Below are 71,202 nucleotides of genomic sequence, written 5' to 3' on the forward strand. Positions count from 1 at the left end.
TAAGTGTGGTATGTCTCACTGCCTGTAACAGGAAGTCAGCCTTGATGGCAGCTTTGGGGATTATGGGAGAAATAAAAAGTTTCCCTGTACAAATTAAAATTTCTTAAATATTTGAGTCTAAGTTTCCTGTTCTGTAATAAATAAATAAATAAATAGAGGAAGTTGAGCTACATGGCTTGGTGAGTTCTCCTTCTAATCTTATTATCTTCTGATCTGGTCACTGATGCCCAAAGAGAGATATGTCTTTATCCTTAAGGTCTATATATGTATTAAAGGTGGGAGCAGGGTGGGGTGGCTAGGTTATTTGGTCCCAGGTATGACATTCTCTAGGATGAATGCTTATGCCAGCTACTCACCAGGGTCATTTCTCCCCTAGACTTTGTTAGATTGTGAATGAAGGGCTTGAGTCTCAACAAGCTTCTCTCCAATGAAAAGCAACCAGTCACACAGAACCATAAAAAGCCCAAGCCCCTCACTTTCCTGGCTGGGGAGATCAAGGTAGCTACCAGGACTTCCCTTTGGTAGGGAGCTGTAAACCATGAGCCATGGGAGATGTAAAAGCAACCTAAAATGGAAGAAAAGCTCACAGGGTCTAAGGAGAAAACCTCATGCACTTTCCAAGTTACAAGTAACCAGCCTTTGTGGCCACCGACATCATAAACTCTCACCAAAACAAAAGATTTTTTTTTGAGTACTCAACTGACTAAGGATTCATGATAGGTGCGTGGGTGGGCTGACAAATAGATGTAAACCAGCAGGTCTTTAACTTACCTACTCAAGCCAGTAAACATCTAATTCAGTAAACTTCCCCCAGCCTTAGGACATGGACTCTGCCCCAGGAGCTGGTCTTGAGGGACTGGGTACCCCTGCACCTTTTATCCTTGCAGCCAGCTTGGAATCCAGGGAGGGCATCAAGGATGCTTACTGTAACAAGTCTCTACCTGATGAGACAAAGGACTCTTGGACCACATGACACCACCTCTGACCCTGTCTGTGGCTTGGGACTGTCTTAATCATACATACTTACACTCCCTGTCCCCAATTCTCCCCATTTAACCAAAGTCTGTACCCAGGAAGAGAGATGAAGATGCTCTGAAGTGCTGCTTTCCTATAGCCGATGCCACATATGCTCCTTTCTCTGCCATATTTGTTTGCTAATAAATTTCCTTACCACTGTTGCTATGCTTTTATCTTGCCTGAATTCTTCTCTTTCTGGATGCAAGGACCAAGGATGATTAGCTTCACTGACTTTGTGTTAACATCACAGCCCCTGCAGACAGCATTAGTGGATTGCAGCTCACATCTAAGCTTAGTCAGAGCTTCATAATCTCACTTAGCTCTGTATTTTCAGAAGCAATTAAAACTTGATTAAAGTCAAGACAGGGATAAACTGTTTTCCTGGGATGTGACTATTTTTTCTATAGTGCCCTTTACTCTCTTCTTTTTTTCTCTCTCTCCCTTCTTTCTCTTTCTTCTTCTTTTTCTTTTCTTTTCCTTTATCTTTCTCCTCCTCCTCCTTCCTCTTCTCTCTCCCCCATTTCCAGTCTCTTCCTTTGCAGGATATTGGGGACTGAACTCAGACATGCTTGTTAGGTAAGCCCTCTACCACTTGATCCATGCTCTTTCTTATTATGAATACAATATATGTTCATTTAGTTAGTTTAAGAAAATAGTTGATTGGGCTGGGAAGGTGGCTCAGTGGTAGAGTGCTTGCCTTGTATGCATGAGGCCCTGGGTTTGACTTCTCAGCACCACATAAGCATAAAAAAAAAAAAAAAAGCTGGAAGTGGTACTGTGGCTCAAGTAGTAGGGCGCTAGCCTTGAACTGAAAAGTTGAGGGACAGCGCCCAGGCCCAGAGTTCAGGCCCCACGACTGGACCCCCTCCCCCCCAAAGAAAAAGAAAATAGTTGAACAAAAAAAATTAAATTTACATATTACCATTGTAAACGACTAAGGTTTTGGTGTCTATTTTGTGTTTAGGCAAAACGTGAGCTTAGACTTTTGCATTTTATTCATTCAGGGTATATAGTGACTTTGTTTTTCCATATCATTAAGTAGTATATAACAGCTCCATTTAAAAAATCTCATGGCCTATTGATCCACTCTAGCTGGCCACATAGGTTGTTCTGAATTATATATTCTTTTTATAGTCTACTATTATTAAAAAATGTTCCAGGAAACATCTTTATACCTACTTATGATTCCTTCTGTGAATAAATGCATAAAGGCTAGACTTGGTTTGCTATATAAATATATGGCAATCGCTGCTACAGTTTCTCTACCTGTCCTGTGTGGGGGTGTTTCTTCATTCCTTCATCCTTAATGGAGAAGAGTTTTTGTTTTGTTTTTAATTTATAGTGTTTTGTGAACCTGAGATAAGAATTCTATTGCTTTAATTTGTACTTTTGATCACTAGTAATGTTATGTTTTCCAATGGCTATTATCTGATGCTTTTCATTTTGAATTGCTTATGCATTTTCTTAGTCTGTTCATCTTTATTTCCTTATAGGTCCATAAATATTCCCTATGTATTTGTGTGACTGTCACGTTTATCAAACCTTCATGACTTTTTGCATTCTATAGTATCATATTCACAATAGCTGTCACTTTTATGTGGCACAAGGACTTGAACTCAGGTTACTTGCTGGGCAAGCATTCTACCATTTGATTCTTGCCTTAGACTATTTTTCTTTAGTTATTTTTCAAGTAGGGTCTCACTTTTTGGCCAGGGCCAGCATGGACCATGATTCCATTTACACCTTCTGTGTAGCCCTATTACATCTAGCCTATTGAGTGAAATGAGGTTTTTCCAGGGTGGCCTTAAACTACGACTCTCCCAATCACTGCCTCCCAAGGTGAGCTATTGAACTTGGCCTAATGATCTTTAAGAAAGGAGATGGGAATATTTTATCGAAGACCAATAATTCCAGGCTTAGAGATGTGAGTATAGGACTGGAGGTGAAGATGTGGGAAGCCATCTAAAACCAGCATAGGGCAGGTTGAAGTGGAATAGGGATCTTGAAGGGATAAAAAACACTAGAACCAACCATCACTGATCAAATGCACCTGTTACACAACCCTAGTAAGCCAGCACCAAATCACCACCCTCATCAAGATAAAAAATAAGGGCTGTCATCACTCTCTGAGCACATGCTGGTATTCCTCTAGGTGGTCTCACCTGATCCTTACACCGCCTCTCTGTGAGCAGTACTGTCAGCGTTCCAAGATCATGGGTGAGAAAAGTGGGGCTTACAGAGGTTACCTTGGCCAAAGCTGTCAGGAGCCAAACTGGTCTCAGAGTAATGGGTTCCTGAAAACAGCACAACTGAAAGTGAAGGCTGAGGACACTGTACACCCTCCACTAAGGGGAGGAGAAGAAGCCCACACACAACTGGTAAGGAAGCAGTGGTCGCTGACGTGAGAACCCAAGATCCTGCCATCTCTGAGGATTAGTTTGGTGCTCAGCATCTATCATCATTCAAGAGAAGGTTTGATGTTTAGCCAGTAATAACACTATCATTTAATTATAGGTCGCTATATGGACAAAATTTTCTTCTAAACTGCTATTTTCTTTAGTTAACTTACTACCTACCTTTGGTGGGAGCAGGTAATTTTGTCGCTATATGGGCAAAATTTTCTTCTAAACTGCTATTTTCTTTAGTTAACTTACTACCTACCTTTGGTGAGAGCAGGGTAACTACTGTGGGCAACCTTCAATATTTACAAACTCAGTAATAAAAGTTGAGCAGTCTGTCCACAACCCAGTGGACTCTGAACACATTCTCTGGGGAGAAACATCCAATACAAAACAGCAGTTACCTTTGATGGGACAAAGGCAAGAGGCAAGAGACTTACACTTGCTCTGTCAGGTCTAACTAGTTTTTAAAGCAATACCTCACAAATTTCTGATAAAATGATTAATTTTAAAATGATGAATATTAAGCTGGGCGTCAGAGGTTCATGACTGTAATCCTAGCTAACTTAAGAGGCTGAAATCTGAGGATCACAGATTGAAGCCAGACCAGTCTGAGCAGGAGCTTGGGGCTCTTTACCTCTAATAAACCACCAGAAAATTGGAAGTGGTTCTGTGGCTCAAAGTGGTAGCACACTAGCCTTGAGCCAAAAAAACTCAAGGAACTCAAGGACAGCATCCAGGCAGAGGTCAAGCCCCAAAAGAAAGAAAGAAAGAAAAAAAAGAAAGAAAGAAAGAAAAAGAAAGGAAGGAAGGAAGGAAGGAAGGAAGGAAGGAAGGAAGGAAAGGAAAGGAAGGGACATTGTGAAAGATGCATCCAAGTATTGTTTCTTAGCAGTAGATTAAGGACTTAATGCATTTTCTTCCTTTAACTTCCCTACATATCCAAAACTTTCTCTATTAAGGATCTGGCATAATTATGAGAAAGAACCCTAAAATGCATTTTAAAGGTAAACAGAACCTAACAGGCTCCTAAGACATGGCTAAACAGGTTATTACTTGCACCTCCTTAGTAACAGGAGCAAAAAGCTGTATCATCAGAACAATGTGGTTCATAATACTTATGTAAAGAATAAACCAAATGGAGAATGTATCCATAAATGAAGAATGTTTGTATGACTTTTTTAAAAAATCAGCTGTGGGGCTGGGAAGGTGGCTCAGTGGTAGAGCGCTTGCCTTGCGTGCATGAGGCCCTGGGTTCGATTCCCCAGCACCACATAAGCAAAAAGAAAAAAGCCGGAAGTGGTGCTGTGGCTCAAGTGATAGAGCGCTAGCCTTGAGCTGAAGAGCTGAGGGACAGTGCCCAGGCCCAGAGTTCAGGCCCCACGACCAGACCCCCCCCCCAAAAAATAAAATAAAATAAAAATAAATAAAAAATCAGCTGTATACTCACACACATACACACATTGTGGTATAAATTTTAAAAACCACTAGTTGAGTGCTGGTGGCTCATGCCTATAATCCTATCTGCTTAGGAAGCTGAGATCTGAAGATCCAGGTTCAGGAAAGTCCCTGAGATTCTTATCTCCAATCCACCACTCAAAAACCCAAAGTGGAGCTGTGGCCCAAAGTGGTAGTGTCAGCCTTGAACAAAAGAGCTCAGGGATAGCACCCAGGCCTGGAATTCAAGCCCCATGTGTGTCAAGAAAAACAAACCAAACAAAGCAGAGTATGGTGGAAACTTTCATTTTAACTTTATACTTAAAAAACAAAAGAGATATTTAAGTTTCTTCAGTAGGTGCATTTACACTTTTAAATTTTATTTAAGGCTTTTCATTAGCCTCCTAAAATGATAATTAACCTTCTAACTCATATGGGCGTGTACCGGTATTTAGAAAATCTCAGCTCTTAGACACACTGTATCAGCTGCCCTGTGGACAGCCATGTGGACAAGTCCTTTCATGCCTACTGCATTGACAGGATTCTTAAAATTTTCAAATAAACAAACATCATTTCTTAAAATATTAGTTCCACTGGTGGGCCCAAACATCCTAGACTACTGAAAAGATCCTGAAGTCAGGCTCAGTTGAAAGGAAGCCTTAAACCTTGACTCCCTGAGAGGCACCACATGGAAGCCAAGGCTCTGGTTAGATTCACCCGGTCACCATAGAGATTGCATTATCAGTGCACCAAGTAGGGACCAGCTCCAGAGCAGAAAGTCAGACCCTGGCTTTTCACCTTAATATTATCTAGGAGTGTTCCCTCGTGCACAAAGAGGGAGATAATTCCCGAGACCCCTTTGCTTCTAGCCTTTAAACCTAACATTGGAATGAAAAGCAAATGGAAAGGTTTCTCCCAAAGCTGCTGCTCCTTTTCTGGATCATTACACAAGCGGACTTGCAACAGCTGAGAATGAGGACTACAGCTAATCTGAGAGCAAGCTTGTGTGCAGTGATCCACACAAATGTCTGGTGGCTTAAAACAGACCACCTTTTAAAATGTTTGGCACTTCAGATCCTCAGTATTATTCTTGTTACAGGAGACTAGTCTTTTATAGCAAGTTCTTCGCTTTACATCATTTCAAACCAACTATTTATGGAGCAGACTACATCTAGCAGTTATTCATCAAGGAATGAGTTGTTATAGGGGTTTCATCAAGGAATGAGTTGTTACGGGGGTTTTCTAGGGCTCTTTGAATAAAATATCAGGCAAAGCATTCGAAGTCCAAAGCCAAGGCGGCAGCAGGGCTGGCCCCTCCTAGACCCCTGAGACTCATGGTGATATATTCTGTCTTTTAAGGACAGCAGTCAAACAGGCTTAGGGATAGTCTACCCTAATGATGTTTTCATTTAACCTCTTTAAAAATATTCTCTTCAAATAGTCATATTTTGAAGTTACTGGGACTTGGACATATGGAGTGTGAAGGACATGGTTCAGTTTTTAATGGCTATAGTTACCTTTCTTTCACTCATCTAAGTATCTTTCTTACAGATGGTTGCCAATGGTTCATGTCTGTAATCTTAGCTATTTTGGAGGCTGAGATCCAGAGGGTGACAGTTCAAGGCCAGCTTGGGCAGAAATGTCTAAGAGACTCCATCTTTAAAAACAAAAAAACCTTGTAAAAGCAGTGCTAGAGGTGTGGCTCAAGTAGAAGAGCACCAGCTGAACAAGCATGAGGTCCTATAGTACCAGCAAAACCAAAATTAAAAAAAAAATTAAATGTAAAGCTTAGGAGCTAATGCTGAGTTTATGAGAATGTAAAAACCAAAACATAGGCCTGCATCAGGTACATGTAAAAATAAATCTATGCTGGCGCCAGTGGCTCATGAATGTAAGCCTAGCTACTCAGGAGGCTGAGATCTGAGGATCACAGTTCAAAGCCAGCCCAGGCAGGAAAGTCCGTGAAACTCTTATCTCTAATAAACTACCAGAAAACCAGAAGTGGCGCTGTAGCTCATGTGGTAGAGTGGTAGCCTTGAGCTGAAGAGCTGAGGGACAGCGCCCAGGCCCAGAGTTCAAGCCCCACGACCGACAAAAAAAATAATTAAATTTAAATAAATAAATAGATCTACTTCCCACCTAGGTGGCAATTTAGGATTTATTAAAAGACATTCAGAAAACTTGGCTTTAGTGACAGTCAAGTCACTAGGCAAGAAAAATGTAAAAGCCAAGATTCACTACACCACTCAACGGTCATTTTCTTGAACAGCTGACATACCAAGTGATTATTCTGCCATGAAATGATGTTTCTAGGCCTCTCTATTAGGACTCTGCACCCTTCTCCAAGCTTGTTGAGGCCAGCTCTGGTCAGAGAATCTGCATTTTCACAAGCACCAACCTACCCTACACAGTCTGCAGATCTCAGTCTCTGCTCTGACGACAGGCTTGCTCTTCACCCAGGGGAAGAGCCATGTTCATCTATGCAAAACTGAACACAGCTTTATTTTATATGCAGTGCAGTATTATATGCAGAAAAACCATTCTTTGTCACACTGATGATCAATACCCTTTTTTGTTTGATCTATAACTAAAAATCTGACAAATCATTTATCTATTTAAAATAAACCCAAAAGACTCCTATAGGAATCAAATTAACAGTTATCTCCAAGCAACACATTTTCCCCTCTTCACTAGTTAAATCAGTATCTACTGATGGAGAGATGAAATGTGACAATGATATTCATTAACAAGACTAACCTTTTCCTTTTAAGTACAAAGACTGACTTTGAATGGCAGATAGCTAATCTTGACTACCTGCCATCAAGCACTAAAGGTAAGCAACCAAGAGCACTATGGAAATTACATTCTTCTGTAAAGATCAGCCACACAACTTGTGTGACTTTAGTCCAAGACAATGGAGAAGCAGCCTGTGAGGGCCTTGCTCCTTGGCCATACACCAGCATGCTTCTCTCTGTTAATTCTGTGGTCTTTTCTCTACTGGCTCCATTTAACCTGGTCTTCCTGGCTCAGGGTAGCTATTTGGCTGGACTGTAATGATTACAGTTCCAAAGGTGCTAATTGTGTCCAAGGGAAACACGCAGCTAACAGACATGTTCTCCTGGTACGCAGGTCTTTCAGTAGGCTGCATATAGATATATATGCTTTAATAGCAGACAGTGCTTTGGTCTTCTTTAGCCAGAGACTCCTGGCTGTGGCTATCTCTTTTTCAGGTGGGTCCTCATGTGTGCAGCAATTGCACCTGCTATTTCTGCATTTTTCTTGTTCTGGCCAAAATAATCTAGAAATTCGCCATCTGGTCCAATCAAGTACATTATTATTGTATGATCCACCTGCAAAGAGAAGGGAGGAGTATGTGACATAAGGGTTATTGAAGTGAGCCAATGAATACATAAACAGGGTAAGTTTTACATTCATGCGTAGCCATAGTAATATCTATTATTTATGCAATAGGCTTCTAAGTCTATTACAGGAAATGAACACCTATGGACATCCAAACTCTATGTTGCACTGATGACTATTGCTTAAAATGTCAGTTACAACTTGGTTTGTTTGGTTCAATCCTTAAATATACTCACCCACAGAGCTGCTGAGAGAACAGCCCCCTTAATGGTTGCTACAGGCTTTCATAATGTGTTCAATGCTTGAGTAAGGCTGGTTTGGAAATGCTTTAGATTTTTGAGGGAAAGTGTCACATCTGAGCCCTTTTCTACATTATACAGAGATGCCAATTTGAAAGTGTTGAAAAAAATTAATTTCCATAGTAAGTTCTCAGGTAAGCTTCTATGTTTTAGAAAGAACTGGTTCTCATTCATTACTACCTAAATTGAGCATATGTTTTATGAGAAGCCATGAAATTAATAGTTTTAATTATATAATCTACAAATCTTAATACAATATTTAATGCCCGCATTAGTAGTTCAAACGAAAACTAGAAGATGTGTTTTTGTCCTTTAATTAATTTTTACAGGTTGCACTGACAACCAATCCTACTAGAAGCACATTGGAAACTCCTCAGTGGCCAGGAATGCTATACTTTGAGCTCTTTTCAACGTATCAAGATCTTAAAGTGTTCCCAGCTCCAACTTAAGTTTAGTCATTAATCTTTTTAGTTAGCTACTTCCAAAAAAAATCTAGTTTTAAGAGACAAGATTTAGCATTTTAAGCCCTTGGCATCTCTTGCAGGCTCAACTGCTATTTGGGAAGACAGGAAGAAAGGCAGGAATGTGATCACACATACCAAACTGGAGACACTCCCCCAAATATGCTCAACACACATTACATGTCTGTGAGGTTATATCATACACACACACACACACACACACACACACACACACACACACACACGTGTGTGTGTGTGTGTGTGTGTAGATAGCAGATGGAAAGAACTACTTGTCTGTCCCATAAGGAAAGAATGCTGCTGAGAGCTCAGACAGCTGGTGACTTCATGTGTTGTGGAGAATTTACTGCAGGGAGCAGAAAAGGGATGGATGTTTCTCCACAATTTGACAGAGGAATCAGAATTAATTCTCCGGTTCTCCTCCAAGCCCATATTCTGCTGCTCACATCTCTTGCCTCCACTTCTCCCTTTCTTTTTTTCTCTATTTTCTTTCTCTCTTAAGAAACAGAATTGTAGTGTGTTGGGCTCTTTTTCAGAGTAGTCTCAATATAATTTTTTTCTAGTATCCAATAAAAAGTTCTATCTCTATCAAACTTTTCAGTGGTCACATATTTGGGCTATGGCTATAGCCAGTGGACGTACAGAATTCTTATCATATCATATAGAATTCTTTAATGAATGAAACTTGCAATGACTGAAAAGTCCTGTCACATGTCATCTCAGCCCTATCCAAACACAACTTTCTGAAGAAGGTTACATAACGACACAGCAAACCTAGCATGTATCTAACTTATCTAATTCAAAGACTTTTCGCACCACGCTGTTTCCATCCTTCCCTACTCCCACTGGAGAAAAGCAAATCAAGTGTTTTATCATACGTTTCTTGTCTAAAAAGGTTAACATGCATACTACACTTAAGGGTATCTGGGCTGCCAGTTTCTTGTGAACTCCTATACTCTGTATTTACTACTCTTCTAAGTAAGCTATCTACAGATCTCCACTAAGTAACAGAGTATCTTACTTGCATTTTGTTAAAAAATATATTGATCATTGGTGTGTATCAGCATAGACACAGGTAGCTTTTACAAAATGGCTGCTTGGCTTTCAGTCCCTTCTCTTTACTAATAATGCTTCAGGGTCCATCTGTAGGAGGGATTTCCAAAATTGGAATCTTTAGACCAAAGCAGCTGACAGACTGCCCTCTGTTAACAACGCATGGGAAGTGCGGGTGGTTTCTGACCTGCTTCCATAGTACATTTCCTGCTGATCCAATTTTGACAATATATTTTACAATAGATTTTTCAACTAACTGATAAAAATTAGCATCTCACTCATTCACATTTATTATGAAACTGAGCATCTTCTCCTAACTTTGAAAGCCATTTATTTGTGTTCTTCTTTTGAAAAGCATCTTAATACTTATATTGGATCTGTTATGTATAAGAGTGCACAGGTTTTTTTTTTTAAGGAATCTCAAATATATGGCATGCCCAGCTCATGTTATCACACTAAAGATTCCATACAAAAGCTAGTTTACGTTTTGTTGCTGTTGTCTGATACTATGAAAATGTCATTCCATTATGACTCAAGATTTGTCTTTAAGGGAGCACACCATTCCTTGAAGGCCCTTAAATCTTAGATGTTTTCCATACCATTCTGCACATGAAAATTTGTGGTCTCCCACAATTAATGAAAACCTAAGACACCAAGAGTGTCTCCCCCTATTGGTTCACTTAGCAAATGTACAGCAATGAACTCATTGATTATTATATATCAACACAGATAGGGTTTAAGATGTACTCAAGAGAGTCAAAGTATCCATAAGATTTATTTTTTGCATGTAGAATTTTAAGATTAAAAAATTAAAAATTGTGGCCTGAATTGCCTAAGTTATATGTGAAATGTCAGGTACTAAAGCTGTTTGGTTTGTCTATAACCTTGCTGGCACCTAACTGTCCATGCTGACAACAGACAGACAACATGAAAAGTGCGAGTTCTTGCTACATTGAGACTACCCAGCAGTGACTACAGAATTGTCAAGGGACAGTTGACAGAACAATCAGACATATGACAGCAGCTGGATCCAAATCTCATTCACTGGTGAGCAGTGCTTTAGTTTCAGTAAAACTCTCCTAACACATAGAATGTCTTTAATTTGCTCAGTTTTATCTGTAAAATTTTTTTACTGAAAAATATCTTACTGACAGAGTTAGAAGCTATAAAAACAACAGACTAAGGGGTATTAATTTGTGAACACCATTTAGGAAAATTCATTTAAGGCTTGAAGTCAGACCATCCTGACTCCAGTTGGTCAGTTAAGATCAAAACTAGTTACAGGGGCTGGGAAGGTGGCTCAGTGGTAGAGTGCTCGCCGTGCATGCATGAGGCCCTGGGTTTGATTTCTCAGCACCACATAAACAGAAAAAGCCAGAAGTGACGCTGTGGCTCAAGTGGTAGAGTGCTAGCCTTGAGCTGAAGGACAGCGCCCAGGGGCAGAGTTCAGGCCCCACGACCAGAAAAATAACAACCCCCACCCCCCCAAAAAAAACCTATTTACATTAACTCTGCCTAGAAATACAGAAGAACTAAGTGCCAATACCTATAACCCTAGCTATTCAGATATCTGAGACCTGGTGGACCGCAGTCCAAGCCCAGTCTGGGGAGAAAAGTCTGAAAGACTCCATCTCCAATTAGCCAGCAAAGAGCCAGAGTAGAGCTGTAGATCAAGCGGTAGAACTCTAGCATGTGTGAACAGGTAAAGAAGCTTGAGAAAGCCTTTTTCCATGGTTTCCTCTCTTGGCTGGTGCAGCAAAGAAGCTGCACAAGGGTCTGTCCACTTTCCTAAAGGATTTCCTTAAGAATTCTTCCTGAAGGAAGATTTTTCTCTTATCCTTTTTTCTCATAATTCAAGTTTCTCAATGCTACGAGGCACCAGACCTGGGAGGCATGATTACTGTGTGGGCTTAATTAGGGCAGAAGGATCAAGATTACTTTTAATTTAGGCATAGCCCATGGGGGAACATAATGTGCTCTTCAAGAATTTGCAGTAATCTCAGGTTTCCTTTCATCTTGGAAGCTGTGTGAGTATTTCAGATCTAGGAGCCAGCCACAAATTACAAATGGAGTGTGTACTTACTATGTAGTCCTCGTCTTCATCCTTGGGTCCAGGGCTATAATACACTCTATATGCTTTGGCCACTTGATCAATCTCCTTTTTGGTGCCAGTCAAGCCAACAAGCTTGGGAGAAAACTCTAAATTCAAAAAAGAAAACAGTACTTACTAGACACTACGTTGAAAATGAACTATACAACTTATAGATAGGGATGAGAGGGAAAAACTAGGGAGAGTAAGGGAAGAGGTGACACTGTCCAAAAACAAATGTAATCTTTCCCTGACTTATGCAATTATAATCCCTTGAACATCACTTTTATAATAGCAATAAAAATATAAAAAAAGCAAAAAATGAGAAATAAACAAGTAAAATAACACCTCTACTTAAAAAGTAATAAAGCAGCCATACTTTTACTTCTTTCCTGAATCCCCAAACACTTGATTCAAAAAAAAATTCATATAGAAAAAATAACAATTCCCCTCAATAATGTATGTTTCATCTTTTTATGGCATCTACCAAGTATCTGTACTGAATTCATTATTGTTACTTAACTAACCTTTATAGTTAGTTTTAAAATACATATAGTAGGCCATCCACTGGTGGCTCACACCTGTAATCCTAGCTACTCGAAAGCCTGAGATCTAAAGATCACAGGGCCATCTGGGGTAAGAAAAGTCTGTGAGATTCTTATCTCCTGATAACTAGCAAAAAAAGCCAGAAGTGGTAGAGCACCAGGCTTGAGTGAAAAACACTAAGGAACAGCACCTAGGTCCCAAGCAAGCCTTAGTTAAGATACAATGAACTTATATGAGAAGAAAATTCTGATTCACAATTAATATAGCACAGCAAAGTATCTGCATCTTTTTCTTAGTACACAATCTCCACAATCTTAATACAGGTATCATGTTCTACTTGTGTGACAAAAGCTGAATAATAAATATTCATCCTTTCAAATCAGCAATTGTTAATAAACTAAGGGCTAGGGTAAGCAACTAGGACTAAAGGTAAATCATTGATAAATCATGTATGTACTGATTCTGGAATTTACATAGGTGGAAGTCACTTAAAACAACTGGATTTATCTGGTAACTAAAATGACAACCCAACATTCAATAGTAGCATCTTTTTCCAAATGTACACAACCCAATTTTTGTTCTTTAACTCATTCTAAACTAGAAAATGACTGAAGCAAAGAAAAAGCAGGGGTTTGTCTTTGCTTTTCAGTCTTTGAGGAAGTAATCAGAGGTGAAGAAAGACTGGGTTAGTGCACATCCAATATTGTTTTATTTACCAAATTGCAAAATGGCAATATTTTCTTACATACTAACTTAAAAATTTCAAGCACTCAAGATGCAACTAGTAGTGTTTATTTGCTGTTGAAGAATATAAACATAAAGGTTGGCATTTAAGTATAGCTACTCAGAGGTCTCTTCATTTAGAGCTATTATGATTTAATGTGACAGAAAACAATTGGTTAAATATCATGCAAATTATAGATTGTGTATTAGGTCACTTATAAATAGCTGGTTTGTAATGCTTTAGAAAAAACTATTATTTCCAATATTTCTGACAAACTTGCAAATTATAGACATAAATTATGCAGCTGGGTCCATTTGTTCTGTTGATTTCACAAGGTTCTGCAAGGTTGAAATGAATTGATACCTTTAAAGCTGCAAGGAGTGGTACAGAAGGATCATGAGTTCAAGGCCAGCCTAAGCTATTCAGCAGGTTCTAGGTCAGCCAGACTGGGATACAGGGTAAGGCCCTGTTATAAAACAACAACAACAACAACAAAAACACTGCCCCATAAAAAGCTGCAAAAACTAAATAGGATATAAAGTATCATTAATAAAACCTACCTTTCACATAATCTGCGATAGCTTCTTTTGTATCCCTTTCTGGGTCAATGGTGATGAAAAGCGGAGTTAAATTTGGCAGAGTTGGAATACTATCTGAAAGAAAGTCCCCATCAGTACATGGTAATACTGGAAGGGAAAAGACAAAGCAAACCAGCAATGACAGGGGAGTGCAGCAAGTGCTACAGCAAAGCGTCAGGGTGACACAGGGCCCCTGAGATCTGAGCTGAGAGAATGGAGAAGGGGATAGAGGAGCAGCGCCACATGCTGTCTATGCTAGAACCAATCCAATCCAATCTAATACCAGGCTGGCATATAAGTACTGGTATCTATAGTATACGCTATGTTTGTACTTTCTTCTTTATCCCATTTCAAGGGCAAGATAATACTCTTCATAAGGAGAGAATACCCTCAAACAATTCTGAAAACAATGATTCTAAATGGCATTAATTAAAGACGACGGATCATTCCCAATATCTAAATGTAACCATCAGGCACTAGGGAAAAGGCAATAGGTAGTCTGCAATACAGGAAGGCCCGGGCCACACTGACTCTTTGAAGTGACTAAGCATCAGAGCAAGCTTCTCCACCAGAGGGTAGGGAGTAAGGCCAGAGAAAGCAAAGCAACAAGCTGAACGCTGAGATTCATGTTCTTTCAGACTAACAACGTACAATGGTCCCCTGCAACCTAATACCGGAATGTAAAAAACCACATGACATAAAGTAAGCATCAACAGTGTAGAGGTAGTGATGCTTTTCTTACCTATTTCATCCACAACTTGAATCATTTTTTCTAGTTCTTCTGGACAGATATCAGGGCAATGAGTGAAACCAAAGTAAATCAGTACCCACTGACCCAGGTAATCCTTGTCAGTTTTGGGCTCTCCAGCATGAGTTGTGAGGGAAAATGGTCCCCCAAGTAAAGGCTTTCCAATGCTTCGCTGCCGTTCCTTCTCCAGCTCTTAAAAGAGACACATATACAAACACAGTCATTCTGGCCAGAGCTAATCAAATATTGGCGTATTGTAGCACTATACTAAAACTGGAGGAAGGGGAAATAAAATATAGAAATACTCCTAGTTTTCAGGAAGCTAACAAGAATCTTTTCCAAAACCAAGCATAAATAAAACAAAATGCTACGATACTGAGTAAGTACTATGAAATGGTAAAAATACTTTCCTCTTTAAAAGCAGTTCAGTGGTAAACCATTACAATGTAAGGCTGCTGTGGGGTAGGAAGGAGTCACAGTGGCCTACAGCAGATGCTTCAGTAGGCAGGGGACCCTGAGCCTGACATATTGAGGAGGCAGGGGAAGTGGCAGTAGTGACTGGCCTTAGCTATGTACAGGGTATTGATGAAATAAAGGAAACGGAGATCTTTGGAGAAAGTGTAAGATGAGCTTGTTTTTCAGTAATACGGGGTCTGAATACAGGGCCTTGCATTTTCTAGGTAAGTACTCTACCATTTTGGACATACCCTCAGCTTTCTACTTCAGTTATTTTTAGGGTAAAGTCTCAGCTTTGCCTGGGCTGGCCAAGGAACCATGATTTGCCAGATCTCCACCTCTCAAGTGACTGGGATTGGAGATGTCTATCTTTTTAGGCAGAAGGAAGGAAAAACTCAAATAATATTGGAGACAAAGAAGCCTGCCTGAAGAGTCTCTCACTAGCTAAGCTGGGTACTCTGAGTATCAACATAAAGAAAATAATGGATCATAACTCATGGGATATATAAAAAAAGCTATGAGTCCATACTGAAATAAGTTCAGAGATTGATGGGAAATAGGACATGCAAATATACAAAACCAAATACATACTTGTAATCATAACTTTTCAAGAAGCCTAATAGACATCATAATCAAATGACTACATTATCAGTAATGGGACAAGATGAAACCAAGAGGCGCCTGACTCGATGCAATAATGGGCTACAGCATTCCTTTTCTGATATTCCTGCCAAAATGTTGCACCAGGAAGCATTAGACAAACCCTAACTAGGGGACACTTTATGAAATAACTAGCCTGTAATCTTCAAAGTTGTCAAGGTCATGAAAGCCATGGCAAGATCATGAAATTCCTGTAAAGCTTTAAGAGCTAGGTACAAACTGAATTAAGGAGACCAGAGTCAACTAGGAATGTGTGGCTATGAACTGGCCTCATTTGCTGTAAGAAGAATCAAGTGAGTAGTCTGATTCTAATAGATATATCTGTGCTTGTAGGAAATATACAATAAAGCATTTGGAGATGATGAAGGATCATGTCAGCAAATATTCAAATAATTTTGAACACTTTTAAGATTGTTTCATTGTAAATTTTCTTTTCTTTTCTTTGGGTGGGGGGGGGAGGGTGGGGAAGGTCCGGTCATGGTCCTGAACTCTGGGCCTGGGCGCTGTCCCTCAGCTCTTCAGCTCAAGGCTAGCGCTCTACCACTTGAACCACAGCGCTACTTCAGGCTTTTTTTTTTCCTTCTGCTTATGTGGTGCTGAGGAATGGAACCCAGGGCCTCATGCATACAAGGCAAGCGCTCTACCACTGAGCCACCTTCCCAGCCCTGTAAATTTTCTATCTAAAACAAATATTATTATAGGTAAAATTCAAGGAAGTTGCTTATTTTAGAATTGTTAGAAGAAGCTTGTGTATTTAAATCTACTTCCTTGTGCAACTAAAAGAATTTAGTAAGTGTAACATTATACCAATAAAATTATAATTGTTATACAACTGTTATTCAAGAGTCATCTACCTATACTTTATTTATATGCAACTCATATTGTCCTATGAATTCTCATGCCCAGATGTATATATTTTCCTTTATCTAAGAACAGTATCAGATTTAAATAGTATGTTTAAGATTTACTGGAAACTTCTAAACCAAATCTTAAAAACTTTTGAACAGTCACTACGTTTCAGGATGCTACATCAGATCAGTATGCTGGCCCTCCATCATTCAGGTTTATAGGATCTACCTATACTAAGATCCACATTTGGCGACTTAGGCAGTCTTCACAAATCCTAAGGGGAGAGGCCGTCCCTTAGTACTAACCTGAGATTTTCTCTCTGGACTGGCAGAAACTTATGTAGAAAAACTCTGTATTTGTCTGTTCCCTGTCACCTGCACTTCTAGGACTGGGCTAAATTTTATTCATCTTTGCATTCTCTGGACCTCATACTTCCACATTCAAATCTGTTCATGTCTTTAAAGACTTACAGCTTAACAAAATTTAAGTATATATCTAGATCTAGGAAAAGTAAAGTGTCAATAGAACATGTGAAATTAAAAAACTTTAGTTTTTAGTATAGTTTTGTGCTTCTCCCTACTCAGTTTCTAACTATGTACCTATAGCTACACAGATATCCTTTTATCCATTTTATTAGCATATACTGACTGTGCAAATAGGTGAAATTTTCATATTTGTATCTCAGTTTCTAACTATGTACCTACTGCTACACAGATATCCTTTTATCCATTTTATTAGCATATATTGACTGCGCAAAATAATAGGTGAGGTTTTCATATTTGTATATTCACCCTTTCCATTACCAGTCTTATCTTCCCTCCTTCCCCCTTGTCCTTTTCCACATCTTAACAATTCCCCTCAATTCTACTGATTAGGGAAATCACTAGCTATTTATCTTTCCCAGTCCTGGCTTACTTTGCTTCACATGATAACTCTGTTTCACCCATTTTCCTTCAAACAATATTAATTTCAGTCTCCAATGTGGTTAAAATTTGATATATATGAAATGACTATATAAAATGTTAATGTAAGAGGAAACTGGGTAAAAAGTATACTGACAATCTTCTATATCATCTCTGCAAAGTTTTAATAAATCTTATACAAAGAAAAAAAGATGTCAGTCTACAGTCAGGAAATATTTTATTCAGATCTACCAGATATGCACTTACTCTCTGTCTTTTCTTTTTTGAAGTACTTCATTCCAGCCAATAATGCTCCTCCAACAGCAAATGTGAATGCTAAAGACTTCCAAGAAACAGGCTACTGGGGCAGAGATTTCAAAAATAAAATATTAGAAATAAACATTTAACCATGCTAAATATTGCAGGAATTTTTAATATACAGGTGCACAGGCCATGATCTTGTTGAATATGAAAAATGCTTCTGTTTATTGCTAAATAAGAAAATGCTGACAGCGGATACGGTTCTATCTGAGCTCTAGAGACAGTTACAAAGACACTCATTTCCAGAGGAAATTTCCCCACATTAGTTTCTGTTCCTTCAGAAAATCAACCAAAAGAAAGGCATGTATTATGACTGTCACTATGTGTGAACCTAACTACAATGACGATTTAAAAAATAATTGCTGGGCACCAGTGGTTCACACATGTAATCCTAGCTACTCAGGAGGCTGAGATCTGAGAATCACAGTTCAAAACCAGTCTGGGCAGGAAAGTCTGTGAGACTCTTATCTCCAATGAAACACCAGAAAACCAGAAGTGGCGCTGTGGCTCATGTGGTAGAGTGCTTGCCTTGAGCTGAAGAGCTCAGAGACAGCGCCTAGGCACAGATTTCAAGCCCCAGGACAGACCAAAATAAAAAACAAAAAACAATTAATTACCAGCATGTGTTGATATCAGGTATGTAAATAAGCCATAAAATGTGGTCAATGCGGGGCTGAGAAGGTGGCTCAGTGGTAGAGCACTTGCCTTGCATGCTCGAGGCCCTGGGTTCGATTCCTCAGCACCACATAAGAAAAAAGCCGGAAGTGGCGCTGTGGCTCAAGTGGTAGAGTGCTAGCCTTGAGCTGAAGAGCTGAGGGACAGCGCCCAGGCCCAGAGTTTAGGCCCCACGACCGGGGACCAAAAAAAAAAAAAAAAAAGGTCAATGCCCAGAATAGCCAATGTAATAGGAAGTATGTCTAGAAGTGGGCTCCCCCCTCCCGTGATTGTTTTACTGGGGGGTGGGGAGTTGAAGGTAGGACTTCTAACTTGCAAGATGGAGTCTCAAACACTTGAACCCTGTCAAACACTTAAACCCTGCCCCCAGATCTTTTTCAATTCTATTTTTCAGGTAGCCTGGTGGGTTTTTCCTTGGTCTCATCTAAGCTATCCTCACACCTATGGCATCTCCACTTAGCTGGGATGACAGATGCTTATCATGGATGGTTTGCTAAGATTAGGGTCTCCATAATTTTTTGCTCTAGGTAGCTTGGGAGACTGAAAAGTCTCCCAAGTAGCTGGGATGGCAGCCTTATGCCATTGCCCGACCTAAAAGTGAGGCTTCTTACAAATTGCATGAGTTTTACTTCACTGCATTTTCAAGTCCTAAGGCAGGTAAGACCTAGCTCATTAACCTTATCCTCGCTCAGAGAACTCAATTACCTACCACTACAGTAATGGCTCTAAATTCTTTTGTGTGAGTACTAGAACCAGACAACAGACAAGAAAAAGGCAAACAACCTGCAACTACTATCTACTTTTTGTTTCAATTTCAAGGTATACATGGGAGATTCAAATGACAGAAATTCTAAGTAATGACTCTTTAATCACAGTAAAGTTAAGACAGGGACCCGTAAGAAAACAAGAATAGAAAACCTGGCACAAGTTAACATCCAAACCTCCGTATCTAATCCATGTGGAGAAGCAGTAGGTTCTAAAGCTTCCTTGAGGATTGGGAGAGAAAGCAAACCCGGAAACACAGACCTGATTCCAGGGACAGATGAGAAGTTCCTTCAAGTCCAAATTTCCAAGCAAAAATCACAAGCCCTTTGAGAGCTACTCATTCATGAAAAGCATTTCGGGGTGTCTCACAGAAAGGAGAGTCTCAGAAGGTGAAAGGTGTGGCAAGGATTTTAATAGAAGAGGATCGGAGTCAGAAGAAACAGAAACATTTCCTCGCTTGATGCAGGATATGGGAATTCAAGACTCGAAATTGCTATCCCTGACTGTAGCTGTTCTAATTTTTTGAGCAGAGACAATATCTAGCAAGGTCGTATCTGGCAAGCCCTAGTGCTTAGGACAAAGGTTTTTTTTTTTAGGGGGAGGCGAGCCCAGTCAGGCTCAACCTAAGATACCTTAACCTTCAGGACCTCCTTTTGTCAGATATGCCTTTCATTCCTTCTGTCTTTCCGTCATTCGGGAATGTTTCCCAGAGGTGGTTTTTTTTTTTTTTGTTTTTTTTTTTTAAATTATCTTTTTACTATTTCAAAAGAGAAGGCAAGTTTGTAAAACCCCTCCAATGTCTCAGTTCTTAACATCCAAGAGTAGGTGTGGCGGGAGCTGGACTGATTCCCCACCCCACCCCCCAGTTAAATTCTGGGTCTGATCTTTTTGACATGAGTTTTATAAAAAAAAAAATAAATAAACCTCGTGTCCCGTCTCGTGGATCCTACCTGGCCCACCACGACCCAGGTAGGCAGGCCAGGAGTTCTCGCGTCTCAAGATAAAATGGGAAGGATACGCCAACCGGCCTGCGTGACCAGGGCGCCCCGGGGAAACACTCACCCCGGGCTTGGAGGGACGAGTCGGGTCCCTGCGGCCCCCCGGCTCCTGCCCCGGGGAGGCCGGGGGCGGCGGCAGGCGGGTCCCGAAGGGCCTGCTTCCCACGGTACCACCGGGCCGCGCGGAGGCTCGCCGCCCCCCTTCCAGCCGCGGGCGGCACTGGCTCATCCAGAGTCTGCCGGGCCTCTCTGCCAGACCCCAAAGCCCACATCTGCTCTGCCAAAGCTGGACCCCGGGAGGCCGCATCATGCGGCCGGCTGCTAAAGCCAGCCCCGCCATGAGCCGAAGCGGAGGAAACCGCGTCTCCTTTGACCCGCCCCGCCACTTCCGGCGCGGCTTCCGCTTCCTCCGGAAGTTGGGCGAGGCCACTCTAGCTCTCGGTTCAGCTCCGCTTGGTGGTCGCTGTCATCGCCTTACCGGCCGTGAGCGATCCTGGGCTTTGGCGGCGCCCACCGGCGCGGGGGTAGGGGTGTACTGGGGACCAGGAGGCCTGGAGGATTCCTGGCTGCGTGGCTGGGCCGGGGCTGGGGGTCCTGACCTCTAGGGGCACCTGCTTTAGCGGGGATCGGGGGGGGGGCGTATCCGGCCCCAAGCTCTGGGGTGAGAGAGAGCCCTTTGCACCCCAGGACCGGGACGGGGTGGGACCGACGGGCCCTTTCCCCCCACTTTGTCCTGCTTATCCTGTCACCTCGTCGTCCTGCCTAATCTAGAGGTCGGCTTGTTGGCATTCCCGAGGTAGGAGTCGCCCCGTAGAGATTGAAGTAATCCCTGGCATATAATATATATATATAATATACATAATATACGTGATATAATATATATGATATAATACATCATATATAATATAGAAATATATATCATATATGATATATCATAATTATATCATCTATGATATAATTATATATAATATATAATATTATATCATATATGATATATTATATATCATATATTATAACATAATATATATGATATATTATATATATATATATTGCTAAGGAGGGTAATTTGAGTGGTGAAAGTGGTAAAAACCGACTTAAGTAATGACCGAGGGTGCCCAGCCCTTCTAACTATAGCACAGCACAACCTGATCCCAAAGCACAGCTCTCTACAAGGTGTAAATGTCAAATCACATCCCAGTTCTAACCTACCAGCTTGGGATGGGGGCGGGGAGGGCGGGGCGTACAGTTTCTTTTCTCCACCTCACAGTCTTCCCTCCCGCCCTTCCTGTTTGTGATTTAATGTTTGCTAACGACTTCCTCACCTAGGACAACACGTTGCTTTTCTACTGACACTAGATCAAAAGTATTCAAGGAATTATTTAATTCGTTAATTTGGAAATCTTTGTTTACATTCTGTCTAGATCTGCTTTTGCTTATGGCCCAAGGCCACCCTTGCCCTCACTCCCACTCCCCCCCCTCCACCTTTAGGATAGATTTGTGAAAAAGTCCTCTCTCTTCCTTCACTACAGATTCCACTCTTGCTTTTTCTTCTGTTTTTTTTTTTTTTTTTTTTTCAGGGATGTCCACTGAGAGGAAGCACCTCTTGATTTAGCTATATTGGATCTGGAACAGAAGTAACTATTGATCCAGTGAGTGTTGGATTGGACCATGGTGGTTTTTTCCCTCATAACTTGGACCAACTAGCCAAGTGTGTTGTCCTGTAATCCAGTAAGTAAGCATTGTAGTTGAATATTACTGGTGTTTCATCATTCCCAAGTTGAGCTGGAGCTTCCTAAAATTTGCCCTATAGGTAGAAGAATCCTTAGATGTTTACTAAGCACTTAAAATCATTGTTAATTGAAACAATGTTTCCTTTTTTTGTCAGGTGAGGGCTTGAACTCTGGGTCTGGGCACTCTTCAGCTTAAGGTGAGTACTCCACCACTTCCAGTTTTCTGGTGGTTAATTGGAGATGAGAGTCTCACAGACTTTTCTTCCTGGACCACGACCCTCAGATCTCAGCCTCCTGAGTAGCTAGGATTACAAGTGTGAGCCACCATCACCCAGATTTTTTTAATTTTTTTGTCAATCATGGAGCTTGAACTCAGCTTGGGTGCTGTCCCTCAGCTCTTTTGCTCAAGGCTAATGCTGTACCACTTTGAGCCACAGCTCCACTTTTGGTTTTCTGGTGATCAATTGGAAATAAGAATCTCAAGGACTTTCCTGCCTGAGCTGGCTTTGAACCACAATCCTCAGATCTCAGCCTTCTGAGTAGATAGAATGACAGTATGAGCCACTAGCACCTAGCTTTTTTTTTTTTTTTCCTCTCTTTTTGTATTTGTCAGTATCAGAGCTTGAGCTCAGAGGGCCTAGTTTAGCTTTTTCTGAGCTGGCACTCACCACTTGTGCTACACTTCCAGTGCAGCATTTTGCTGGGTTTTAGCCCATATTGACTAAGAATTAAGATCAGAAGTGGCGCTGTAGCTCAAGTGGTAGAGCGCTCGCCTTGAGCTGAAGAGCTGAGGGACAGCGCCCAGGCCCAGAGTTCAAGCCCCACGACCGACCAAAAAAAAAAAAAAAAAGAATTAAGATCTTCAGATCTCAGCCTCCTGAGTAGCTAGGATTATAAACATGAGCCACCAGTGTTCACTTACAACTAATTCTTCCATTTTTGAAGTTGCTTACAGTAAGGATTTGTCCTCTTATTTCTGTGTATTTTTACCTGTCAAGTTTTCCCTACACCTGACAAGAAAAAGAAAGCACATTTCTTGTTCAGATAATGAGCACCTAAAGTTATCTTTCATTTCTTTAATTGTTCACTTGAATATTAACTCGGTCACACATATCACATAAGTTAAAATTGAATTTGATGTTGTTTTCAGCTGATCTAATTTATTCTTTTTTTTTTTTTTTGTGCCGACATGGGGACATGGGGACTTGAACTCAGGGCCTGGCTGCTGTCCCTTAGTTTTTTTCATTCAAGTATGGTACAATACCACTTGAGCCACTTGAGCCCCACTTACAACATTTTGATGGTTATTTGGATATAAGAATCTCATGGATTTTCCTGCGTACCATGGCTTTGAACTGAGATCATCAGATCTCAGTCTCCAAAATGGTGAGGTTTATAGGCATGAGCCACTTATGCCCAGCTACTAAATGTTATTCACCACAGTGATTCTATTAGTAGCTTTATGTTCATTTACTTATCAAAGCATGCTTACAATCTTTTCATATTTATACTAGTAGATAAATATTAGTGTCTACTATAACTTGATTATTGGATGAATTGCTAAGCCTGATTTCTCAGATCATGGCTGTTACCTAAAATATTACCTAATGCAAATCTATAAAGCACTAGAATCACCAAATGAGTTGGTTTTCAATTTAGGTACTTTTCTTGAAAAAGACAGGGATAATACCCTCTGATAGTTGTTCATTAGTAATTGTCAAAGCTGATTAATTTTGTCCTTCATGTAACTGTACACTAGTTTGACTAGGATAGCTAAAGTCTTAACTTTTTGTCAATTTTCTGACTTTCATCTTAGTTCAGACCTGACCCTTGTACCTAACTACAAATATTTCCTGTTATAACCTTCCTGTTACTATTAACACTAGTAATGCTAAATACTTTGCTTTGTTCATTGTTTCTTCATATGAAAGCTTTGCTCATCTGTTTTTTTGTCAACAGTCTTACTGCTAATGTCCAAAAACCTCTCCTCTTTTGTTTTGCTTTGTCTATAAAGGAAACATATTTTTCTGCAAATGTCTTGGGTGCTTGAGGGCTTTCTGTGAGGAACTTCAGTCTTCTGCCTGTCTTAGGTATTCTAGCAAGTTTTTAGCAGCAATACCCCATGCATGGGTATTTTTTGCTATTAAAAAAATCTCTTAATATCTGATGTGGTTTTCACAAGATGCTTGCTGCTTATTCATCACCACAACTTTCTTTTTTGGTGGTACTGCGTGGTTTAAACTCAGGGCCTTTGCTTGCTAGGTAGGCACACTACCACTTGGAGCCATGCTCTCAAGCTACTTTTGTATATTTTCCAGGTAGAGTAGCTTGTTGTGTGAGGTGAAATCTTGCTTTTTGCAGTGGCTGGCCGTAAGCCATAATCCTCCCAATCTTTGTTTCCTAAGTAGCTGGGATTACATATGCATGAGTACTGTGTCTGATTGTACCAATATTTTCTGTAGCTATTTTGAGAGGAAAACATTGTAAGTTAAAAAAAATTATTTTGTTCTGTTAGATATGTGGTAGTTGGGTATGATGGTACATGCCTTATAATCTCAGCTATTCTGGAAGCTGAGGTTAGAGGATCATGAGTCTAATGCAAGCCCAGGAAAAGTTAGTGAGACCATGTCTCAACAAAACCACTGCCCCCCACCCCCTGAAACTCACAAGCTTAAATGATGGAGCATTTGCTTAACATCCCTGCACAAAGCTGGGGTTTGTTCAAATCATAGTTTCACAAGGAAAACATTTAAAACTTCAGTGGTTTTAACTGTCTTGAGATTCACTGGTGAAATATTCTCAGATATATAATTTAAAATTCATTTTATTGTATACATATGGTGCTTTATGATTCAGAGATTTACAAAGTAAATATTAATTAGTCAAATCAGTGCATTTAATTAATTAAAATAATGAATGGATTTTAATTCAGCTAACTTTCACAGCAATTGAATGAGGAGTCATTTTCCTCTATGGAAAACTGGGACTATATTTCAGTGTTAGGTCTTCAATTTCAAAGGTGTCAGCAGCTCACCATAATACCTTCTTGAAAACTAAAATTTAGCCAGGTATTGGTGGCTTAAACCTGTAATCCTAGCAACTCAGGAGGCTGAAATCTGAGGATGATGGTTCTAAGCTAGCCTGGGCAGGAAAGGCCATGAAACTTATCTCCAATTAACCACCAAAAAGCTGGAAAAGTTGCTGTGGCTCAAGTGGTAGAGTGCTAGCCTTGAGCAAAAGTGCTCAGGGACAGCACCCAGGCCCTGAGTTCAAGCTCCAGGACTGGCACAAACAAACAATAAATAAAACTAACACTTAAGTAGCTTTGTTCATAGAGATAACATTGTAAAATGAAGTTCACTAGAAATTTGCTATTCTCTTTCCTATTCAAAAACAAAATATATCCTTAGGTCTTCTAATTTGTTCAGATCTATTATCTCTGTACTTTAGAAGCTTAAATAAACAAGTATTTTTAAAGCATGCATAAAAGTAGCTAGTTATGTACTCATAGATAGCTTCAACAATTACTTTAATTGCCCTCCTCACCTATTTTCTCCAGGTGTATTTGGTAGAAAAGGGTATTTTGAGAAAGTTCCAAGATGTAAGGATGCTTATTCTTAATTTCCCAGTGGAGGTGGCTTAGAGATTCTTTTTAAAAAATGTTTTTATTTTTTAAATTGTTACTGTAAAAGTGATATACAGAGGAGTTACAGTTACATAAATCAGGTAACGCGTACATTTCTTTTTGAACAATGTCATCCTTGCCCTCCCTTTCTCCCAGTTTTTTCCCTACCATCACCCCCAACCCCACAGGTTGTATAGTTCATTTGCAACATAGTGTCTAGTGAGTATCACTGCTGCATTTGTCCACCCTTTGTCCCACCATCTCTAGGTGTTCCTCCTTACACTCCCCCAAACAGATAAACTTACAAACAAGACAGAAGGCACAGAAAATACAAACAGCAACAAAGAAATAAAGTCTTGCATCTATTTCTGGGAATTCATTTTGATAAGCATTATTTTATATGATCATATGTACATAGCTGTTGAGCCTTTGTGATCCTCTCCCAAGACCATCCTTTGGTCTCACTGTGTGAATGTCTAGAGTCCCATATGATTTATCATGTCCAAGTGTATTTTTTTGTCTTTTACCATCCAGTGTGTTTACTTGTAGATTTATAGGCACATTGCAGTTATGACAAATGAGGGTCTGGCTTACTTTGATTAATATAATTATTTCCAAGCTATCTCTGTCCAGCAAGGAAACTCTGAGCTTCCTAGCATCTATAACTCATAAAATGCCACACTGAATTAGCAAGGAGTAATTTACCTGCCCACTTGGTTCTTTGCCTGTCCTTACTTCTGATTCTGAACTTTCAGCTCAAAGGGAAATGTGTTATCTGACGTAACTAAATAACCAAAGGGCAGTCCTGGCAGGAACAGATAGACTGTATATATCCATCAACTATGTTTCCAAGAAACTTCTTATTTCTGTCATTCATATTTGCTTCTGAATAAATAAACTGGGTTTCTTTTCTGTTAACTTTCCCCTGGAAACTCAAGTTTTAGTAATAAGCAGAGCAGGCACAGTTGCGGTACTTGGGCTAGTGTTCCCAGCAAATGTCCTTGGGCTCTGCCCAACTCAGGAGGAAACTGGGCTTTTATAGGCCAGACCTGAGATATCTCTCTGCTGTGCCCTTACCCAGCCAAGAGTGGGAAATGTCCAATAATAACATGAACAGAAAGTAGGGAATTAGGTAAATGCCTAAATGGGGTGCCACTGCACAAAGAACAAGAAATGATTGCTAGGTAGCAAAAATAATAGCCTGTTTATAGAAAGGAGATCAAATTAATTGGAACAAAATTCCTCCAAGAGATCTGAGGAACACATAACCTAAGGCTCTGAACTTGAATATAAAAACAAAATTTCATTTGGCAGAGGATTAGGAGCGTTGCCAAACAGTTTTTTTCTTAAGCTTGGTAATAATGTTCATGTGATGTTATTTGCTAAATTATGTTCTAATTTGCTTCTCTTACTAATTTGTACTTGGAATCACAAGTACTTGAAATTAATAAGTTGAGATTTTCAGTTGACTTAGATGGGGTTTCTATTTCTTGTAATTGTATCTGAATTCTCCACACACATAAGCACCTCTCCAGCACATACATAATCACTGACTGTCTAGAGGATTTTCAGAAGGAGATTGAAGGAAGAAATGAACAAATAAAGAGCCTGAGAACCAATTTTTGCAATTTCTTTCTTTGGGGGGGGGGGGTGCTATTTTATCTATTGTGGGGCTAGTTATACCCCACAATAGAAGAAAGCAAAGTACCTAGTACATCTAATTAGGTAAGTTGATATAGTGTATCCTTGAATGACAAAAGTCTTAGTTTGAAGGGAACCCCCACGTTGAGTATGAAGTTGTATCTTCCATCTCAGCTGCTTTTGCAAGTGGGATTTCACATGTCTAGGAAGGAGTGGTTGGGAACTTTAGCTACACTGGGCAAATGACTAGAGACTTGGAGTCTGAAGAAAAAAATGTTAGAGAGTCAAATGAATTTTTAGATTCAACTAGATCTTAATAAAAATCAGTTGCTACCAAATAGTTTACTGTAAAAAAAAAAAAAACAACAACAAAAAAGAAAAAGCCAAATAGTTGACTGCTATAGTCATTATAACAAACATAGTGGGCTGGGAAGGTGGTTCAGTGGTAGAGCGCTTGCCTTGCATGCATGAGGCCCTGGGTTCGATTCCTTAGCACTACATAAGCAAAAAGAAAAATGCCAGAAGTGGCACTGTGGCTCAAGTGGTAGGGTGCCAGCCTTGAGCTGAAGAGCTGAGGGACAGCACCCAGGCCCAGAGTTCAGGCCCCATGACCAGACCCCCCCCCCCCAAAAAAAAAATAGCTAAAAATTCATAGTCTTGTCTTAATCCTTATTGTACTTGATTCTTTTAGAGATAATAAATTTAAATTATTGACAATATAATGAAATTGGGGTTTTTTTTCAAGCTTAAAATTAAGTTTGTTCCACTTAGCCACTAAGGCAGAGCAGAAATCATGTATAAAATGAAAAGATTTCATGCTTTCTGTTTGGTTGTAGGCAGGGGGCTAATAAGATTTTTAAAAATACATCTGGTTAAATTTGAATCTAACTGTTGAAAAAGCAGGAAAATCACTACTTATGAAAGTGACAATCCTCACATTAGTGTCCTAGCTTAATTTTTTGTTTTCTTCAGTACTGGGGTTTGAACTTGGAGCCTTGCACTTGTTCAGCTTACTCGTTTCAGCTGACACTTTACCATTTGAGGTGCACCTCCTGCTTTTTGCTATTTTTGGAGAATGGAGTCTTGTTTGTCTACACTGAGGTTTTTTGTTTTGTTTTGTTTTGTTTTTTGCCAGTCCTTGTTCTTGGACTCAAGGCCTGGGCACTGTCCCTCAGCTTGTTTTGCTCAAGGCTAGCACTCTACCACTTGAATCACAGCGCCACTTCTGGCTTTTTCTTTTTATTTGGTACTGAGGAATCAAACCCAGGCCTTCATGCATGCTAATCAAGCACTCTACCACTAAGCCACATTCCCAGCCATTCTACATTGGTTTTGAGCCTTGATCCTCTGGATCTCAGCCTTTTGAGTAGCCAGGATTACAGGAATCAGCCACTGGCACCTAGCTATGCCATGGTTTTTGTTGAGCTGATTTGTGTCTTGGTTTAAAAATATTCCTCTTGCTGGAGGCATGGCTCAGTGGTAGAATGCCTGCCTAGCAAGTATGAGGCTCTGAGTTTAAAAAAGAAAGAAAAAAAGAAAAGAAAAAGAAAAGGAAGCCGTGCCCTGATGACTCATGCCTGTAATCCTAGCTACTCAGGATGCTGAGTTCTGAGAGTCACAGTTCAAACCCAGTCTGGGCAAAAAAGTCCATGAGATTCTTATCTCCAAAAAAACTATTCAGAATAAGGGGGAAGTGGCATTATGGCTCAAGTGGTAGAGCTCTAGCCTTGTGTGCAAAGAGGCTCAGGGACAGCACCCAGGCCCTGAATTAAAGCCCCAGGACTGGCAAAAAAAAAAAAGAAAAGAAAAATAACAGTATTGCCTAAATGAGTGAATAAATAAATAAATAGAATTTCTCTCTTTTCATATTATTAATGTTTCCTCTAGTTACTTTAGATATGAAATACAAGAAACTTACTTTAGTGAGCTAGCCATCAACAAGGATCCAGCTTGACACAAAGCTATCACATAGTAGAACTCTGATACATAAAATGTAGTAGTTGAGTGGGCTCAATATATACCTTTATGAGAACCTCGAAGTTTTGGTAGAATTGCTGGATATTTGTGGCAAAGAATGTAAATTATGTGCATGGTTCAAGTGAATGCAACATTAGAAATTATTTCAGGTGGCTGAGAAGGTAGCTCAGTGGTAGAGTGCTTGCCTTGCATGCATGAGGCCCTGGGTTCGATTCTTCAACACCACATAAGCAGAAAAAGCCAGAAGTGGTACTGTGGCTCACATGGTAGAGTCCTAACCTTAAGCTGAAGAGCTGAGGGACAGCACCTAGGCCCAGAGTTCAGGCCCCATGACTGACCACCCCCCCCCCCCCCCCCCGCCAAAAAAAAAGAAAGAAATTATTTCAGACTTGAATTTGGCTTTACTAGAATTAGAATGTTCATTATTATGATACTGCCCTTCTGCAAATGGTGCCCTTCTGAAGAATAGAAGTTAACATCTTTTTACAGATGAGAAAACTGAAGCATTTCAGAGGCTTCGTGTTTCAGAATTCTAAAGCCTATATCCTCTTTTCTGTGTCCGGCTGCCCAATGAGTTTATTGTTTAATATTCACTTTATCATTTTCTTGAATCCAATTAGTTAAATTAGATGCTTTTAACTTAATTATATCTTTCACTTCCTTTATTTTATTTAGAAGCGTGTTTTGAAGTTATGGCTGATGAGCAGAATCCCCAAATGCCAACTGATGGTTCAGAACAACTCTTCTCCTTTGGAGTTATAGCAGATATCCAGTATGCGGATTTAGAAGATGGATACAATTTCCATAGAAGCAGGCGGAGGTATTATAGACATAGTCTTCTTCACTTACAGGGTGCCATTGAAGACTGGAATAAAGAAAGCAAGACACTCTGCTGTGTCCTCCAGCTTGGAGATATCATCGATGGCTATAATGCAAAGTATAAAGCATCAGAAAAGTCTCTGGAACTTGTCATGAACACGTTCAAAGTGCTCAAAGTCCCAGTTCATCACACATGGGGGAACCATGAATTCTATAACTTCAGTAGAGACTACTTAACAAACTCTAAACTTAACACAAAGTTCCTAGAAGACCAGATTGTACATCATCCTGAGACCATCCCTTCAGAGGATTATTACGCTTATCATTTTGTACCATTCCCCAAATTCCGGTTCATTTTACTCGATGCTTATGACTTGAGTGTCTTGGGCATCGATCCATCCTCTCCAAAATACCAGCAGGGTATGAAGATACTGAGGGAGCACAATCCCAATGAGGAGTTGAATAGTCCTCAAGGTGAATTATTCCTTTGCGCTGAGAATCTAATACATTGTCTTTAAATTCTTCAGCTACCTTTTATTCAGCAGGAACATGGATGATTCAGGTAAAAGTATATTGTCACTGTTGTTGAAGGTCAGGATTTTTCATGAGCCTGATGTCACAAGGACTCATTAGTTGATTTGGGTTTCATTTATTGAACAGATATTTGAATGCCCATTCCAGGATGAGCACTTTACAGTATTACTATTTTTTAATAAAAGGAATGAATCATAGTAGTAGGTAGAAGAGATAATAAATATGTTAATTAGTTTTCTAACACTGACAAAATATCTTACGTAAGTAATTTACAAGGAGGAAGTTTATTTTGGATCATAGTTGTCAGTCCATGGCCCCTTGACCTTATGATGCAGTACATTGACACTTGGAGCCTGTATTAGAGAAGCTGCCTGTCTCATGGCAGCTTGGAACACAAACAGAAAGGAAGATCTGGGGCCCTTTTATCTCCTTTGAGAGCACAGTCTCAATAATCTAATTTCCCAATAGACCCTCTATGTCTTCAAGGTTCTACAATCTTATTTTTGCATTATGAGCTACTACAGCTCAACTTGCTGAGTTGGTGATCAAGCCTTCCTTTAACACAAAGAACTTTGAGGAACATTTCACATTCAAACTGCAGCAAATCAATGGAACCAAAACCAGATTATTTCCACATTGACAAGTGTTAGTAAGAAAATAGAGTATTTTAGTACAGAAAAAGCATAATGGATACTACCTTAGATTAAGTGATCAGAGAAAGCCTCTCCCAGGAAAGAAATATTTAAACTGATGTCCAGCTGACAGGAAGGAGTTATACACAGGAGAAACAAATGCAAAGGACTAAGTAGATAGAACACTGGTATTAAACACAGGAATCAGGGAGGTAGAAGATGATTTTGGAGGACAGAAAAGTACAAGAATATGTTGTGGGTTCAATGGACAAAATAAGGAGGTCATATTTCCTTTTCAAAATATAGGGCCAGCTGAGTAAGCCAGAGAATATCAAGACTAAAAAGATACCATGTGATTTGTTTGTATACTGCCCTAAATTCTTATGACTTGGTATTTTTTTCACTGCTAATTAAATAGTCCCTCAAAAGAACAAGTGTCTTGTATTAGCTAATCTTGAATGCCCAAATGAGGAAAATGACAATGGATGTCAGATTCAGTCTGATCTACTGAATTCATTTAGGACTTTCTGAGCCCCAGTTTGTCCAGTATAATGGAGGATTCAGCCAAGAACAGCTCTGCTGGTTGAATGAAGTTCTTACATTCTCTGACACAAACCAAGAAAAGGTGGTGATTGTGAGTAAGTATTGAAATTGTTTATCTGGTTACACTAGCATTTTAGAGATTGAGAAATGTTGGCTATTAATGATATTAATGCTTGATATTCTCTTTCTATAGAATGGATGTTTAGTTTAAAATTTTCATTAAAATATAACCAAAATCTAAGAGTAACATTTAAGGATGAGTCGGAAAAGAATTGTAAAATAACAGAATTATCTATATATTAGCACTTGTAACTCCTGTAGGCTTCAAAATTGAGTTTCTCTCAATGGGATCAGCTTATATAGTAATTATGTGTGTACCAAAATGGGGCTTAGACTCAGGGCCTTGAGCTCTCATTTAGCATTTTCATTCAAGGAAAATGCTCTACCAAACACATCCACTTCTTTATGTAGTTTTAAGTTTTTCCTTTTTATTGGAGGGGTTGCACCACACCATTCCTGGACCTACTGCAATACCAGGCTCATGTGTGGTATCCAAGCTCCTATTCCAACTCTTTGCTCCAAAAATCCATTTAATATACTGTTCTTAAATAAAAGGTATATCGGACATTAAACTGATTAGAACAGACATTTTATGTCGTAATCTTTAACTGAGAAATTCAGTTTAGGCTCCATGTCAACTCCAGTGTTAGGAAGCTTAGCTTATAAGGGAAGTAGCCACCAAACAGGCCATGCTCTCCAGCTGAGACAAAGCTGAGATAACATGGGATGAGTGTGCCTCAGATCACTGTGAGTACTTATCAACAGCAGGGTCCCAAGGAATTTAGATCTGAGTCCTTTTTTTTTTTGGTTGATCGTGGGGCTCGAATTCTGGGCCTGGGCCCTGTCCCTCAGCAATTCAGCTCTGCAACTTGAGCCACAGCACCATTTCCAGTTTTCTGAGTGGTTTATCGGAGATAAGAGTCTCTTGGACTTTCCTTCCTGGGCTGGCTTTGAACCTTGATCCTCAGATCTCAGCCTTCCGAGTGGTTAGGATTACAGGCCTGAGCCACCAGTGCCCAGCTTCTGAGTTATTTTTTTTATAGACACACTGCCATAGGAGATTATAGAAATCTGGAAGTGCTTAAAACATGAAACATGAAAAATCATTTGGATTTGCAGTGTGGCTGGTTTGGGGACTGACATTGCATCTCTTATTTTAAAATCAGATGAAAAGACTGCATTAATATCCATTCAGACTCTTACTTATCAAACTGTGTGGCCCTGAATACTTATTAAACCTATGAGCTACAGTTTTCTTAGCATTGCATCAGATGGATTATGAATATGAAAACCCTTTGAAAACAATAGGCTACTCAGCTGGTTGGTCATACAAAATTACATTTATCAACAAAGGTAGATTTTACATATTAGTCTTCTACTGACATGGCAGAAATATAAATGGAGTAGGAATATTTGACTGTGAAGCATCAAGGCTTGGAAAAGATAAGATGCCCTTGGGTTCTGGTAAGATTTGATACTATTTAGCTCAACAAAAAGCTGGTGTACTAGTTGACTAAGGTCTGCTTTTAGTTTTTCTGGTAAGCTAAGAGTATTGTTGTTGAAAAGGACCTAGGAATCATCTAGCCAAATCATTTAATTTTACATAAAGATAAACTGAATTCTAAAGAAATTGAAATATGTAGCTACTCATACAGCTGCCAACAGAACTGCCAGACTGTTCATGTTTTATAGCCTCCTTCTCTTTCTTTTCTGTCATCCAGTCCCTCTTTGTTGATGGGAGTGTATCTATCTGCATCAGTACCCCCTTATATTTGTTTACCATTTGCTGTAAATTTAGAAACTAGATAAGCAAGCGTAAGTTCAAATGTCTATTTGAGGTCATGTGCTATTGTACACTAATGGAGATGTTGGGTGGGCAGTTCAAACATGAATCTAAAACTCAGAGTAAAGAAATTTAAGCTAGATATATAAATATAGGCACTAAAAAGATAAGATAATATTTAGATCTATGTAAATCACGGAGATATCACTAAGTCATTGTGTGCAATAGAGAAGTCCAAGGACCAAGCATTTCAGGTACTCCTGACAGAATGTTGGGGAACTGAGGAGAGACCAGTAGAGGATATTGAAAACTAGTGGCCATTGAGTTGGAAGAGGAAAACTAGGAAGAAATTTCTAGGAAAAGTAGTGATGTCCTGAAAGCCAACCACTTCCAAGGAAAGGGGGCAACGAATTGCCTCATTTTATGTCTGAGTCAATATGGCTTCTACACAGCCAATGTGTCTGTGCCTTGTGTCTAAAAGGCCATCTTCCTCAGGGCACTAGATGTCTGTTAACCCTTGCCCCCTGTTTACATTATAAACAAGGAAATATTAAGTAGAAACATGTTTAATTTCAGAATAAAAACAAACACTAACAGAAAGAATTAAAGTGATGTATTGGGAAGAAGCAGAGATGGAAGTAAACATGTTACCTGGTCTAGATTCACAGATGTGTTGGCACTAGTGATTTTAAATTCTCCAAGATCGGGGCTGGGAAGGTAGCTCAGTGGTAAAGTGCTTGCCTTGCATGCATGAGGCCCTGGGTTCAATTCCTCAGTACCACATAAGCAGAAAAAGCCGGAAGTGGTGCTGTGGTTCAAATGGTAGAGTACTAGTCTTGAGCTGAATTGCTGAGAGACAGCGCCCAGGCCCAGAGTTCAGGCCCCACGACCTACAAAAATTAAAAAAAAAAAATCAGACTTAAATTCTCCAAGATCCACCTCCACGTGTCTTCTGTGTGGTCCAGTATAAATGTTGGCTGCATCGGTTAGTTTTCTCATCTGTAAATAGATAATGGCTATCTTGATCTCAGGGGAGTATTTGAAGACTCTATAAAAAACTGTTTCAGCTCTACTGCACTGAGTGTTTATATGACACATAATCCATGGCCAGTCCCTAAACTGATCTTTTATTTAGTATTACATCTCTCTGTGTATGTAACATTCATAATCCAGGAAATCAATGAGATTGGATTGCAGCACATTATTTGTCTGAATTTTTGCTGCCTTTGCAGACTGTACTGTGTAAGCTGCCCTTGCATTCCTCGTGTTTGTGTAACTCTGGCCTGTAGGCCTCAGAATCTCAGAGGTTTTTCTATACAGAAGCCTCTCCCAACTTGCTTATGATTTGTTTCAACTTCTTTTTTTTCAGTTATGGGTTTTGAACTTGGGGCCCAGGCACGCTCCCTGAGCTTTTTCATTTTGTAGTTATCCTCACTATATAGTCTTGGCTGGTATCCCACTCATGATCCTCTGGCCCCAGTCTTCCCAAGTGTTAGGTGTGTGTCATGTACCATCTGTTAGACTAGTTTTTCGTGTGTATATGGGTTCTCTTGGTCTTAGTCCATTTACATGAACAAAGTCCATTTACATGAACAATAAGCATTGTTATTGTGTTTATTTTCCCTCAGTACTAGCATTTAACCATTTATCTTGATGAAAAAAATTTTTCTTAATTGGTTCCTAACTTCTTATTTTTACCAGGCCATCTCCCCATTTACCCAGAGGCTTCCGACAGTGTGTGCCTAGCCTGGAACTATACAGATGCTCTGGCGATCATTTGGGCTCACAAGTGTGTGGTGTGTTTCTTTGCTGGCCACACGCATGATGGTGGCTACTCAGAGGATCCTTTTGGTGTGCACCACGTTAACCTGGAAGGAGTTATTGAAACAGCTCCAGACAGCCAGGCATTTGGCACAGTTCACGTCTATCCTGACAAAATGATGCTAAAAGGAAGAGGCAGAATTCCAGACAGAATTATGAATTACAAGAAGGAAAAAGCTTCCCATTCATAGTCTGATCTATCTTGTTTGACTTTGTGAAAACAATGACTTTAATACGTGTTTATCCCTACCACACCAAAAGGAAAATGGAAATAAAAATTCTCAATCCCATTAGGATTCTGTCTGCATGACCAAATGCATTTATGACTTCAGTATGTGTTAGTGAAGATAAAACATGCAGAAATGTCACTTTTAAGTAGTATATCCCACACTGAAAGTTAGAAACAGAATAAGCCGGCGGGGGGGGGGGGGGGGGGGGGAAGGGGGAAGACTCCAGTGAGTCTGATAAGGGATTTTATTTGGCATTACTTGAAACATGTTCATGTGAACTCTATAATTTAAAATTCATGATATAAAAAAAAAGCTCAGGCAAACTTTTTCTGTTCACAATGCAGTGTGAATGAATTTGGGATACTTTTGCTCCAAATATCTATAATAGAACTTTATAGACTGTATTCTTTTTTGTGTGTGTGAGAAAAGTTACTGTGAAGTAACTTCTGAGTGTGGTACCCCTATATCTGTCAGGTCATCCAATCCCATGATTCCAAATGAGGCGCCACTGCAGTCTTGTGCCGTTAGCTAGATTTATTTACCTCCCGTGTGACACCATGATAGGTAAATGAATTTGTCCTTGATAACTTTTATAACTATGGGGCATGTTTAACTCAGTTGGTATATGTGCTGAGTTACCTTCAGAAACAACCCATGGCAAATGGAGACTGTTTAAGTGTAGAGAAAATTTGATTTGAGCCTAAAAAAAAATGAAAAAATACCAGTCAATGTGAATGTGCCTGTTGGGAACCAGTATGCACTACTTGGTGGCTTACAACATGAATTTGTTCTTTGATAGTTCTAAGGGTGGTAAGTCTGAAACCAGTGAGCTAAAAAACTGAGCTATTGGCATGGCTATATTCCTTCAGGAAGCTTGAGGCAGAGTCCATTTTCTTGCTCTTTCCAGGCTTTTTTTTTTGGTATTTTTGCCCTCATCAAATCTGAAAACTCCTATTTTGCAGCATAAGGTATCGGTTTCCAAGGATTATGACCTACATGTTTTTGAACACTGGTACTCAGCTAGCCACAGAGATGACTAATGTCCTTCTATACTCATAGAACTTTCCATAAGGGAGAGACATGCACAGATACAAATGTGTGAAACTGAATGCCATACAAAAATGTGGGAGGAACACATTATGTTTGAGGGGACTGGAGATGATAAGAAAATGGAGTAAATGGAGAAAAGCATTTCATGTTGAATAACAAGAGCACCAAAGACCAGCTAAATTTAGGAATGACTAGCAGTGTTATGAATGTCCACTAGAAGGGTCTTGGGGCCTGGCAGAAAAGGATAGAGTAGGACCATATCATGAAGAGCCTTGAGTAATGGCATATACATACAAAAAGTACATGCCATTTCCCTGATAAGTTGACTTCAGAAGCCACTGTCACAAAGACAAAATAATACATACCTTCTGTAATAAACATACACTACTTACTGTTTTATTGAACTATAAAGAGACAGATTATCACTCATCTTCATTCTCTTGATCTATGGTAGGCACTAACTCAATGCTTCAGAATTTCCTAATTCTGATGAAATGGTATCTGACCAGAGTTGGCTTGATTATAGCATATGTAGAAAAGTTACCATTCAGATACCCATCTGAAATATGTGAACCACATTAAAAATTTTAAACATTCTAGCAGTCATATTTTAAGAAGTAAACAATTTAAAATCAAGTAGAACAAAAACCCAGTGCACCTGTTAAGAGTTGTCACTCTATTATCATGGGAACTAGTTTTCATTAAACTTGAAGCAGTTATGACACGGCAGTGTTTTGGTTCAGACACCTGTTCACAGAAAAGCATGATGGGAAAGTATTTCCTGACTTGAGTGTGTTCCTTTTTAAATGTGAATTTTTATTTCTTTTTAATTATTTTAAAATATTTAAGCCTTTTTCTTGATCTTAAAGATGGTGCAGATTGGGGTTGGGAGGGATGAAGGGCGAGTGAGTCTAAAGATAATGAAATAATCAGTGCTGAAATAATTTTCCCATCATCCTTTGTTCTGAGTATTCTCTGTACCCTTTAAGATATCCATCTTTTTCTTTTTAAAAACCAGACATGCATGTGAGAACTTTTATTGTATAAAAAGTTCTACAGGTCAGTAAGTTTAGAGGAAAATGAGTATTTGGTCCCCTCAAAAAAATAAGAATAATCAAGATTTTAGGGCTTTTATTTTTTTCTTTTGTAATTGTATAAAAATGGAGAAAGAAATAAAAAGAGTTTTAATATGAAGACATTTTTTGCTATAATCATTAATTTTAGAGACATTGTTAGTGTGTGTGCATAGTCCATTTCCCACATCTTTCCTCAAGTATCTTCTATTTTTATCATGAATTCCCTTTTAAACAACTGTAGGTTATTTAAAATAAATTTCTATAACTTAATGAAAAAAAAGAAGTAAATAGCAACAAACTTAATTTTAATCATTTATTTAACCCAACATATCAAAATATTGGCATTTCACTACGTAATTAATATAAAAATATTTTACTATTTGTATAACATTTAAAAAACCTACTGTGTGTTTTACACTCATAGCCCATCCATTTGGACACTTAATTTGTTATTGTAAAAATTTAATATGAATTTAGATCTCCAAATTTGCATCTGAAAAAGATTCATGTACCCATGTTGTTCCTAGCATACTTAAAATGTTTTCTAAGGATTGAAAAATCAATTTTTAAATTAGAATGAAAAACTTTTAAGAATGCCCAGTGCCAGTGGCTCTTGCATATACTCTTAGCTATTCAAGGGAATGAAATGTGGAGAACTGAAGTTCAAAGCCAATTGTGGAAGATTTCCAATTAACCAGCAAAATGCCAGACTGCAAGCATGGCTCAGCCATTAGCAATAAGCTAGCTAGAGCACAAGGCTTTGAATTCAAGCCCCAGAACTGGTGCATGCGTGCACACACAGATATACACACTTAAAAATTACTTCTCAATCACCCTTGCTGCATTTCAAGTGCTCAATAGCAATTTAACTCAGTAGATAGTGGTGCCATAATGGAGAGTATAGCCCTAAAATGCTCTCCTTCCTAAGGTCACTTTGGACATCCATTTATAAACATGGCTTTTGGCATTATTTATCATTTAGAATAGAATATATGAGTAACCAATATTCTCTATTTCTTTCTTAATTGGTTCCAAATTCCTTTTCTCCATCCAACTTTTTCAAGTCATGACTATTCCTTTGGTTTCTTTTGAGTTTTCATCTAGTCATGTACTCACCCATTCAGTATAATGAGATTAGTTCAGTGACATAGTCCTTTCTGACTCTACATCAGCTGCAAAATAGTGCCCAAACGCTAGTCCCTTGATTTTAACGACATGTGGTCCTTTGTACTCTACAAGCACTTGATATATTCTAAGTGCCTTTGGTTGTAGTAACTAAGTATGTAGGCAATCTGACACTAATGTTATAGATAAGGAAATACTAGGAGGTTTATATATTTGCCCAACCAACATGGGCAGTGGTAAAGTGAATTACAACTCCATTAGCTTTGCCACTACACTACAGGCACAATATTCTTCAGAAAAAAGGCTTCCAGAGATTGATAGACTCCACTTCTCTTATTTGTCTCATTCAATCTTACATTGCAGGGTAGACAGCTTTAAATATTTATTTTTTGTTTTTGCTTTTGTGGTAGCATTGGGGTTTGCTAGACAGGTACTTTATCAGCTCCATTCCACAAAAGTTTGTAAGATCTTTAAATCAACCCTACAATTAGCTAAATTTCTTGATCTGAAAAACTGTCCTGTTACCCTGATATGTATATTAAAAAAAGAATTGAAAGTACCAATTCAAAAAATACAATCCTTGAGTTTCTTTAAATGACTGTCTTGCAATGAGTTGGCCAAGAGGCCCTCATCTCTTTGTTTATGTATATGTAGACCCATGAAATCAATGGGAGAAGAGCAATTGTAATGGCCATCACCAAATGAATTCTTCCACCAACTGGATTCCTGTAAAGACACATGAAAACTATTATAAGTAAAAGTCTGCTAAGATCATAGATTACTTTGGAAGCAAGTACAAATATTGAATTGTTAAAGCATAAGATGACCTTTTAATACGTTTTTCTATCAAAATATTACTTACCTGTAGAAAATCCTTCCATTTAAATCTTTGTTTGTCTATGTTGCAAATATCTTATCCTACCTAATGATGTCTGTAAGGTATCTATAATGTCTATTTCAGGATTTAATTTGTTAATGTTTTCTTTAGATTTTTCCATCTGTGATCATGACTATGATCACTATGTAATAATCCCCCCATCCTTTTAACTGCTCTTGGCAAGTTTTGTCCTCATCAGTGAATCAGAAAGTGTGACTTCTTTTCCTGTTCCTAGAAGTGTTTGTTGATGGCTGGCATCATTTCTTTCTTAAGTGTTAGATTTCTCCAGCTGTGCTCTCTAGGCCTAGAGTTTTCTTTTGGGGAAAATTTAATTATAGACTTTACTTAAGAAGAAAAGGCTGGAAATTAATGAGTTTAGAGTCCATAAAGATATGTATTCTCTATTTCAAGAAATTAGGAACAAAGCAGCAAGTTAAACAGAAACAAGAAGATAAAAGCAGAAATTAGTGAAATAAAAATTAATATAAAAATAAGAGAATTGATAAGGCCAAATATAGTCTTTAAAATAATTTATAGCACCAAGTCCTTTGTTTCAAATAGTTTTTGTATTCTCAATCGAATTTTAAAAAGAATTTGTTCCCTTGGTAAAAATGTTCAAATTTAATATCATAAAGTTGTCCAAAGTGTGCCCTTAGGATACTTTAGTTTCAGTACTGGGGCTTGAACTAAGGATCTCAAGCTCTCTCTTTACTGACACTCTACCACTTGAGCCATAGCTCCAATTCCAGCTTTTTGCTGATTAATGAGATAAGAGGTTTGGCTTTTTCCGTCCAGGCTGGCTTCCAACCTTGATCCTCAGACCTCAGCCTCTGGAGAAGCTCTCAAGAGGATTCTGCTATTATGTTTATCTTCTTTTTTACTTTGAGTTTAACTTGCTTTTTCCACCCACCTTTATTTATTTCTTTTCAATTTTGACAGTACTAGGGCTTGAACTCAAAGCCTTGTCCTTGCTAGGCAGGTACCTAGTGACCACCTGAGTCAGCTTTTCCTGTTGTGATGCAACTCATAAAACTGGGTGGCCTGGAACTGTGATTTCCCCCAGTCTTTACTCACCTAGGATTAAAGGTATGATCTACTAGCGCCTGGCTTTTTCCTAACTTCCTAGAAGCTTAACTCATTAAATTTGGCCTCTCTCTTTCTCTCTTTCTCTCTCTCTCTCTCTCTCTCTCTCTCTCTCTCTCTCTCTCTCTCTCTTTCTCTCTCTCTCTCTCTCACACACACACACACACACACACATATAGCTATATATAAAGCTTTTAAGCATGATTTTTAGTGGCATCACACAAATTTTGGTATGTAATACTTTACTAATTCTGTACAAAATGTGTTAATCTCCATTGTGATTCCTTTTCTGTTCCAAATATTATTTGAAACTGTATTTCCTAACTTCCATAAATACAGAAATCACCTAATTATGGTTAGTAGTTAATAGTTTAATTGCACTGTGATAAAAAAATTATCACAGGATTTGAAATCTATAGTCTTGAAACCTATAGTCCTTTGCAATGTGTGGGGACTTACATTTTTTAATGCTAAACATGTATTAATAAGAACATGAATTCTAACATTCATATTCAGATGGTCTAACAATGTCCATTAGGCCAAATTTCTTATGGTGTGGTTAAAGTCTTATATTTTTGTCTTCTTGCTATATTAAAGAATAAGAGAAGTATTTTAATGTCTCCCACAATAATTAGAGTGAAAAGTTTTTACCTCTCAAATTTTATGGTGTAAGTTTTAGCTATGTTGTTAGGCACATAAAAATTTAGAATATGTCGAAAAACGAACTTTATAACTTTGGTGGGGTGGGGGAGATGGGAGGGCAGGGATGGTAAGGGGAAACAAAGGAGGAGGCAACAATGCTTGGTAAGAAATGTACTCATTTCCTTGCTCATGTAATTGTAACCCCTCTGTACGGTATTTTCACAATTAAAAAAGAATAAAAAATTAGAACTGTTATATCTTTTTAATGAATAGAAATGGTCATTAAAAAGTGTCTTTCTTTAGCATCCTAAGTGGACTTCTTAATAAGTAGTGCTTAGACAACTAGGTAACTATGGAAAAAGATAATATTGACTCTCCTATTCCTTATTCATTTCATAACCTCAGGTTTATCTATTAGGAATTTTGTTGTTGTTGTTGTTTTGGCTATACCGGGGATTGAACCCAGAACCTTGAACATAGGCAACTACTTTACCACTGAGCTACACCCCCAGCCCAATTCTGAAGATTTAAATGTAAAACTGAAACCACACATATATTACAAGAAAATTTATGTCAGTCTCTTTATAGTGTGAAGGGAAGTATGTTTTCACACGTGTGGTTCTAAATGAAGAATCAACAAGGATGATCAAAATTGCCTTAATGAATATAACAAAATAAAAACTTGCCCATGGTAAAGTGAAAACAATAACAAATTGCACAAGAAAGTAGTTCTGGACTTATAACCAAGGGTTAATTGCCCAGGCATATAAAGTTCTTCTAAAGATAAATAATACTAAATCTGACAATTAAATTTCAGGCATATAAAGTTCTTCTAAAGATAAATAATACTAAATCTGACAATTAAATTTAACTATATCCTGGAGATGGACCAACGTTTCAGAGAAAAAGAAATATAAGCTGGGTATGATAGGTATGCCTGCAACCCTGGCTAGTTAGGAGGAAGGAGTGGGGTAGATGATTTGAAGCCAACCTAGGCAAGAAGTGCAAGCAAGAGATGCCATAAAAGTGCAGGGGACTGAGCTCAGTGATAGAGTGCTTGCTTTGCATGCATGAGGCCCTGGGTTTGATTCCTCAGCACCACGTAAGCCGAAAAAGCTGGAGGTGGTACTATGACTCAAGCGGTAGAGCACTAGCCTTGAGTTAAAGAGCTGAGGGACAGCACCCAGGCTCAGAGTTCAGGCCCCACAACTGACCACCCCAAAAAACAAAAAACAAAAGTGCAGGGGACCCAATTTTATCTCAATCAATAAAACACTAAATGTGGTGGTGCACACCTGTCATCCCAGCTACGTGGGAAGTGTAAATTAGAGGATCACAGTCCATGCCAGTCTAGACATGAAGGTAAGATCCTATCTCAATTATAACCAAAGCGGGGCTGGGAAGGTGGCTCAGTGGTAGAGTGCTTGCCTTGCATGCATGAGGCCCTGGGTTCGATTCCTCAGCACCACATAAGCAGAAAAAGCCAAGTGGTAGAGGGCTAGCCTTGAGCTGAAGAGCTGAGGGACGGTGCCCAGGCCCAAAGGTCAGGCCCCAAAACTGGCAAAAAAAAAAAAAATTATAACCAAAGCAAAAAGGGGTGGAGGTGTGTCAAGTGTCTTTAATCTCTCTTCTTTCTTGGATGGGGATTGGACACAAGGGCTTACACATGCTAGGCAAGTGCTCTACCGCTAAGCTACATTCCTAGCCCTTAAGTTTGCTCTTAATAAGACCAATTAAATCAAAAGTCTATCCCCTTTTCAACTATCCAATTAGTAAAAGTTCAAAATTTTAACAATATGTTCTATTGGCTAGGGCTTAGGGAAAGTCACACTTATTGATGTCTAGAGTTAATACAAAACACACAGCAATCCCTGTGGAGGAGAGTCTGAGGAAGCACAGTGAAATATTAATGATGCAATTACACTTTGATCCAGCAATCCCAAAGCCATACTTCTAAAACCATTAGATATATGTAGAAGGTTATTAATTGCAGCGCTATTTTTAATGGCAAAATTGTGGATATAATCTAAACAGAGCCATGGAATAAGAAAGTCTTTGTATATTATAATGAGCTCTAAGACATAGGTCAGAAAGCCTAGGTACACTGCTTACAGCTCACTACCACTCATCTATGGTAGGCAGGAATGAATACATATGTTTCTATTGCACTGAAAATCCATGGGATAAAGCTATAAAGCTGAAAAAAGCTCACATATAGGGAAAGGATTTAGGATTCAATAAAGAAGTTAGGGCTTAAGAGCAAAGAGACAAACGGTACATGGTCTCCCTGATAAGTGGATGCTAAATCTAAAATGTTAGGTGATACAACAAAACTAACAGGACTTAAGAAACAAAGAACTCCCACTCATCTGGTTGAACCACTACTAAATATCCCCATGCTGCTGATCACATGTATGGTGTATATGTGTACACCGTTATATGTTATAGACTGTGATAGATAATTGGCTCCAGGAAAGTTAGAATGAACTTGTGACTTTAAATGAGCATCATTATTCCACAATACTGTGAAATTTGGGAAATTATGTAATCACTTAATCACAATTAAAAAAAAAAAAAAGAACCTTGGGGAAGGTAGGGAGGGAAGGGATGGTAGGGGGAAAACAATGGAGGGGGTAACAATGCTCAATAGGAAGTGTACTCATTACCTTACTCATGTAACTGTAACCCTCTGTATAGTATCTTTACAATAAAAAATTAAAAAAAAAAAGGAAGTTAGGGCTTTTTTTCCCAAATATGTCTTATTTTATAGATTTGACTAGGAAGCCATGTAGACATTGTACACAATTATTTAAAAATGAGTACATTTTAAATAAAATGATACCTAAAATATGAATGCATGAGTGTGTGTGTGTGTACAGTATATACCACAGGCTGGCCTAGAACTCATGATCTTCCGGCCTCCTAATGACAGGAGATTACAGGCATGAAGCACCACACACAGCTAATACATTGTTTCTACCTTTTGACATTTGGTATTTCTATATTAGTATATTAAAGATTGTCTTTTATGAACAGTGGAGATTTGGATTTTAAGTCTCTGTGCATTTTGAAAAGTTTTGACTCTTAACCAAAATATCTGGTAAACTTTTGACATAATTTCTGGTGTATCTGGATTTTTCATCTCTATCTTAACATGTGCTTCCAATTTGTGCCACTTGCCTCCTACTTCCCATTTTTGTACTATCTTCTCTATTCATTTCCTATTCTCTTAGTGCTATGCGAAAGACGACAACATCTGTACTTTAACTCTTCTTAGACCATCCAAGATCTATAAAAATCTTAACTCCATTTATACCCTTCAAACATACATCCTACTCTTGTTATGTATTTTTATTCTATATTTTTAAACTCAATGAAACATCGCTACTATTGTTTTGTTAATATCCATTTTATATGTATCCTACATGTTTGTATTTTCCTTGCTTTTCCTTCTTTTTTTCATTTTATTTATTTATTTTTTTATTGTGAAAATACTGTACAGAGGGGTTACAATTACATGGGCAAGACAATGAGTACATTACTTATCAAGTATTGTAGCCTCTTCCTTTGTTTCCCCTTCTCATCCCTTCCCATCCTCCCCCAGCCCCCCCACCCCGCCCAATCCTCCCCGCTCCCCCTGCCCCCCACTTTTCCTTCTTTTCTGAAGTTTCTGTCTGAGATGACTGTTTCCTTGAAGAGCACAGACTACACATGGGGTTCATGAACACACAAATGATCTGTTAGTCACTTCCCTTATGAAAAGGTAAGATTAGGGTAGGAAAGATTTTCTTTAAAGATTATTGTTTTCATTTACATGTCTAAATTTTCTCTTGAAGCCAAGTATTGCTGGCTCATGCCTATAATCCTAGCTACCTAGGAAGTAGGGATCTGAGGATCACGGTTAAAAGCCAGCTTGGCAGACAAATACAAGAGAGTCTTATCTCCAACTGACCAGCAAAATTCCAGAACTAGGGATGTAATATAAGTGGTAGAGCACCAGTCTTGAGAAAAAAAGCTAAAGGAGAGATTGAAACCCTGAGTTCAAGCCCCAGTTCTAGTACATTTAAAAAAATTCACTTGCTAACTGATTTTACCAACCTTGGGGTCACTTGATTTGAATGGAAGGTTCAAAACTTACTTTGCTGAGTTGTGACATAGCCCCATCCATGCTGTGATGATCACCAGGCCAGACAGCTCCCTGGAAAACAGTTTCACATTTCATGATGTGAAGTGCCTGCACCTTACTCCCTTACCACTACGGGGAAAAGTACAGTACAACCAAGAAAACAAGCCCAGATAAATTTCATTATCTCTACTTGTCTGAGACCTCAGTGTTAGGCAGGATGAGCTCAAATCCGTATACATTTTTAGCAGGAGTTGGAGCCTGAAGGGAGATACATAGTTTGTAGTAAGAATCAGATTACTGTTGTAGTGCATATGTGCTTCTGGATATGTGTTTAAAAGCACATGACTTTTACATAGGATTAAACGCAAAAAACAACAATCATCTTCTGTCAGTGCCACTGAAGGTCCTACTTGAAGCTCACCATAATTCCTGGACTTAAATTGGAGGCATTCAACCTGTTTGGTTTACATCCCATATACAGTCCTAGCCAGGTTGACTCTCTAGTTTCCCACAGATGACAAAGCACACCTTAGCCCTGATGACTATTTCATAAGTTGGACTTGGAAAATAGCAGGGGGTAGAAAAGAAAGTAAATAGTCTCTCAGTAAGGCCAAGAGTCAAGGGTAGGAGAAGGGAAAGGAAGAGGTAGTAACAGGAGAGTAAAGGTTCATGGTGATCGGAGGAGATGACGTGTGACACAGGAGGCTGAGCCTGGCAGAGGTGGTTATAAAATATTGACCTCGGAGGCAGCTGTTCACATTTGAGGACTTTGACTTAGCCAGAGGTGAATGGAAATGCTGACAGAGTTACTACTATCTTAGTAGAGGTTTAGGTCACTGTGTTGTACCTTGGCTTTGTTACAGGGAGGTCAAGGTCCAGCTGCCTACAGTAATAGAATGGAATAGGTAATGACTTTGGGTGTAGGTAATCATGGAATCTGATAGGTGGGTTTTGAATCCTGACCCCATCATTTCCTCAGTTTCTTCAGCTTACTGAAGACGTGTTACTTTCCTTGCTTCTCGTGGTACAGTTGGGGTAGTTAAATCATCACTGTGCACGGTTAAACTGGCATTACAAAGAAATAAAGGGTTTCTTGGTTTCACCCCACCCATCCAAAGAGCAAAAGTTACTGCTCACCTGCCTTCTTCTTCATGTAAGATGTTCTGTTGTGTGTGAAGCAGGAGATGGTACGCCAGACCTATAGCCCACGCCATACAAAACACCATGTGTATTGCAGAGATGCTCTTCCAAATGAAGTTCCCTACAAATACACATCTTGATGCTATTAGTCACTGGAACACAACCAGAAACAATCTCTTAGTACCTGTCATGTCATAAACTGCTTTCAGGAAAGAGATTCCGAAGAGACAACGTAGAGGTTATAATGTGCATTACCTATAAACTTCACTGAACAAATTATTTTTGGTTGTCTAGCATTTCCCATCATTATTTTCTTTATGGGACTTACCCTTTCCACACCTCTTGTTCTATGTGGGCCATGATTTGATGCCATGGTTTGTCTCAAGGCCAATAGATAGTGAACCAAGGCCAATAACTCACTTCTGGGCCTTTGGTAGTGAAGAAATGGAGTCTCTTTTGTTGAGCACTGTTCTGTGAACTTGGAGCTGCATGGAGCTCCAAGAATTACCCTGTGGAGCCTAGGAGTAAAGTGAGGGCAGCAAATGGTAGAAATAAGAGGTAGAGAGAAGTCTTGGGTGAGTCCTTTAGTGCCTACAGCCAGCATCACCCATAACTTTTTTTCAGTGAACATCACCAGTTTAATTACTTCTTAGTTGATAGCATATTTTAGATTATTTCTGTCTGGACTGTAATTGATGAAGCCCTAACTCATCCACTTTAAGGATGAAGATAAGAAATTAAGGGTCCTAAAAAAGGAGCCAACGTATATAAGGAACTAGAATTTTCCCCATGAAGGTGAGAATCATCCAAAAGCCATTGGGAACATTCAAGCCCTCTTAGTAGAAGCTGTTTTAAAGAAAGTGAAGAATAATCTTTCAGGATTGACAGTCCTCATTAAAAGGAGTATTTTTTTTTTCTAACAGACAGTTTTCTAGTTATAAAAGTGTTCAGTCTAAGAGTTTTTGTTTTTGTGTCTTTATGCTGGTAATGGGCTGAACTCAGGACCTCACACTCTTACTCAGCTATGGCTGGTGCTTTACTTCTTGAACACACCTCCATTTCTGGGTTTTGAGTGACTTATTATAGATTAAGAGTCTCACATATCTTTTTTTTCCTCCAGGCTGGCTTTGAATTGGGATCTTCAAATCTTAGTCTCCTGAGTAGCTAGGGTTATAGAAGTAAGCCTAAAGTTTGTTGAGAATTTCTCAGGACTATGAAAGGTAAGATCCTGTTTTCCCCACCACTTGTCACTTGTATGCAAATAAAGCAGTTATTTTAATTGAGCTCTTTATGTGTATACTCACTGGGAGATTTTTGTAAGGGGTTAAAAAAAAAAAAGGCACAGATGCTGGGCACTGGTGGATCAGGCCTGAAGTCCTAGCTACTCAGGAGGCTGAGATCTGAGGATTGCAGTTCAAAACCAGCCTGGGCAGGAAAGTCCATGAGACTCTTATCTCCAATGAGCCACCAGAAAACTGGGAGTGGCACTGTGGCTCAAGTGGTAGAGTTTTCACCTTAAACTGAAAAGCTCAGGAACAGAGTCCAGGCCCAGAGTTCAAGCCCCCTGACCAACAACAACAATAACAAAAGAGGCACAGAGTACAGAATAAACATACACACAAGACTCTGCTTTACAGGCATTCAGTTATTCAGCAACCATCAAGTATCTACTATATGCCTGGTCACTCAAGCATAGAGTGAATACTTGTGTCCACCTCAGATAGATACATTGAAATACTAACCCTAAGGTGATAGCATTATGAGATACTACCTTTGGGGGGCGGTAAGCAGTTCATCTGAATGGAACACTCATGAATTAGATTAGTGCCCAGGAAAGAGGCCTGAGAAATCTCTGTGTATCCTCTACTGTTGTAGGAGAACACACAGCAAAAGGGCTGTCTCTGATGGAAGCAGCCCTTCATCAGAGGCCAAACTTGCTGATGCCTTGATCTTGGACTTCCCAGCCTCCAGAACTGGAAGAAATCCATCTCTCTTGTTTATAAACCTCCCAGTCTACGATATTTTCTGTAACAGCAATTTAAATGGATTAAGGCACATGTAAGCTAAAGTCATACAAAGATGCATGGGCTATAATTCTGCTCAAGAGAGATTTATAGCTTAGTGAGAAATGGATATAAAAGTATGCAATGCATTGCTGTAGATTTTATGATAGTATACTAAGAGATTTGTTATTGACATTATAGACAGATTCTATTCACAAGTGGCAATTCAGACACATAGATTTTAAATAAATTCAAAATAAGAAAGAAATTAAGGTGTGTGGTATTGCTTTAAGAAAACTTTGCAAAGAATTATAAATAATAAATATGTACTATGTATCAATTGCCACTGAGTTTAGTGGCTTAAGAAATCAATGCAATGGCTAAAACCCTTCTCTCTTATGGGCTAACCTGTACAACAGATTCCATATCAGCCTTTGAAGTCCTGGATCCAAATTAGTAAGTATAACAAGTCCTTCCTAAAGATGAGTAAGGAGGATTTGGAGTAGAATGAACTCTTCCTATAATCAGAAATTAGAAGCAGTGCTTTATAGAGTCCTGGGAATTGGGTAGGCAGGTTCTCAGGAATTATCCTAAGGAAATCTGATTTGGTGGCTATCCATTCAGAATTCAAGGTTCATACCTGTGACAAGAGGGTTCAATCCAACAAGCAGAGTCAGTACTGCAGGTATCAAGTATACCACCTGTTAGCAAAAAGAGAAGAAATACCTGGGTTAAGAAGTATGTCAAGATGCACGATGTGTGGAGATATCCAGAAAGTAAAGAAAGTTGACATCAGTTGTCGTCAAGCTCCATGATTTTCTTTTAGGTTTTAGTAACCTTTTATGAAGTAGCTACCTTTTCTTATATAACTTGATCACCATGCCAGCTTGGATTCTTGCCTGCTTCCCTCCTAAATAGTCTAGTAAACTAATTGTATCATAGTGCTCACTTACAATGTTTAGTTTAATTCAACACACAGCCATTGAAGACCATGCAGCTATTCCTAATACTACCATGCAGCTATTCCTAATACTACCCTTGTCTACCATCTATTACCATAGCTGTTCCCTGAGATCATGTGGGCCACAGTGCTGAGGAAGAGATGATTGGGTGTGATTCAGGGGCATGACAGGCAATGCCAGAGTGTGATATTACTGCACTAAAAAATTCCCCCCAAACCTAACTAGAATTGCTCATTATAATTTCCACTGTTTTCACTTGTTGTCAATATAATCCCAAAGCCTAAGCATTATCTCCTCTATGACACTGTGCAGTCTTATGCATCTGTGTTGAAAGAAAGTGGGGACAAAGCTGGTTGCTAGTGTCTTATGCCTGTAATCCTAGCTACTCAGGAATTCAGATCTGAGGATCACAGTTTGAAGTCAGCTTGGGCAAAAAAGCTTGTAAGCCTCTTATCTCCAATTAACCAGTAAAAAGCTGGAAATAGATGTGGCTCAAATGGCAGGTGTTAGTCTTGAGCATTAGGCTAAGAACATGAGGACCTAAGTTCAAGCCCCCAGTATACACACAGACACACACACACACACAAACTGTGCAAAATTCAAATGTCTCAAGACATTTACGGGACAATCCCCTCCAAAGGGCTCGAGTCACAGCAGTGATGAACATTGTAGGTTTTATGAGCTTTAGTTGGTTTCTTAAAAATAACTCTGAATCAACAGAACCATTAACCTTAAGCCTGCCTTTGCCTACTCAACTGTTTGCTAGAGTTTCTAGCTAGAAACTCATGAGGAAGGTTTGGTTGATAGAACACTCCAGAACAGCATCCTCAGTTATGACATCTATTCAAAGGGAATATGTGACTGCTCCTTGGTAGCCATGGACAATTGGTTCCTTCACTGCACCTGCCCCCTGAGGATACTAAACTCTAAGGATGCTCAAATATTTGCATAATAACCTACACACTTCCCTCTTATGATTGCTATCATGGTTAGCGATAATGCATGTTAAATGTTCAGCACACTGAGGCACTGAGAAAATGATAGGACTCATAAGTGTGGTATGATTAAGGGGATGAGGATTGCTGGCGTTTCACCGGGAAGAACTATCTCTGGAAAGTTTAGCAGTTACACACATAAACACACATTGTATTAGGAAATAAAGGTTTGATGTTTTAAGTTTTTCCAGCACATGAAGCAGGAGGAGAGGCAATCCGATCAACCTGTGTGATTTGTGCACTTTACACAACTCTACCAAATTAGGGGCCATTTTTTTTTTTTAAATTTGAAAGCGGCCCCTACTCACCACCCACAGCTCTGCATCTGGATCGTTGACCTGGAACACGAAAACATCACCGTGTTAGTGGACATCTGGATCATTGACCTGGAACACGAAAACATCACCGTGTTAGTGGACATCTGTTCCATTTTCTAGGTTTGGTTTAGCTCTTTCTATTCATTTGCAAATAGCCAGACGCTGCAGCATTCATAGTCTAGCAACTCTGGACTGCTGGGCTCCAGACTGAATGCAGCAGGTGGCTCTAACACACCCAGAGACTCCCTCCCCCTCCCCCCCAAGAATTGCCTCAAACTCCTGAATGGGTGTGTTCTAAGGACTCTAAGGACGATCCCAACAAGCAGACCAGGCAGGATGAGGTCAGGCATGATCGGAAAGGGTTTTGCTCTGAGTCTCCCCGTCTCCCCTCAGGCCGAAGGGCCGGGCAGCTTCCCTCAAGGTCCCATCGGAAGTGACAGAGTGGCAGCCTGGGGTTCCCCAAAACGTACCCCCACTTCTGGTCCTCCCGGTACCCCCGAACGCCCCTGCGGCCCCGCAGCCAGGCCTGGTGTCCCCCGGCCGCACGCCAGCCCGGCTGACCTGCACGAAGGCGGCCATCGCGAAGAAGGCGGCCATGAGCGCGTTGCAGGCCCGCCACAGTGCGCGCGCCCCGGGCACTGCCGCCTGAGGCGCCATGGCTCTGGAACCCGCCCCGGAAGAGACCGGGGGATGGGACGGGGGGCGTGGCCGGTCACAGGGGGCGTGGCCTTTGAGTCGGGGGCGTGGTTTTTGGACGTGACCTAGGCCCGGAGCTAAGGCCAGGGGCGGGGTCTGGTGGGACGTGGGCGGAGTGAGGCTCGGGGCGGGGCCTCGGGGGCGGGGCCTGGCTTCTGTTGGCCTTCTCACGTTCTTGGCGGTCTTTACCTCAGTGGCTCACTTGGCATCCTCTCCAGATGATCTCACTACCTTGAGGTGACTTAACCCTCGCCAAAGCTGTGGCCCTAGGCCTCACTCTGCAGCTGTATCCAGACTTCCCCAAGGGCCAGAAGCGTGTCACAGGTGGGGAAAGCGAGTTTCACAGGGCCTAGAGGTGGGATTCTGTGGTGGTTGGTGGAAGGAAGGCCTGTTTGAACCTGGCCAGGTCTAGATCCAAAGCCCTGTTCCACCTAGGCTAAGGTCACCTTCCTCACATGAAAATGAACCCAAGGAAATGAAAAAGAAAGAGAAAGGGAAAAGCAAAGGAGAAAAACGAGGCGTGTGTATATGTTTTTCTGGTTAGTATTTATGCATTTCTTTCCCAGAGCTCAGGAACTTTCAAAGGCCTGTAAGCATTATGGTAATTTCTAGAGAGATGCCAGTTACATCAACATCCGATATGGTTCACAGCTTCTGTACAGACAGCCTCGTTTATCTTCAGGGCTTTTATTATAAAAGGTATTTACATATTATACATATTTACAATTCTCCCTCACCAGCAAAACCAACAAAATTTCCAACACACGTTGCTCATGAATTTCTTATGAACGAAAAGACACTGAAATATTCACTGTTCTCTCTCACTTGTTACAGTCTTTTTTCATTTTGTAATTTACCCATCTGATGAATTCCTCTCTGGGCTCATTTACACATCCATAGAACTCATCATTTTTGCCCTTAAAGAGTCTTTATTGCTTCAAATCATAAGCTTGGGTGCCTGTCCCCCTTTCGTTTTAGCTGAATCTCCTCAAACTGTGTAGAAGAATCTTTCTTCCCGTTTAGTTCCATCCCTCTCAGAGAAATACTCAATTTTAAGAATGTCTGGGGCAAGATGTAGATTTTCCAATTTGGCTAGATGGGAGGCCTAGGTAGAGTCTTGCCATCAGAGGCTGGCACTAGAGGAAGCTATCTGGAAAAAAAAATGAACAAATATGGAAAGGACTGGGGGCATAGCTCAAGTGGAAGAGCACTTGTATAGCATGTGTGAGGCTTTGAGTTCCAACAAACAAAAGTGTCTGGCCTGTGGATTTGGTGTGCATATTGGTGACTGTATACATTGGCATTGGTGTGGCTGGACAGCCTCTGTCTGGAGTTCTGAAAGACTCTTTGGAATACCACCATTAATCAGAACTGAGGATGGGAGACAAGCCACAGTCCCCTCGTGGTCCTGTTTATTAAATGAAAAGAGTAAATTGGAGAGGGCTTCTCATGGGCTGGAATGGGCCCATCCCCTATTCTTTTGCTGAGGTTCTGCCACCATTGTCTCAGAATGTCAATGTATTTGGAACTAAAGATTTTTACAGAGGTGAACATGTCAAAGTGAGTTCATGAGGGGTGGTGCCTATTTCAACAGACTGGTGTCTGTTGAGAAAAGATGCTAAATACCTATAGGGGTATAACAGGAAGGACCACATGAGGACATAGGAGAAATTTGAAACTGCAAGTCAAGAGAATGGCCACAGAGGAAACCAGACCTGCAGATAGATACCTTGATCCTTGGACTTCAGCCTTTCCATCTGTGAGAAAATGAAATTCTGTTGTGTAAGTCCTGCTCCCAGTTTGTCATGCTTTGTTAATATAGAGAATAATTACAGTACCTATGAAGGAAGAGTGGTTTGAGGTGCTGGTAGGCTGCTGTGTGTTCTATAAGCACCTTGGAGTGTTCTACTGTTCACTATTGTCTGGGATTTTCAGGGTCACTGCAGCCAGCATTTGGTGTTTTTGCCTAAGAATGAGTTATTCCTCTTGCTTCTAAGTCCAACTCTTGATTATTGGGATCATCACTTCCCACTATTAGCACATGTAGAGTACAGGGCCATCTCAGGATTAGGTAAGTGGCCATACATTGACAGTTGTTTTTTTTTCCCCATTCTTCTGACCACTGTAACTGGGTGTCAGAACATGAGTCAATTGCTCAGATATACTCCCAGGGCCTATATTAGTAGGATTGCTAGATAAAATAAGTTAAATTTGCATTTCAAATCAATAATGAAAAACTTTCAGGTATAAATGTGTCCCAAATATTGGCTAATTCTGGTAATCCTGGCTGGACTAGAAGGCTGTGGAATGTACAGTGTGATCCTGGAGGTATGAGAGAAAGTTTTTCATGGAGAAAGCCTTGCTGAATGTAGAGAAAGCAGAGCTGAGATACCAGAAAGGGTTGGAACCTGCTGATATCACTGGAGGTTTTGGATCTTGCCATGCCTGAAGCTGGGAATTACCATTCCAAGCTTAGTCTCTTTTCTGCCTAAGCCTGTGTGGTCCAGACTTTTGTCAATGGCAACAAAGAACAATGACGTGTCAAGTCACTATTAAGTCCTTGAAATCTTCTAAAGCCTGCTGTTGCAGGTTTGTGCAGACTGTCTAGAAATGGTAGAAGAAAGCAAGCAAGCTCAGGCTAAGAAACAATGAAAACAAATTTAAATGGATCCAGTATGAGTTCTGCTTGAGGAATGATTTTGGTTTTTCTTTTCAATGAAAGACAGTAAGGTTTTGGAAGGAACAAAGGCCTGTCAAAGCTGGCTTCCTTTTGTGGAAAGGATGGTACAAAGAACTTGTCGTGCTAGGCTCTCCCAGCTTGATCAGAGACAACATCATAAAATCAGTCAGAGGCACTGGTGTGAGGGGAGACAGACCAGCTTCTCTGCCAGAACCCAAAGGTAAGGACAGGACATAAACATCTGTCTTCTGAGACAGATGTCTAGGCTAACTGTATAGGTTGAAAGTCAGTTCACAAGCTCCATTCTCATTTTGCTGTGATTCTACACTAATAGTTCTAGATAACTCGGCCCCCACCACACTCCTGTGTGTAGAGAACAGAGAAGGTGTTGATCTGCTGGCTCAACACCAAGCCTGGTGTGTTTCTAGGTGTCTATTGATAGAATGCAGTCTCTTGTAGAGACTGTGTCCAGCATCTGCCTTGCCAGCTATAGTCAGCTCTCTTAGAGTGTGGGGGCAGGGTGGGCAAAGTCTGAAACGGAGTCATCACTTGTGAGTGGATCCTGTTCTTAGCTGGGTGTTCTAAGTATGCATGCTGGCGACAATCACAAGATGACATGTTGGAGGAACAGGTACAGGGCTCAGGAGTTCCTGCCTATACTAGTTACTACACCATCTCCCTTCCTCTGCCCGGCAGGTCAACCAACAAGTACCAGGCATTCATCTGTCTAGTCTTTGCTGGCCCCATGGGTAGGAAGTATTGGAGATGATAGCAGTTAGAGAGAATGATGGAACAGTTCTACTCTGTGCCACAAAGGCTACTTTTAAAGTGTCTCAAACCAGATACAAATGCTACCACCCCAGGAAGGATAGGGACACATTCCTACAAAGCCCATCTAGTTAGCAAAACTTAGTTCCAATGATGAAAAGGTAACTCAGATTCATTGTCAACCAAAGACATCTGGTTCAAAGAATGTTCCTCCCTCCCATGCCTCCTTTGGCCACTGGAAGGAGAGTAAGTTCAGTGTGCCCTTTTCATCAGTGTGAAACTCTCACTGGACTATTTGTTTTATACATTTATTACCCATTCAGTATTTCCTGTGCTCAGGCGCTGAGCTCATAACTGAAGATGTGACTAGACATAGACACACTATCTTTGACCCTATGAAGTGGATAACAGAAGGCTAAATTACACAAATAATTGGGCAATCAGGCGGGGAACTGTGAAGGAAGAGACAGGGAGTACTGCTGTAGAATGTGCTTAGTAGTTAGGGGGTCTGACTTCTTCTGAGAGGCCTCAGAAAGCTCCCCAAGAGAGTCTCAGCTATAAGCTGAGGGGTGAGTAGATGAAAGGCAATTAAAAGTCATGAATCGGGGCTGGGAAGGTGGCTCAGTGGTAGAGCGCTTGCTTTGCATGCATGAGGCCCTGGGTTCGATTCCCCAGCACCACATAAGCAAAAAAAAAAAAAAAAGTCATGAATCAAGCTCCAGGCAGATTGATGCTGGTATGAAGAGGCCTTGGGGCCTGAAAATCACAGGGCCAGGCAGTGATGGAGGAGTAGCAGTGGGGGGAAGTGGAGGCTGGCAAGGTACAGGGGTGCTGAAGAGCACTGGGTACTGAGCAGGGGTCACATGTTAAGAGGTCTGCTTGGGCTGTGGTGAAGAGATTGTACCAGAGAGAGCCCAGAAGAGAGACAGGATTGGCTAAGAGGCACTTGAGGACAACCAGAAAAGTAATGATGCTGGCTGACTAGCAATGACCCTGGAGAGCAGGGAGCTCAGATGATCAGGTGGGGAGATAAAACCAACAGAGCTGTAAGTCAGAAACTTGAAACATGCCTCTGTTCTCTATCTGATGACAAAATCTAGTTGTCAAGCCTGCTTGGCTAAGGATAAACTAGAAGAGACAGCAAATGCATAGTAGAAATGGTGGACCCCTTTGTCCCAATGGTGGCTGCCTTGGTTCCATAAAGAACCCTAGACTGCCAGCCTTTGTTACTGGCTTATCTGGTGTCAGGTGTATCTCTTTAGTATCTTTTGTTGGCAATGACAATGTTCTCCTACCTTCCCTTGTGATACTTAGCTTTTGTCTTTTACTGATTATTTGGCATGAACACATGCCGTTCATACTTCTGGATTGGACCACAAATTATAGGAGGTGTATCTGATGTACCTGGGTATCATCTGCATCCAATGGATGGGTAAGAAAGCATTTATATGCTGTGCAAATGAATGAAGAGAGGCAGGGGGGGCGGGTAAATGAATACAGTCATAATATTCAACATATACATGTGAATGGAACTGGTATCTTGAAGGGATGGATGAGTTTGGGATAGATGGGGGAAAACAATGAAAGGCGTGATGTTGATCAGGATGCATTATGCTCATAAACTAACTTGTTGACTTGAAACCACTTTGCACAACTAAGGATAATTAAAAGTAAATGAATAAATGTTGGGTTTGAGGGTGAGGGATGTACTAGTTAATACGTTTTAAGTTTACCCATTAGGCAATATGCCAAGTACTTTAAAAAACATATAATATTAACCATTTCATGCTTGCAACAGATCTATTAGATAGATAATATTATCCTCATTGGAAATGGATTGAGAATTAATGCATCGGCTAGCTTCCTCACTGTCCGCTTTTATGGGCCTGCATTCTAACTTGGTTTGCTTGCTGATATCTGGTAATTTACCAGAGCCAGGCTGGCTTTTGAATGATTATTTTGGAGATGGAATCTTTGCACTTTTCTAATTGAGCTGGATTTGGGCTGTGGTCCTTGGATCTCAGCTTTCTGTGTATCTAGGATCACAGGTGTGAGCTATCACCACCCAATAGAATTTATTTTTGATGTGTACATAAGATACAAAATTGTACCTATTAATGGGTATTGTGGGAATTTTTTTGGTATAAATGTGTACATTAGCAATTGTGTCAAATATTTGATATTTCTTTTTTTTAATTTTTTTTTTTTTTTTGGGTCCGGTCGTGGGGCCTGAACTCTGGGCCTGGGCACTGTCCCTCAGCTCTTCAGCTCAAGGCTAGCACTCTACCACTTGAACCACAGTGCCACTTCTGGCTTTTTTTCTTTTTGCTTATGTGGTGCTGGGAAATTGAACCCAGGGCCTCATGCATGCAAGGCAAGTGCTTTACCACTGAGCCACCTTCCCAGCCCCAATATTTGATATTTCTTTATGGGAAAACACCCTGAATCCTTTCTTCTAGCTTTTTGAGACAAGTCATACACCATCCGTGTCTATAATCATAGTGGGTGACAGCACACTAGAACTTCTTACTCCTACCTAGCTACCATTTATTGCTCATCAAGCAACCTTTCCCAGCTTCTCTTCACTTACTCCATTAAACCTTAAGAGAAGTAAGTGGGGGTGGATATTGGGCTTTCCCAAGTCCATGGAGATGTCTCCTATGGGTTTATGAAAGTAGCAAGTAGAGCATCTAGTTCTTCCAAGAGGAAGAATAAAAACTATTTTCTTTCTATGAACCCAAGGCACCTAAGGTCTCCTGAAGGTTGCAGGCCTACTTCAACATCATTTTTGCTCACGTCTTAGCTGTTTCAATGACCAGGAAGATTTCCATACATATACTTGTTTTTCCAAGCCAGTTAGGTGAAGCTTTATTTAGAGGCAGAAAGACAAGCGAAGTGACTTTGAAACTAACATCTCAATTTTGACTTTCTGATATAGGGTTAGGCTGTTGGAATTGTGTGTGTCCACAAGATGGCAGACTTCTGCTGTCAACTTGGCCATGTGGGTGGAGAAAGGAAGAAGGGAAAAAATAGGCTTGGACCTTCCCTTGGCCCTTTCAGCTTAGAATTTCTAGATGAATATAAAGTTAGAACCAGCCTGAAGTGAAGAAATACAAACAGAACATTGCACAAGGGATATTTTGTGTTCAAACAGAGGGGTTTAAAGGAAAGAGCTAAGCTTAAACTTGTTTGCTGGAATCTTATTCTAGGGAAATCAGATACACTTGAGAGGAAAAAAAATCACTTCTTCTAATATAGGAATAATTTCAAAAGTGAAATCATGACAATATGTCTCCACTATTGAATATTTATGTAAACTGGCTGCTACTATTTTTCCTCTTCTTGACATCCTTGAGAGCCATCCTGGATTTTGCATTTCTAAATCTAAATTCCAACTCTCCCTACTAAACCCATAACAACAGGGTGTGTCTCTGGCCCCTTCCTTCTCTCCATGACTGACAGGATTAACCATAAAACCCTTCTTCGTATCAGTTCTTTAATACTGTTATAGTAATTCTTTGTGAACTTCTTGGCTCAAGACTAGAGAAATTCTTTTACAGTTCTTGAAGCTGAAAGTCAATGTGTTGGTAAGGGCCTCAACTGTATTGCCCTTTGCAGCTTCTGGTGACATCTGTGGCCACATCATTTCAATGTCTTCCTCTGTCTTCACTTGGCTTTCTCTGTGTTAGTATTATCTTCTCTTCTGTCTCTTACAAAGAGAATTATCGTTGGCTTTAGGATCACCTGGAAAATCTGGGGGCCTGTGAGTTAATTGCATTGTCAAATGTTTTTCTCTAAGTAGCAAGAAATACTATGAAAAACTGTAATTGGCATTATTCCTGCAATATTTTCCAATCCTCATTGCAATTTTGTATAGTGCAATTACTATGTGGAAACTTTTAGGGATTTTTACTTCCACTTGATGAATATGAATAAGGAAATGGCTAGGTAACTGACCCAAGGTCACCCAGTTAGTTACAGGTGGAACTGAAGTAGAAATCCAGAACTCTCAGGTTATCAAAAGTCCTGGATCCTAATAGCTCAGAACTAGTTAGCTTTAGATGATAAAAGCATTCTTACAAAAGTAAAAACATATCCTAACAAGGAATTCATTAGGGAAGAACAATTTTCTTTATTTAATAATTATTGCAATCAATAACAAAATGGACAAATGATGGACTATTACATGATATTGCACCCACAAATTGGAGCAGTGCTGGTGGCTTATGCCTGTAACTCTAGTTACTCAGCAGGCTGAGAGCTCAGGCAGAAAAGTCTGTAGGACTCTTTTCTTCAATTAACCAGCTAACAGCTGGAAGTGGAGTTGGTGGCTCAAGTGGTAGAGCACCAGCCTTGAGTGAAAAAAGCCAAGTGAGAGCACAAGGTTCGTGTTCAAACCCCAGTCCTAGTACCAAAAATAAAAACAAAAATCATTATGATGAGTGAAAAGAGCCAGACACGGATGAGCACATGACCGTATGACTCTATTTATGAGAAATTCTGTAACAGTCAAAGCCATCCAAGGTGAGATGAATTCAATCAGCAGGGGAGGGGAGTAGTGGGGTAAGAGCTACAGGAAGGGCATGAGGGCACCTACAGGGATACAGACTACTCTGCATCATCGGGGAGGGGTCAGTTATTGCATGTGTTTGCATTTGTTCACAAGCAGCATTTGTATACTCAAGTTGCTGATTTCTCTGTTTGCAGAGTGCATCACACAAATAAGTAAATATTGAACTGTAGTTAATGATATGCACACTGAAGTGTTTCATTTCAGAGTAAAGTGTGCCAAAGGTTGAGGCTTAAAAATAAGATGGATTGATGGTGGCAGGAGGGAGGTATGGATGGATAGATGTGGGATAAACTGTGTAGATTTGAGTGTGGGAGCTGGGGTGGATGGATACTTATTGCATAGTACTTACTTTGTTCAGTGTTTGGATATTTTCGTAATACAATGTAAAACAAAACATGAGAAGTTGAAAATGTATTTCAAAAGTTGTTAATGTACGTTGTAATCAGTGAGACAATCCAAAGCTCCATGGGTAGAAAATTGTTTGTTGTTGCTTTACATTACATAGCACCCACCCCTCCTCCATCCACAGGGATAGGTTTCAAGCTCCACAGTAGATTCCTAAAACCCTGGATAGTACCAAACCTTATGCACACTATACTTTTTTTTTACATATATGGAGCTATGATAAAATGTGTAACTTAGATACTAATAGAGAGCATTAACTAGAGTCATGCATAATGGCTCATGCCTGTAATTCTAGCTTCTCAGGAAGCTGAAATCTGAGGATCACAGTTCAAAGCCAGCCTGGGCAGGACAGTCCATGAGACTCTCATCTCTAACTAACCACCCCAAACCCTGAAGTGTAGCTGTGGCTCAAGTGGTAGAGCATAAAAAGCTCAGGGACAGTGCTCAGGCCCTGAGTTCAAGCTCCAGGACCAACACAAACAGAGACAGAGACAGAGATAGAGACACATAGAGAGAAATAACTGATACTAAAATAATTGCAGACATTTTACTGTCATAGAAATTATGTGATTATGGCTCAAACAAATGATGTTTTCACACTACAGTTTATCAAGGTAACAGAAACTGCAGAATAAAGTTGCAGGTACAGGCGAACTACTAACAGAGAAGAGGCCGGAGTGTAGGACCCCGGTGGGAGGAACTCTTGATGGGACCCAGAAGAGGAGGTAGCTGGTGGGATCCTTTTCATGGTAGAGAGGCTATAGACTAGCAGACCAGACATTGAGGGCAGCCAGCCACTCCCTGGGGCCTAATAGGTAGCAGGAATTGGCCCTCAAAACTTGTTTCCTCTTCCATTACAGTTAGGAAAACTAATGTTTTCCCTCAGAGCTACATTGAGAGCAACATGAAATTGCAGAGCTTCTGCATGGCAAAGGACATAGCTAGCAAAATCAATAGAAAGCCTACAGATTGGGAGAAGATCTTCACTAGCCATACAACGGACAAGGGTCTCATATCTAAAATATACCTGGAACTCAAAAAATTAAATCCCCCATCAACAAATTCTCAAAGAAACAACTGCCCAATAAATAAGTGGGCTAAAGACTTAAAGAGAAACTTCTCTGAAGAGGAAAGAAGAATGGCCATTGGACACATGAAGAAATGCTCAACCTCCCTAGCCATAAAAGAAATGCAAATCAAAACAACATTGAGATACCACCTCACTCCAGTTAGAATGGCTATAATCCAGAACTTTAATAACAACAGATGCTGGAGGGGATGTGGACAGAAGGGAACCTTACTGCATTGTTGGTGGGAGTGTAAACTTGTTCAACCACTTTGGAAAGTACTATAGAGGTTCCTCAAAAGACTCTACATAGAGCTCCCCTATGACCCAGCAATCCTACTTTTGGGCATTTACCCAAATGATCACAAGCAAGATCATACTAAAGCTACCAGCACAACTATGTTTATTGCAGCATTATTTACCATAGCTAAGATATGGAACCAACCCACCCAGATGCCCCTCAGTGGATGAATGGATCAAGAAAATGTGGTATATATACAGCATGGAATTCTATGCCTCCATCAGAAAGAATGACATGGCCCCATTTGTTAGGAAATGGAAAAACTTGGAAAAAATTATATTAAGTGAAGTAAGCCCAAAGAAACATAGGTCTCATGGTTTTCCTTATTTGCAATAACTAGTATATGTCTGAGACAAGCAAGAAACAACGGTCAGATAAGTTGATGTTAGGCGAGATGAACCCCAAGATAAGGACTCAAATGGTTTTTCTTTCTTGCTATTGTTTCTAACATATTTATAAGATGATTTCTTTGTTGCTTTGTATGTTCCTCCCCCACGGTATAACCCCTGCTTTCACTGTATTTAATGTTGGCATTATTTGTGGAGGGGAAGGGAAAAAACAAATTGTTTATAGGGATACAGGTAGACCCATTGCAACAATGAGATGTACAAGTCGTTATGTTGAAAAACAAACTTTACAATTTTGGCACAGCGGGGAAGGAGGGGGAATGGGAAAGGATGGAAAGGGGAAACAAAGGAGGAGGCAACAATACTTGATAAGAAATGTACTCATTACCTTGCCCATGTAATTGTATCCCCTCTGTATGGTATTTTCACAATAAAAAAAATAAATAAAAATTAAAAAAAAAAAGCCTTGTAAGGGCTAGGAGTAAAGACAATGCGAATGAAACACCAGGCTTATGCTTAGAGCTAGGTCAAGCTCTTTATAGAAGAACTGCATGCTGACACGTCCCACTTGGACAGTAATACTCTGAGGAGCCACATGCGTGGCTTGCCCTGTGCAGAGGTATTGTGATTTTGATGGCATCTAGGATGTGTACCATCTGACCTAGTTCCCAATCCTTATTTGTTATGTAGCCCTGGAGCACATTCTCGAACAACTCTTGGCATTCATTTCCTTATCTGTAAAAATGGAGACCATGGCATTTAGTTGGCAGGGTTGGTATCAGGATAAAAGATTATGAGGTTCAAGTTCTGCTGTGCTTTATCAAATCCATGATCATCCCTCACCTGCTCCATTTGCTTCATTCACCCATGGCTTTGAATGTAGTTGATAAGGCCCTCCTTCTTGAAACACAGCCAGCCCTTTCCATCCTTAGTTTTTGCATCAGCTGATTCAGTCATGTTTCAAAAATAGTGGCAGGCTGGGTGTGGTGGCTTATGCCTATAATCCCAAACAGAGCAAGGAAGACTGCAGTTAGAGGCCAGCCAAAGCAAAAAGTGAGTGAGATTACCATCTTTCTAACAAATAATTCAGCCAAGTTGATATGTGTCTGTAATCTCAGCTACTTGGGAGGAATGGGTAGGAGGATCAAAGTCCAAGGCTGGCCTGGGCAAAAGCCTGAGACCTTATCTAAAATAACAAAGTAAAAAAGTTTGGACATATGCTCAAGTAGTAGAGCATTTGCTTAGCACGCACAAGGCCTGGAGTTCAAACATCAGTACCACCAAAAAAATCAAAGGAAGAGCTATTTGTTAGAACTCTGCTGGAACACTCGGCAATTAGTTCTGCTCAGATATTGGCCCTTCTTATCTCAGTAGACAAATAGAGGTACTGCTGGCAGGAAAAAGAACCTTTGATCTCTGACAGGAGACTTGTTTTATGCCCCTCACCAAAAAAAACTGAGTTATGTTCTGTGTAAGTATATTTTTAAGACATCATAGTTGGTAGAAAGAAGCAGGATTCCTTTATCAGAAAAGAGATTGTACTTCCTACAATAATACAGCTAATATTGAGTGCCTACATTGCTGATAACTGAGCAATTGTGTTTAATGAAGTTTAAATACCTGATGGAAAGGCACAAGACAGGGAGAAAAGCAGACAGAGAAATGCAGGAAAATACATGACTACAGAGGCCCAAAAGGAGAGTGGAAAGAGAGAGAGAGAAAGAAGGAGAGGGAGAGGGAGAAGGAGAGGGAGAGGGAGAGAGAGAAGGAAGGAGGGAGAGAGAGAAGAAAGGAGGGAGAGAGAAAGGAGGAAAAGAGAGTGAAAGGAAGAAAGGGAGAGGGGAAATGAGTGAAGAGAAGAGAGGGAAGAAGCAGGGAGGGAGAAAGGTGAAAAAGAGAGACAGAATGAGGGATTAGAGAAGGAGGGTAGAGGAAGCATAGAGAGAGAATCTTAGATGATATAATAGAGTTACTGAATTGAATCTCATTTGCAGCTAAAACTATCTCTAAACCCCTAAGGTATTTTTCTAGCTATGACATTTCTTTAGTGAGTTTCAGCTGGGTTCTTTTATTAGGTCACTTGCAGCCCCCAAATTTTTGACGTAACTAGTCTGCTACCATTTAAGGAGAGGACTGCTCTGTCCCATGGAGCAATAGTTATCCTGGTTCGGTGCCCTGCTATGGGGCTACATGGGGCAGACAATTAGATATGCAACAACAATAAACTGTGGCCATGCTACTGTCACAAAACAGGGTAGAAGAACCAATGGCCTCCTTTTTTTTTATAATCTGGTATTTCCATATTGTTATGTATGCCCATGCCTAGAAAAACATTGCAGGACTAGGACTACTGGGTGTCGTGGGAATATGATCTGCTTGCTGCTTTATTTTTGCAATGAACTTTAATTACTCTAATAATTGAGGATGGAAATGCTATTAAAACCAAGATGATAAGCATGGTAAGCATTATACTGGGAGAGGTATTAGATGCTGTTAGGAGCACTTAGCAGGCTCTGGCTCTGGGCAACTGCATGATTGTGAAGGGAGTAATGGAGAAGGTTTGATGAGGGTCTTTTGTGCATAGAGACCTCACTGCCTCTGCCTGAAAAGATCCACCCTTGAAGAGAAGGGAAGCCAGGTGCAGGGACTTGCCACCCACTCACCCCTTCCCCAAATTATCTGGCACTAATTTGACCAGGAAGGGCATTTCCCTAGCTCACTCCTCTGCTTTTGCAATGGAGAAATGGTTGATGGAAGCACATGGCTCCTTTCTCTCAAGGGCTCCAGAGGCTGAACATTAAGAAACCATTGCAAATAGAGTAATTGCTCAGAATGAGCATTAATGTCCTATTAAAAAGACTCTGCTGCTGTGGCTGTAACCTCTAATTCTGCAGCTGTTTCCTGAGAACCATGTTAATGCGATTTGAGCTAATTCCCTCCTTGTTGCCTGGGGGCTCAGGCCAGAATGGCTAAGAAGGAGGCTCTTGCTCTCCTTCTGTGTTGGCAGAAGTGCAAGAATTCTTCTCTTCTTTTCCTGGAAGGGGTGTTCTGGAGGCTGTGGCATCAGGCAATCATCAATCAGCCCTAAAACTGCTGTTGATTGTCCACTCTGTCCTTAACTGGGAGCTAGGTTCCAAGGAGGGGGAGTGCTAGATCCAAGAGACTTATTTAATCTTATTAAGTGCCTTTGAGGCATTGGCATTTGTCTAAAAAGTCAGGACAACTGTGGCGAAGAAATGAAAGAATCAGAGAACAGCACCAAACAGAATGTACTCTTATTAATTTATTCCTTCTGGGTGTTGGGGGATATGTGGGTGAGTTAGACTGCTCTGGACCCCTGTCATAGAGTTCATATTTAATGAGACAGTTATTGAATATGCAGCTGCACACTAATGGATTTAACTATGGTAGTCACAGATGTGACAGGTAAATAATGAGATGTCCTGAGAGGACCAAAATAGAGTGGGGTGGGAGCTCTGAAAACACTTCCTATGGGAGAGATCTCAAGACTGAGTAGGAACTAACAGAGCAAAAGGGAGGAAAGAATTAGTACTGTCTGAGAATAGAGGAGACTGGACAAAGAGAACACGACAGGGAGATGGTAGAAAGTAGCACCATCTCGGGGCTGGGAGGGTGGCTCAGTGGTAGAGCGCTTGCCTTGCATGCATGAGGCCCTGGGTTCGATTCCTCAGCACCACATAAGCAAAAAGAAAAAAGCCAGAAGAGGCGCTGTGGCTCAAGTGGTAGAGCGCTAGCCTTGAGCTGAAGAGCTGAGGGACAGCGCCCAGACTCTGAGTGTAGGCCACGACCGGACCCCCCCCCCCAAAAAAAAAAAAAAAAAAGAAAAAAAAAAGCAGCACCATCTCCATGTCTTAATGGCTACAACTGCCCGGAGAGGCACCTAAGACCAAGACCTTTGAGTTAGGAGACCTGGGTTCAAATCTCACTTTTTTTTTCTGCTACCAACTTTGCACCCTTAGATGAGATACTTATTTTTATTTTGCAAACCCTCTTTGCCTGTAAGGGTCTCTGTTTGTCAGGCGAGTTTCCACAAGATCCTAGGATGTATATAGTTTTGGTTCTTGGTTCTACCATGATGACATAAGACGAGCTAGGGGTCCACAGGGATGGGAAGCTGAGAGATTTGAAGTGTGGCCACCGTCACGGGACTATGTGGTCTGAAGGTACACAGGAAGTGAGTTTCAGGAGTGAGTTGTGTTTTCAGACTTTGCAACAGTAGGCTTTCCCATTCACAGCCCTGCCAGGGGGCTTTTCTTGTCTAGCTCTTATGCCTAAGTTTTGCTGCATGTGTCAAGAGGCCTTGGAACTCCAACCAAAGAGCTAGCCCATGTCCTTCAAATTTGGGATGAAAGCAGAGATGAGATGGCAAAGGAAAAGTAGTGTGCTGCAGGATCTGGGCCATAGTTTTAGTTCTCTGTCCTTTATTGGTGACTGCACTGGATTTGGCACCCAGATCCTTCTTCAGGAATAGAAGACTTCTTCTCCCCATGTTACCAAGGGTGGCTTTCAGTTACCAGACATGGATTACTTAAACCAAAGAAGACCTCCAGGCCCAGGTCACACTTCCTTCCAGACATAGCCAGGAATAGGCTGTCTGATCTAAATGAGGGTTTATAAAAGCTTGCTTCTTTCTCCAACTTGGGACAATTCCAAAGACCAGATCCTTTCCAAAACACACTCAGCACAGAAGAGCCCCTTGGCAGGACTGCGTTAAAGCTCCACTTTCCCCAGTTTCTACCTTTCCCTTCCCCTTCCCCTTCCCCACAATTCCTGCACAGCACTTCGTCTCAGGTCTGCTTTCCTAGGAAGCAAACTTGCTACAGAGCCCTTAGGCAGGTCCCTTCTTTCCTTACTTCTACAAAGAGAGCAATAAAACCTTCAGTGAGAATTTAAAGAACTCAGTTTCTGGTAAGAACATTGAGCACTATGCTATTGATTTTGCCCTGTCCTATCTTCCTGTCTTCACAGTTTCAGGTCTTTGGAGGGAAGTATTCACTGAGTTCACTAAGAGCAACTTTTCCTTGGAGTTGCAACAGGTTTTGTGCTCCTTTCAAAACTCTGATTAATGGCTCTGGTGGGATTGGCAGAGGCCAAGGTGAAGAGGGCATGGAGTGAAGCCAGGAGCGCACCAGTACAAACACTCTTATAAAAGCCATAATGAGCAGGACAAGACCCTTTGTTTCCTGTGCTTTGTCCCCAGTTCATGCTCCCTTAGCCTGCTTGCATGCCTGCCTGTGCCGTTGCTAAGCAACCACCTCCCAGAGCATTCCAGGAAGGCGGAGCTATAGTCATTAGGGTCAGCAGCCCAGCCTGCTCCCAGCTGTCAGGAGGACCTTAGGACCTTACAGGAATTTGTGAGGGCACCAGATATGACTTCACCTGGATGGCCTCCTGTACTAACTGAGGGTTTCTCCTGTGCCTCAGCAAACTTATGAACCAGATAAAGGTAGACACTCAGCTCTTCCGAAAGGAAACACTGGCTACCAGTCTCTCTCACAGGACTAGAGAGAAGTGGGTGCTTTATCCTATCTCTCTAATGCATACATACATTCTAAGAGCTACATAAAGGACTCATTGTTTTGTGGCTGGGTGGGGTCATATTCAATTGGACGGAAGTATATAATACAGCATAGGCAAAGGAAAACAAAAACAAAAACTAGGAACCTCTAGGGACACTGACCAGTCACTTTGTTTTGGATCTATGTACTTGGGCTGTTCCCAGGAGTTTGTGCTTCCTCCCAAATGGCTAGCCAGGAAGGGCTGTTTGGATGACAGATGCCACTTGCTCACTGCATTTATTTCTTCCAGGAGTTTAAAGCAATCCATTAAGGAAAAATAGTTGCTAGTTAGGAAATTTCCTTCCAGAGTTCTTCTTGTGCACCCCCTCCAGCTTCTTTTCTTGTTCATTTGAGTCCCAAGGAGAGATTTCATTCATATAGTAGATACTCTACTTCCTTGGGCTGGGCAGCAAGGGCATTGAGTTCTGTCTGGAAAAGGTGTGACTGGATGGGAAGATGGTCTTTATTAGTGTGAGCACTGATCTTAATTAAATTGTAGAGATAAAAATCTTGCCATCTGGAAGGAAGTATGACAAGGAAGAATATTTATTCCAGAAGAATATTAAAAAAAATCATTCTTAGTCTGGAATCTCAATAGGGTCAGACAGGGGTAATCATGGAGTCTCCTGCTAAGTATCTCGAAGAAAAGCCTTATAAAGGAATGTGTTCTCACCCCCTTATGGTTATGTTTATTTGAAACCAGGAGTAATTGTCTCAGTTGGCTGATTTTCCTCTCAAGGAGAAATGATAGGAATTGAGAATGTGGGGCCACCCAGTGAAGAGGGATGTCAGACCTCGGCATTGGGCTGTAGAGCAGAGGCCAGGGCACAGGATGGAGCAGTTGTAGGGACCATTTTGGAGTGAGGAATCTAGCCCTTTGCAGGCCTAGATGGATGTAAAGTCAGAGTCCTTGTGTTCCCTCCTGCATCAGTTTTCTGTAGTTCGGGCTGAATTGTCACCACACTTTGGTAGCAGCTGCACAGGGTTCTGTTGGGATTCCTGCCCATCTATTTTCTATTTTTTGTTTTTTTTTTTGGGGGGGGGTCCAGTCGTGGGGCCTGCACTCTGGGCCTGAGCGCTGTCCCTCAGCTCTTCGGCTCAAGGCTAGCACTCTACCACTTGAGCCACAGTGCCAGTTCTGGCTTTTTTTTTTTTTGCTTATGTGGTGCCGAGGAATCAAACCCAGGGCCTCAGGCATGCAAGGCAAGCGCTCTACCACTGAGCCATCATCCCAGCCCCCTGCCCGTCTATCTTCTATCTCCTGAATCTCTCTGAGATGACACAGATCATATAACTTCTCTGAGCCTAGATTTCCATTTATCTCCCCTTCTATCTACATCTGAATATTGATATCTATGTCACTATCTATCTAGATAGCTAGATCTAGATATCTATATATCATTCGTTTCTATCTATATAGATAGAGATAATCAACAGTTCATAATCTCTATTTATATCTAGATCCATATAGGTAGATTTCTGTATGTTTATATATCTAGATGTATATACATGTATGTATGTATGTATGTATGTATGTATGTACCTGTCTGTCAATCTATTCATCTATCTATCTGTGAAGTTTCTCTGAATAACCAACACAGAATCTCAGATTGACATATTTTGGGAGGGACATTTTGGTCTCTGTCAGATGGCACTCTCAGTACCCTTTCTACTCCATTCATTCTCATCCTGATGCTCACATTTGTGGGCCCTAATTCAATCATGTGAGTCCCTCTCTAGCTCAGCATATGGCTGTACCCAAGTTTACTCACCTTTCTCTCCTCTAGCCCCTCTGTGGTTATCAAGCTATTATAGGCATCAGAATCAACTAGAATGCAGAATTCAGTTTACTGGGCCCCACTTCAAGTCAAGGAGGTTTTCAATCCTAGTAAGTTCCCAGATGATGATGGCCAGACTTCTTTGGCAGTGGGCATTTCAACCTGGGTATTATTGACATTGGGGCTGGATAATTAATTCCTTGTCATGGGTGGGGGTGTGTTTTGTACATTGTAGGATGTTTAGTGCCATATCTTATCTTTATCCAGTAGATGCCAGTAAGAGCTCTTCTAACATATGACCATCAAAAAGTTTGTCCTGGTGGCTCATGCCCGTAATTCTAGTTACTCAGGAGGCTGAGATCTGAGGATCATGGTTCAAAGTGAGTCAATAATTCTAAAAAATCCATGAGACACTTATCTCCAATAAACTACTCAGAAAAAGCTTGAAGTGGTGCTGTGGCTCAAGTGGTAGAGTGCTGGCCTCTACAGGTCTGACATATCAGCTAAGTCAGCCACTACTGACTTCCATCCCATAATTAAACCCCTGAAAGAAAACTGCTCTGGAGCCTTGCCAGATGGTTACACAATGGGCCTCTACTTCTCTGGCAGCATCACCTCTACGTTATCTAGGGACAGGTAGCAGGTAGGCTTTAGGCCTCATGTGAGATCAGTTGACATCTTAGGTTCCCAGAGATCATGGGCAGCTGGGTGAGAGCACTGTCATGTTTTCATCCCTGACCAGCAACAAAAGGCAACTTGTTAGTTTCCCCTGCCACAGCACTGTACACCTGCCTCTCCCCTAAGAGGGTCTTCATGCTGTTCTCCATTCTAAAGTACAACCCCCTATAGCCAATTCAGGCCAGCCACCTGCTTTTTTTTTTTTTTTTAAAATAAATAAGCGCATTGCAACACAGTTGCATTTATTGACATTTTTCTCCATTGCTTTCTTGCTATAAGGGGCAGAGTTGAATGGGCTCAACAGAGCTCAGCTGTGAAGTCTGAAGTATTTACTACTATCTGACCTTTCACAGAAAGAAATTTGAGGACCCTACTATTCAGCTCCTGAGGGATCTGGTAGAATTACATGGGATGGAAGAACCAGGTCCACCCAGGGAAAAGGCCAAAGAAGGAGGTCTTCCACATTGAAGAAGGATAAGAAGTTTCCTGCTTGTGCCAGCAGGGTGCTAGGGGCCAGCAGGATTGGGGACAGGATGGTATTTTTCCACTGCTGATGGCTCATGACCAAGCTGTACTCAGTCATCTCAACCAGGCCAAGAGTTTTGCTCATCTATGGGGTAAATAAAAACCTTGGGTAAGAACCCAGAAGAGCAGCAGGTTATAGAGTGGAGTGGAGATGCATTTGACATCTGGATTTGATCTGTAATGGGAAGAGAAGAAGTGAGTGATGCATAGTACCCCAAGGGCATAAGGAAGACTGTGGCGCTGTCAAGCTTTCATTCTTTACACGTGCTTAGAGCTTAAAAGTTTGCAGGGCACTGTAGAACTTTACCTCATGAATCCCAACACTCAGAATTTATGAGTTCAACAGAGAGTGTGTCATTTATCAGCTGGCCATTGTTTGGTGGGGAACAACTAGCTTTCACTTTATTTATTTATTTATTTATTTGTGGGTCGTGGGGCCTGAACTCTGGGCCTGGGCGTTGTCCCTCAGCTCTTCAACTCAAGGCTAGCACTCTACTACTTGAGCCACAGCACCACTTCCCGCTTTTTCTGCTTATGTAGTGCTTAGGACTGGAACCCAGGGTCTCATGCATGCAAGGCAAGCACTCTACCACTGAACTATCTTCCCAGCCCCTGGCCTTCACATTTTAATGGTAAGGAAATGGCTTTGGTGAAAATGAA

The 71,202-nt window shown here is 40.5% G+C and overlaps 3 protein-coding genes across 10 annotated transcripts; 1 reads left to right on the forward strand and 2 right to left on the reverse strand.

Moving 5' to 3' along the window:
- Positions 1 to 6,993: 6,993 nt before the first annotated feature.
- On the reverse strand, positions 6,994 to 20,710 carry LOC122117221 (protein SCO1 homolog, mitochondrial). The gene is made up of 6 exons (XM_042690924.1): positions 20,420 to 20,710; positions 17,864 to 17,954; positions 14,724 to 14,921; positions 13,964 to 14,056; positions 12,128 to 12,243; positions 6,994 to 8,203 (listed from the first exon to the last, which is right to left on the reverse strand). Exons 1-6 carry the CDS (start codon positions 20,693 to 20,695, stop codon positions 8,069 to 8,071), a joined length of 909 nt encoding a protein of 302 aa, XP_042546858.1. The 5' UTR covers positions 20,696 to 20,710; the 3' UTR covers positions 6,994 to 8,068.
- Positions 20,711 to 20,794: 84 nt separating this feature from the next.
- On the forward strand, positions 20,795 to 35,810 carry Adprm (ADP-ribose/CDP-alcohol diphosphatase, manganese dependent). 7 transcript variants are annotated; one of them, XM_042690883.1, is made up of 6 exons: positions 20,795 to 20,879; positions 21,933 to 22,083; positions 22,241 to 22,282; positions 30,004 to 30,621; positions 31,835 to 31,951; positions 35,401 to 35,810. In XM_042690883.1, the coding sequence occupies exons 4-6, from the start codon at positions 30,021 to 30,023 to the stop codon at positions 35,709 to 35,711; spliced, it is 1,029 nt and encodes a 342-aa protein (XP_042546817.1). In that variant the 5' UTR covers positions 20,795 to 20,879; positions 21,933 to 22,083; positions 22,241 to 22,282; positions 30,004 to 30,020; the 3' UTR covers positions 35,712 to 35,810. The 7 variants fall into 7 exon arrangements, with proteins under 7 accessions (XP_042546817.1, XP_042546825.1, XP_042546808.1 ...); XM_042690891.1 differs by lacking the exon at positions 20,795 to 20,879 and adding an exon at positions 20,966 to 21,151 and having other exon boundaries at positions 21,933 to 22,004; XM_042690874.1 differs by lacking the exon at positions 20,795 to 20,879 and adding an exon at positions 20,967 to 21,151.
- Tmem220 (transmembrane protein 220) lies at positions 30,183 to 51,808 on the reverse strand. 2 transcript variants are annotated; one of them, XM_042690942.1, is made up of 6 exons: positions 51,708 to 51,808; positions 51,138 to 51,167; positions 49,513 to 49,573; positions 46,867 to 46,990; positions 45,742 to 45,801; positions 30,183 to 30,253 (listed from the first exon to the last, which is right to left on the reverse strand). In XM_042690942.1, exons 1-6 carry the CDS (start codon positions 51,801 to 51,803, stop codon positions 30,244 to 30,246), a joined length of 381 nt encoding a protein of 126 aa, XP_042546876.1. In that variant the 5' UTR covers positions 51,804 to 51,808; the 3' UTR covers positions 30,183 to 30,243. The 2 variants fall into 2 exon arrangements, with proteins under 2 accessions (XP_042546876.1, XP_042546868.1); XM_042690934.1 differs by lacking the exon at positions 30,183 to 30,253 and adding an exon at positions 38,176 to 39,727.
- Between the last annotated feature and the right edge of the window lie 19,394 nt (positions 51,809 to 71,202).

The sequence above is a fragment of the Dipodomys spectabilis genome, unplaced genomic scaffold (genome assembly GCF_019054845.1).
Source record: "Dipodomys spectabilis isolate Male_0828 unplaced genomic scaffold, ASM1905484v1 ptg000004l, whole genome shotgun sequence".
Lineage (NCBI taxonomy): Eukaryota > Metazoa > Chordata > Mammalia > Rodentia > Heteromyidae > Dipodomys > Dipodomys spectabilis.

Excerpts from the sequence above, each read along its gene's own strand:
- LOC122117221 (XM_042690924.1), bottom strand. The coding sequence starts at position 20,695 with ATGGCGGGGCTGGCTTTAGCAGCCGGCCGCATGATGCGGCCTCCCGGG. Across the intron at positions 17,955-20,419 it reads CTCGTCCCTCCAAGCCCGGG|CCTGTTTCTTGGAAGTCTTT; the intron begins GTGAGTGTTTCC and ends CTGCCCCAGTAG. Across the intron at positions 14,922-17,863 it reads CAAAAAAGAAAAGACAGAGA|AGCTGGAGAAGGAACGGCAG; the intron begins GTAAGTGCATAT and ends GTCTCTTTTAAG.
- Adprm (XM_042690883.1), top strand. The coding sequence starts at position 30,021 with ATGGCTGATGAGCAGAATCCCCAAATGCCAACTGATGGTTCAGAACAA. Across the intron at positions 30,622-31,834 it reads GGAGTTGAATAGTCCTCAAG|GACTTTCTGAGCCCCAGTTT; the intron begins GTGAATTATTCC and ends GAATTCATTTAG. Across the intron at positions 31,952-35,400 it reads AGAAAAGGTGGTGATTGTGA|GCCATCTCCCCATTTACCCA; the intron begins GTAAGTATTGAA and ends TATTTTTACCAG.
- Tmem220 (XM_042690934.1), bottom strand. The coding sequence starts at position 51,803 with ATGGCGCCTCAGGCGGCAGTGCCCGGGGCGCGCGCACTGTGGCGGGCC. Across the intron at positions 51,168-51,707 it reads CGATGGCCGCCTTCGTGCAG|GTCAACGATCCAGATGCAGA; the intron begins GTCAGCCGGGCT and ends TTCGTGTTCCAG. Across the intron at positions 49,574-51,137 it reads CAGATGCAGAGCTGTGGGTG|GTGGTATACTTGATACCTGC; the intron begins GTGAGTAGGGGC and ends TTTTGCTAACAG.